General features: G+C 38.9%; 1 protein-coding gene across 1 annotated transcript; it reads left to right on the forward strand.

Moving 5' to 3' along the window:
- The first annotated feature begins 866 nt into the window (after positions 1 to 866).
- Positions 867 to 31,810, forward strand: FCRL2 (Fc receptor like 2). Its single transcript, XM_017860071.1, is given in 13 exon segments — positions 867 to 1,701; positions 3,279 to 3,299; positions 8,442 to 8,696; positions 8,954 to 9,238; positions 10,326 to 10,613; positions 11,521 to 11,689; positions 11,691 to 11,797; positions 12,057 to 12,173; positions 28,631 to 28,658; positions 29,348 to 29,433; positions 29,684 to 29,749; positions 31,390 to 31,418; positions 31,515 to 31,810. Coding segments are annotated over 13 exon segments (1,521 nt in total). The 5' UTR covers positions 867 to 1,670; the 3' UTR covers positions 31,554 to 31,810.
- Positions 31,811 to 70,976: the final 39,166 nt, after the last annotated feature.

Raw genomic sequence — 70,976 nt, forward strand, 5'->3', positions numbered from 1 at the left:
CAGCCTCTCAAAGTGCTGGGATTACAGGTGTGAGCCACCACACCCGGCCCACTTTTTTTGGTAATCATATATCCTAGACATCTTGCTATTAAATATTATTCCACAGAATTATTTTAACAGCTGTTTGGTTCTCCACAGTATTTTGACATGTAACTTATTTTTAACATACATCTCTCCTTGTGAGATATTTTTAGTATTTTCTTTTAACATTATTATAAGCAAGGCTTTAATGACCATCATTACTTTGAGAAATGCTAATATAAATATAAATATTAGCATTTCTCAAATATTAGCATTTCTCAAAGTAAAACTATGATAATATAAAATGTTAAATATTCAATTGTTAACAATTCGATGTTAAGTATTCAGATAAATGTTAAGTACCTGAACAGGTAACACTGAGTCTATGAATATTTTCAGTCAGTCCCTTATTTATAAGCACCTGTGATTCTGTGGTTTAGAGTTTCATCCTGCATAAGGTTCATTTATGAGACAACATCCACTAGGACTACATCTGATCAAAGTGAGCGTGATAATAGGTGTTGACGTAACACATGCTTTGCTTTGTGTGAGATAACTATATTAGGATCAGCCTGGGGTACAAAAAGCAATGCAGTTTAGAAATAGGCAATATTTTGATTACAGATTAGAAAGATAGCAATGTTTTCAGCAATATAGTGCAAGTGTTTTGAAGTTTAGTAAAATCTCATTCTAGAAAGTCAGCGATTGACTAAGAAAAAGTTCACTTAAGAAATATGAGCTATTGAAACAATGGTCTTATTATTTTAAGAACATTGAGAAGCAATATACCAAGATAATAGAGTACAATGTTTAAGAGCCAGACTGTGGGACTGGGCTGCCTGGGTTTGAATCCCAGATCTGTTACTACTAGAAATTGACTATGCTGATCTCGGTCATTTCACTTGCTGCTGTGGTCTGAATGTTTGTGTCCTGGCAAAATTCTTATGTTGATACTTAATCCTCAATGCAATAGTAATAAAACGTATCCACCTTTTATTACATGACCCTTTAGGGGTCATGAGGGTGGAACTCTTACGAAAGGGATTAGTGTCCTTGTAAAAGAGACTTGAGGGAGCTTGTTCGCCCCTTCCATCATGTGAAGACACATAGAAGTCACCATCTATGAGAAACAGGCCCTCATCAGACACTGAATCTACTGGTGCCTTGATCTTAAACCTCCCAGCCTCTTGAACTATGAGTGATAAACTTATGTTGTTTATAAATTACTCAGTCTAAGGTATTCTTTAGAGCAGCCCCAATGGACTAAGACACTTACTTTTACTAATGCCTCAATTTCCTCAATCATGTGAAACGGGATAGTGCCAACTTCAGTAACTTGCTGAAGGTAATAAAAACTTTGTAAGCACGAGGCACTTAGAATTGTGTCTGACTCATTACAACCCATATGTAAATGCCAGGTATTATCATGAGTGTCAAGATACAAAATTTCTCTGGCATTGAGAGGATCAGCTACAATTGTTTTAGCCCTTCCAGGACAAAGAAAATGGTTAAACATTGTGGCACTATTCTACTTCCTTTTTTGCTAATTATACAAAACCTGTTCTGAAAAGCACATTTCATCGCCTGCTCAGAGGCTCCAGTTGGCGGCGAAGAGTACATCTCCTTTCAAATAGCTGGATTAGGTCCTCATGCTGCTGTGGTCATTGCTGGTCATCTTTGGTGAGTTCGATAATTTGACTGAGAAGTGAGGTGGCAACAGAATGAGGTCTACTGCTCCCGAAAGGTCGGAGGTTTTATCAGAGCCCAGGGACTGGTGGGGATGCTCAGGTTCTGCCTGCAGCTTGGGCTTCAGAGGCAGATGCAAAGAAGCAGGCTGAGGACAGTGAAATTGCAGTACATCCATTAAGCGTTAAGCACAATGCTTAATGTTCAAGGTGGACCACTTTACCATTTGCTGGTCATGAATGGCTATTTTGATATCTTAGATCTCATTGAGTAATATAATATTCTCATAGTAAAATGTTCATAATATTAGCATTTAGCACTGCCCTTCTCCTCCATAAACACCGATTATTCAATTGTTATATGTAAGATTTGGGTTCAGCAGATGCATTGAGACCTCTTGCTAATATTCCTCTGTTTAATCGTGGACGACGAGGGAGATGACAGCTGCTGCTAGAAAGTAAGATTCCTGGCTGGGTGCGGAGGCTCATACCTGTAATCCAAGCATTTTGGGAGGCCAAGGCAGGTGGATCACCTGAGGTCAGGAGTTCGAGACCACCCTGGCCATCATGGTGAAACCTCATCTCTACTAGAAATACAAAAATTAGTTGGATGTGGTGGCAGGCACCAGTAATTCCAGCTACTTGGGAAGCTGAGGCAGGAGAATTGCTTGAACCTGGGAGGTGGAGGTTGTGGTGAGCCAAGATTGTGCCATTGTACTCCAGCCTGGGTGAGAAAGTAAATAAGATTCCTTTCTCTATGCTGTGTAAGCACTAAATAAATATTTGTTATTGGAATAAAAGGGCTCTAACATGAAATATGACCATAGGAAAGAGACTGATTTATTGATTTCTTTTTTTGTTTGTTTTTTGTTTTTTTTTTTGAGACGGAGTCTTGCTCTGTCGCCCAGGCTGGAATGCAGAGTACAGTGGCCGGATCTCAGCTCACTGCAAGCTCCGCCTCCCGGGTTCACGCCATTCTCCTGCCTCAGCCTCCCGGGTAGCTGGGACTACAGGCGCTCGCCACCTCGCCCGGCTAGTTTTTTGTATTTTAGTAGAGACGGGGTTTCACCGTGTTAGCCAGGATGGTCTCGATCTCCTGACCTCGTGATCTACCCGTCTCGGCCTCCCAAAGTGCTGGGATTACAGGCTTGAGCCACCGCGCCCGGCCTGATTTATTGATTTCTTGGAACTCTCACAGTGTATGTTTCCTGATGAGCCCTTTGTGATCATGTTGTCATGTCTATCTACTACTTGAAAAGTCTGAATGTGAGACAGAGTGGTGGGGATGGTGGAAGGAAAATGAAATCAAGGAGAGTCACTAAATATCCAACGTGTGTATTCTCGACAATCCCTTTAGTCAAGCATTGGGTTTGCAACTTGCCTTGTGACTAGAATTAATGAGTTAGATGTGTGCTCAAAGGAGATTGAATTATTAGTAATGAGAGATCAGGGAAATAGAAAAGAAAGGAAAAACGGAAAGAAGTTTTTGAGCAATTTACCACAGTAATGTAAGTTTATAAATTATGAGGGCAAGTGCTGTGTGCTAATCTCTGGCTTTTGATCTCCTCACAGCTGCAGTCACTGAACAGGCAGGTAAGTCCTCCTTGTCTTTGTTGTTCTTGGTCTCTGGCATATCAGTCACCCAGCTACCCCAGGATTCTATAGAGGTGGCTCTGGAAAGCCTGTGAAGATGTCCTAATATTACTGCCTTCTAGGCTGACATATTCTGAGGTCACGCAACCTGTTTCCAACACCATTTGCATGTCTGAGTGACCAGGTACCACCTAGCCTTCTCAAAACCCTGTATGCTTACCTCTTCTTTAAAAGCCTGGTTTTAAGAAGGCAGTAACATCTGAAAGAAAGCATGCAGATTGAAGAGAAGAACAATTTGGAGAGAACTGCTTTCCTGCCCATAGGACCATAATACCTCATTATTGTCTGGCTAAATGCTGAATGTTTTCACAGCTCTTAAAACAGTTATTTATAGAGGAATATGTCAGAACTACAAACTTCTGCAGGGTCAGAATAAACATGTGTCCTCATTGCTTCTCTAGCTCTAGCTCAGGAGTCAGCAAGCTTTTCCTGTAAAAGGCAAGAGAGTAAATAAGCTAAGCTTTTCAGGTGTGTGCCATAATTACTCAATGCCATTGCTGTGGTAGCAGGAAATCAACTATAGACCATATGTAAATGAATGAGGATGTCAGTGTTCCAATAACATTTTATTTACCAAAACAGTGTTGGCCAGCTCACAGGCCATAATTTGCCAACCCCTGCTCTAGAATTAGTATTTAGTTTTGATTTTTAAAAAATACATGTATTACTGTTCTAATCATAAAGAGTGAAATAAAGATAATTTTATTTCACTCTCTCTGAGTTAAATCTGTGCTCAGTGAAGAAAGTCAATGGGAAAAATATTCTATTCTATATACAGAATCTTCACATGAGCCAAGACAAAATCTAAAGGAAGGGAGAATTGTTCCCTTGCTCATTGAATGCTGGCTACCAAGTGGAAGGGGCTTTTTTGGCTCTAAGGAACAGTGTGGGGAAAAGCAGATCCCAGTCTCACCTTGAATGGAACAAGAGTGTCCAGGGAGACATTCAAGGGTCCTACCTGGAGCTTGCTCAGGAGAAAGTTTGGTCTCTTGCATTCATTCAGTCCCACATACGGTCCCAGAGTCCCACCCTGTGATACCCATCCATCCACTATCTGTCTGGATGGAAATTAGAGGAAGCCTTTATCAATACTCAGGAGGTTTCTGACCATTAGTGGAATCGTGCCAAGGCAGCAGGCTCCCTGAAGTGAATCACCTACAACCGTTCAGAGAACAGGGCAACAGCCACTTCATTCTCTTTCCTTTCCTTTAGCAAGAGTTTTTCAGAAAACTGAGATGTTCTTCAGAAGTTTGAGATCTTTTCTTTTTAAAGAGAGTAAGAGAGAACTTAGTTCAGCATGATGTACTGGAAAGAGCAGGACTTACATAGCCAGAAAGACCAAACTGAAATCATGGCTTTGCTACGTACCTGCTATGCAGGCTGGGGCAGTCACTTGGCCTCTGAACCCCAGTCTTGTCTCTAGGGAAAAGTTGCTGGTCTGTTGAGAAATACACTCCCTTCCAAGGTTTGAAAATGCTATTCAGCAGAGCAGCTGAAAAGGTCTTTCTGTCCCCATCCATTGCCTCAACGCAGTCTTCTATCCCATTTCCTCTTTTCAGCCCCACCTATATACTGCACTTACTACCTGCAACCTTGCCCTTGCATGCAAAGCTCTGAGAAATACCATTTGCTTTTTGTTTTTGCTGTTGCTCTGGTAAAGATATTTTTCACGAAATTCTTGTGAAAAAACTCTTCAATCCTGTACATCTTGCTCTGAGTTAAATCTTTGTGCTCCTATTTACTTGCTCTACAGAGAACTTCTCTGTTCTCCCAGCCCCCTACCATTGTCCCTACACTGCAGTTCTCCTCTGTACTCTCTGGGCATCAGCATGATTCTATTGGGCACCTCTGTAGGTAGAGCCACTCTCAGCCAGTTGCTGGAGGATTTGGAACTCCCTGAGGATGAACAAGTCAGCTTTGAGACTTGTTGCCCTCCCCTTCTAGGGCCTCTGACTCCTTGCACTCTGCTAATGGTGCACACAGATTAGAACTCTTGAGGTTGCACCACAATGACAGCCAGTGTAGAGCCGGCACTCTTCTGCTGAGGCCTCCAAACTGCCAGGTGGTTGGCATCGGAGCAGTCACAGTCATGCTAGAAGCAAGTGGATACAAACTCTCACACAAACCCTATTCTGACTCTTTGGGGTTCCCTGATATGAAACTATGGACCAACTTATGTCTACCCCATAGGTAGGACATCACTGTCAGGGGGTTTGACTTCAAGTCACCTTCATTTATTCAGTATCCCCAAGTCCACCCCATCTCACAGACCTGAAACCCATTATTTTGGTTGCTCTTGAAGTGCAGTTATGATGTCCTCTTATTCCTCCTCAGCCATCATTAGCTTCTGCAACAAAGACATCCCCCCTACGGTTGTGAAGATTTGTGGCTCACTGAGTGGTCCATAAATGCCAGCACCATTATGTGCTTCTCTCACAGAATCCTTAAGGCAGCCCGATGAGAGGCAAATGCTCTTTGTTGTTCCATCTCTTAGATGAGAAACTGTAACTGAACACAGGTCCAGCTGCTCACTACTTGCAAAGTCCAATGAATAAGAGAGAGATCTGGTAGAAAGAAAGTGACTTTTTAATTCCAAAACTTAGCTGAGGGGAAGTAGTACAGGCTTCTGCCTTGAGGGTACCACTTCTACTTCTGGGGCAGAAGGCAAGGGCTTTTAAAGGGGGACTTGGTGTGAACAGCATGCAGGGGAGGGAGCGGGGTGGTGCCAGTCTATGTGACTTGCTTTGGATGTCATCTGTCAAGTGATTTGGCTGGCATCAGTGTGGGCAGAACTAGGTTGCAAATTGAGGCAAGCTTCTAGTGGGAGAGAGTTCTAGAGGCACCTGTTTCGAGTTTCTGTCTCTGGAACCTCTGAAGTAAACACATAGCTAGATACGCTTTCAGTGCAAGGAGTGGATGATGGAGAGAAGGTAAAAATTATAATTGCATGAAAAAGGTAAAATACTTCTTTTTTTTTTCTTAGAAAAATAGGATACTTGGTTACAAAACCAAGGTCCAAAGAATAAAGTGCTTTGTCCAGTATCACACAGCCAATGATAGTAGACTTGGATTCAAAACAGTGTGATCTGGCTCTTCACCATTAGGTTAAACATGAGAACTGAAATCGATCAGTATCTCCTGGTGGTGATGTGACTCTTTTTGGCTGCATCTTCACTTCCAGGCCTCCGAGCTTTAGCTTCTCTCCCCAGCGGATTCCTCTCGGAGCTGCAAGTCGGCTCACCCTGCTGCTCCCACTTGCTGGTCTGCCATTATGGACTCAGGATCATCCGCTCCTCACTGCTCTCCATCCTCTGGCTTGCTCTTGGGGCAGTCTGCCTCTTACCAAGCAGTTTGAGGATATGAATAATTCCTGACGACCAACTCAAAGTCTCACTTTGTCAGTGGCAGCCAGAGCCAGTGAGGCTGCCTGTCATGCCCTTTTCAGCAGCGTCACTAATCATGACTCCTCTTCCTATCCCCAGAGGTGTTCTCTACAGGAATATTTCCTGTTTGTGGAGGAAGACTGTACCAGTGGTTTAAAAGTTGGCTTGACTCCAAGTCCCACGGTGGAGTTTCCATGAGATCTAGTTTCCATTTGCAAAGGAGGGCACAAGTCTTGAATTAAGTTAATTGTTTCTCCAACCCACCTTTTCTGCCGTTCTAATTACACACACACACACACACACACACACACACACACACACACACACACAAAATCAGATTGCTCCCCAACGTCCAACAGGTAATTCTGGTTCTGTTGAAATAGCCAGTAGCAAACCATACATTTTGCCAAAAATTACACTTCCAAATGCCACAGATTTCCTGTGGCTTTTTGGCTGTAGCTCTGCAGTAGTATTTTATGAATCATCACATCTCTTATGTTATTGACTTCTGCTTCCTTCTACTACACATCTGACAGTCATGATACAATTGAATAGTGATAAGGAAGATTTTTATTTGAGATATAACTTAATTCCTTACTTTGTGGCCAGAATCCTCTACTACAATCATAAAATATCACGAAGATGTCATAGACACAAAACATAGTCTGGTACCATAAATAAGTGAAGTGACAGGGTCAAAATTAGAGAACCTGTGATCAATCTAAGGAAAGCAACCTCTGGGGAGGACATTTGTCTTTGGCAATAGCTTTTTTCTTTATATGATCCTTCTCTAGGAACCGAGCCTTGGATCAAAAATAATCTCTAGTTCTCTGAATGGATGAGAAAAAATTTCTGAAGGCATTTGAGCAGAGAATTCGAGTAGATAATTAAAGATACTGGATCTTATTCCAGTAACTGGCTTATTCCCAATAATCCACACCACTTGATGGTTTTTGTCTGGTGAGGCAAGGAGAGGGCATGGGACCTGAATTTATAACACAGTGTAGAGTTCTGAGGGCTGGATGAAGGCATGGGGCATGAGAAAATGAAGTGCCCACTGAGGGCAATGGTTTCCCTGTGTGGTGTCACTGATGGAGAAGGCTGAAGATGAGGAGTTTGTCAGAACACCCCTTCATGAACATTTAAAAAACCATGTTTACCTTGACACCCCTGCAATAGACTGAATGTTTGTATCTCCCTCAAATTCATATGTTGAAAACCTAATCCCAATGTGATGGTAATTGTAGGTGGGGCCTTTGGGAGGTAATAAGATCATGAGGGTGGAACCCTCATGAATAGGACTAACACTTTTATGAGAAGAGGCCAGAGAGTTGGTCGATTCTTTTTCCACCATGTGAGTGTAGATCGAAAAGTTGGCAGTCTGCAGCCTAGAAGATGGCCATCACCACAACCTGACCATGCTGGCACCCTGATCTCAGACTTTTAACCTCCAGAACTGTGAGAAATAAATCTCTGTTATTGATAAGCCACTCAGTTTATGGAATTTTGTGATAGCAGTACAAGCTAAGATATCCCCTCAGGAAACATGGGATGAAACTCTCAGTTATTAAGGCATGGATTGGAACCTCCACCTTATCTAAAGAAGTAGAGGCTATGCCTGAGACCACCTCACTGCCAATGGAGTCTGTTTGGGTTCTCTGCAGAAATTGCAAATCCAGTTTCCCTCCTTCTCTTGCAGATTTGCTGACCCTTGTGGCGCCCTCTTCTGTCTTCGAAGGAGACAGCATAGTTCTGAAATGCCAGGGAGAACAGAACTGGAAAATTCAGAAGATGGCTTACCACAAGGATAACAAAGAGTTATCTGTTTTCAAAAAAGTCTCAGATTTCCTTATCCAAAGTGCAGTTTTAAGTGACAGTGGTAACTATTTCTGTAGTATCAAAGAAATCTTTTTCTGGAATAAACGCTCAAATATAGTAAAGATAAAAGTCCAAGGTAAAACCCTCACTTCTGTGGGATGGGCTGGGTAAGAGACCACGTCAGCAAGCAGGGTGGGTACTTGGTAGGGGAAAGTTGCTCATGGGCCAGATATAGACGGGAGTGCTTGTGGTTCGACCATCATGGGAGCCATGATGGGTGAGAGGTGTCTGGCTCTGAATGTCCAGTTTGCTGGGGTTGCTTCTTACCAGGGGCTTTTCAGCAGGAATCTTAGCTCTCACTGCTTTGGGGACTATTGTGATCCGTCTCTCTAGAGCTCTTTCAACATCCTGTGCTGACAGCCAGCTCCTTCCAGCCCATCGAAGGGGGTCCAGTGAGCCTGAAATGTGAGACCCAGCTCTCTCCACAGAGGTTGGATGTTCAACTCCAGTTCTGCTTCTTCAGAGAAAATCAGGTCCTGGGGTCAAGCTGGAGCAGCTCCCCGGAGCTCCAGATTCCTGCCATGTGGAGTGAAGACACGGGATCTTACTGGTGTGAGGCAGAAACGGTGACTCACAGGATCAGAAAACAGAGCCTCCAATTCCAGATTCACGTGCAAAGCAAGTATCAGTGAGACTGAGCCTGGAGAAAAAAGATAGGAGTGCTGTAGCTTCAGCTTGAACTACTAGTCTTTTTGTCTCTTTGTTCAACTCCTGTCCTTGAGGAAAGTGAAATTAAGCCAGAAAACCCCTCCAGATTGCTCCTGGCTTCCTACTGCATAAGAATCAGAAACGGACTAAGCCCTCTATAATCTTTCTTTTTTGTTGTTAGTTAAGTAATATGCATTGATCAAGCCTTCAATGATCATTGACTGTATGCCTTGGCATTTAGTAGTGGGTGGGGCACTTCAAAAGGCAAACTACCTGCTGTCTAATGGCTCTCCAAATGTCTCCACATGATGAGATTGCAACACAAATTGACTTACTAGAAGACAATGTGGTGCTACATATATATGTATATATAAAGGGCGGTTTGCCTTTTGAAGTGCCCCACCCACTACTAAATGCCAAGGCATACAGTCAGTGGTCAATGAAGGCTTGATCAGTGAATATTACTTAACAACAAAAAAGAAAGGTTACATAAACATATATATGTTTGTTTATATATATGTTTATATATATATGTTTATATAAACATATATATGTTTATATATAAAAACATATAGTACTACCTGAAGCATCAGGAAAAGCAGATGTGAATGAGCAGAGTGGTCAGAGGAGAAGTTGTATTTGGTTGAACCTTGAAATTAAGAATGATAGAGGAATTATTATTGGGACTGTTGGTTAGGAATAATGACTTTTCCAAGGCAGGACTGAAGATATCAGTGCCCCTCTATATTCTGTGCAACAGGAGTCTGTGACTCATCCAAAAAATTGAACAGTTTCCTGTCTCATAGAGTGGCTGATCCATCACAAATTCTTTAAATATTACTACCCATGAAATTGGCCAGGGTTAGGACATACAAATATCTTTATCCACATTCCTCAAGGATAATTGTTATAGATTCCCTACCTCCATAGAAATGTTTATGATGGATTATCTATACAATCTCCACATTCCCACTCCTTGCATTAGAGAATGGAATCAGTCAAACTCTGTCTCCAGAGTTTCCCTTAGAGTTCTCATCTGTATCTTATATCCATCTAGGAATCCCCATCTCTAACGTAAGCTTGGAGACCCGGGCCCCCGGGGGACAGGTGACTGAAGGACAAAAACTGATCTTGCTCTGCTCAGTGACTGCGGGTACAGGAAATGTCACATTCTCCTGGTACAGAGAGGCCACAGGAACCAGTCTGGGAATGAAAACCCAGCATTCCCTGTCAGCAGAGCTGGAGATCCCAGCTGTGAAGGAGAGTGATGCCGGCAAATATTACTGTAGAGCTGACAACGGCCATGAGTCTATCCAGAGCAAAGTGGTGAATATCCCTGTGAGAAGTGAGTGACACTCTCATTCATATTTTCCAGAAATTCCCAAACCAAGGTCATGGTACACAGGAGTTCTGAGGAAATTTCAGGAGGCCCCAGGGATTAGTGTTGTGGAGAACCAAAAGCAATTTGAAAATGGGTTACCCTTGCAGGTTAGACTGCTGACCTGTTTCTTTTTGTAGAAGGAAATATAAAGAGAGCTGTAATTGATTATGAAGCAAAGGCATTCTTGCAATCCTAAAATAGGATAATAAAACACCTATTACATGAAACCTTTGGGCTCTGGGCCAGGGAGTGCCATGGATCTAAAAGGTTCACAGTGGTAACAACCCACTTCATTTTATGTCATCTCCTTCAAAGGGATTAGAGTGTTTCTAGCTTGCCGAAATTGCACCCAAAGGGAGACATTTGGAGCCATGTTACTGGTGATTTACTGGTGTGGAAAATTACTTGGTGGTGTAACCAAGTAGCCTTTTCCATTCTAACCCAGTCCTACAGTCCTGAACTGGGCTGAACAAACATACCTAAATATATGCTTAGAAATGCTCCTATGTATCAGTTTTCCCAGGAACAACTATAATATAGAAATCTCACAATTATTTCCTAATAAAAAATTATAGGATACAAAAAAAAAAAAAAAAGAAGAAATATGAAGGGAGCTGGATGGGCACAGGAAAACAATCAGATGAGAACAGCAGATGACCCTGTCTGTAGGCAGCACCCAGAACTGATATTCCCCTCAAACATCTAAATATATTGTTGAGAAAATTACCTCTAACTGTTTTAGTGGAAATGTGAGAACGGAAAGTATGCAACAGCCACAGGGCCGGGCCCTTTGCTGAGCCTACGGGATGGCAGTTTGTGAATCTATTGCAGCATCACAAATCTTTTCTGATAGTCCCTCTGTGTTTGTCAGTTCCAGTGTCTCGCCCCGTCCTCACCCTCAGGTCTCCTGGGGCCCAGACTGCAGTGGGGGACCTGCTGGAGCTTCACTGTGAGGCCCTGAGAGGCTCTCCCCCAATCCTGTACCGATTTTATCATGAGGATGTCACCCTGGGGAACAGCTCGGCCCCTCTGGAGGAGGGGCCCCTTCAACCTCTCTCTGACTGCAGAACATTCTGGAAACTACTCCTGTGAAGCTGACAATGGCCTGGGGGCCCAGCACAGTGAGGCAGTGCCAGTCTCCATCTCAGGTGGGTGGGTGTTACCTGGATACAGAGTTTGATGACAATGGCTGTGTCTCACCAGCCTGGAGATGTCTGCTGTGTGTGAAGAGGGGGAAGGTGATCTCAGCGTCCAGTTGCTTCTCTTCTCCCTACACCAACCTGAAGAGTACAGACTCCACTTCAATGATCTCTTGCAAGAATTTATATTTACCATCCCTACATAGCATTTATATGAAGGGCCCAAGTCTTTAACCTCTGGGGCTGAAGCACTGCTTTCTTTCCTTAGGACCTGATGGCCATAGAAGAGACCTCATGACAGCCAGAGTTCTCTGGGGACTGTTTGGTGTCCTTGGTTTCACTGGTGTTGCTTTGCTGTTGTATTCCTTGTTCCACAAGATATCAGGTTGTATCTACTATTTGGATTTTCCATATTTTGCTATGACCTTTCCGCTACTGATATAGATTGAAATTACAAAAAAACAGAAAGAAAGAAAGAAAAGAAAATGCTCCAAAATCCAATAATTTCTTTTTATGCTTCACAATTCTGCAAGGCTCTGTGCAATGCTCAAAGTGGTCATACTGCTAATTATACAATATGTCATTGTTCCCCGTGCATAGTCACTTGAGATTAAATTATTTACACATTCCCTCCATGCTTGACTTTTAAATTAAAAAGTCTAATTCTTAATTGCCATTTAGTAATTTTCAACTGGTATAATTAGCTTATGTACAACAGAGCAAAATGGAGTAAGGAGCCAGATTTAAAGGAATGCAAACAATTTAACGTGCTCCTTTTTCTTTTTATTTATCCATTTCTTATTAGCCACCTTCTTTATGAAAAGAGCAATGACTCCTTGAATTCTTGGATCCATGATATAGACCATAAGAAGCCATCTTTACCCACATGTCTGGCCGTTGATGCCGGCTATAGTTTGCAGTTTCAGCTAAGAGTCAATTAGAGCACATATATGCAGCCTCTCAACATGGCCTGGATTTCCTCACAGCATGATGACCTTAAAGTAGTCAAACTTTTAACATGTTGGTGCAGGCTCCAAAAAGCAAGTGTGATAAGAAAGTTGCAACACATTTAATCAACGAATTCCAAAAAGTATGATGTTGTGTCACTTCTACGGCAATTTTATTATGTCCTCGTGCTTCAAACTTGCCCAGGTATCAGTGGAGAGGGCACAGACTTCATCTCTAAATGGGAGAATGGTCAAAGAATTTTAAAACATATTTTTAAAATTTCCACATATAACACCATGAGTTCGAAACTGCTATGTCTCCAAACCCCAAAACACTGTCAAAAGCACAAGACTCTTGGTGTTCTCTCTGTAATCAGTAAATGCTCCATGGAACAAATGATTTCAGAAGTTAGGTTTTTCTCCCTGCGCCCCTCTCCATCTTTTGTTGAAGATTTTTGTGGTTGGCCTGTAGTTTTCTTTTTTGATTGTATTCATGTCTGATTTTGGTATCAGGGTAATTCTATCCTTGTAGAATGGGTTAGAGAGAATTCCCCTGTCTTCAATTTTTTTGGAATGATTTGAGGAGGATTTGTATTAATTCTTTATACATTTGGTAGAATTTGGCAGTAAATCCATCCAGTCCTCGACTTTTCTTTGTTAGAAAGCTGATTATTAATGGTTCAATCTTGCCACTCATTATTGGTTTACTCAGGTTTTCTATTTCTGTCTGATTCAATCTTGGTAAATTGTCTGTTTCCAGGAATTTATCCATCTCCTGTAGATTTTCTTGTTTATTTGCAATAATCTCTGATGATCTTTTTTATTTGGTGTCAGTTGTAATGTCTGCTTTTTCATTTCTGATTATGTTTATTGGGGTCTTCTTTTCTTGGTTAGTCTAGCTAGCAGTTTATCAATTTTGTTTATCTTTTCAAAGGACCAACTTTTGTTTTATTGATCCTTTGTTTTTTTTTTTTTTTTTTTTTAGTTTCTATTTAATTTAGTTCTGCTCTGTTATCGTTTCTTTCCTTTTGCTAATTTTTAATTTAGTTTGTTCTTGGTTTTCTAGTTCCTTGAGGTGCTTCATTAGATTGCTAATTTGAATTTCTACTTTTTTGATGTAGTTGTTTATTGCTATAAACTTTCCTCTTAGCACTACTTTTGCTGTATCCCACAGGTGTTAGTATGCTACATTTCCATTTTAATTTGTTTCAGATATTTTTGATTTCCATCTTAACGTCTTCATTGACCCAATTGTTGCTTAGGAGCATGTTGTTTAATTTCCACTTATTTATACAGTTTTCAAAATTTATCTTGGTATTGATTTCTAGTTTCATATCCTTGTGGTCTGAGAAGATACTTGATATGATTTTGATTTTAATAATTTGTTGAGACTTGTTTTGTGGCCTAAAATATGGTCTATTATGGAGACTGTTCCATGTACAAGCGAGAAAAATGTGTATTCTGTAAATGTAAACAAAATGTTCTATAAATGCCTGTTAAGGCTGTTTGGTCTAAAGTGCAGTTTAGTTTCAATGTTTCTTTGTTGATTTACTATTCGAATGATCTGTCTAATGCTAAGAGTGAAGTGTTGAATTACCCCACTATTATTGTATCAAAGTCTATCTCTCTTTTTTAAGTAATATTTACTTTATGAATCTGGATGCTCAGGTGTTAAGTACATGTATATCCTCTATCACCTCTTGCTGGATCGATCCCTTTATTTTTGTCTTTTTTTTTTTAACTGTTATTTATTTATTTATTTATTTATTTATTTATTTATTTATTATTTTGAGGTGGAGTCTCGCTCTGTCACCAGGCTAGAGTGCAGAGTGTGGCGCAATCTTGGCTCACTGCAACCTCCACCTCTTGGGTTCAAGTGATTCTCCTGCCTCAGCCTCCCAAGTAGCTAGGATTACAGGCACCTGCCAGCACGCCTGGCTAATTTTTCTGTATTTTTAGTAAAGTCGTGGTTTCACCGTGTTGGCCAGGCTAGTCTGGAACTCCTGACCTCAAATGGTCCTCCCGCCCTGGCCTCCCAAAGTGCTGGGATTACAGGCGTGAGCCACTGCACCCAGCCTGTATATTTTAAGTAAAGAATTTAATCAATTTACATTCAAGATTATTATTGATATGTGAAGTTTTCTTCCTGTCATATTAATTGTTGTCTGGTTGTTTTGTGTATTCCTTGTTGTTTTTTCTCTTAGTGTGTATTTTCTACATCTAACAATCTTGGGGAATTTAAGTGGTTTGCAATGCTTATTCAGTCAGTACCTGACTACCAAGCCTCAAACCTAACTTTGTTGCACCTCCTGGCTATACCTATGCATTTTCATGATGGTAAGTATTGTCCTTTTGCTTTCAGGTTTAGGACTCCCTTAAGCGTTTCTTGCAGGGCTGGGCTAGTGGTGATGAGTTTCATCAACTTTTGCTTGTCTGGGAAAGGTTTTATTTCTCCTTATTTATGAAGGATATTTTGCTGGATTTGGTTCCCTTCACTGGCACTTTATTTATTTTAGCACTTTGAATATTTCATCTCATTCTCTCTTGGCCTGGAAGGTTGGAGTGTGTTTTGTTTTGTTTTGTTTTGTTTTCTTTATAGGTGACTAGAGGCTTTTCCCTTGCCATTTAAAAAATTCTGTCCTTGTATTTGACTTTAGACTGTTTCATTATAATGTGCCATGGAAAAGACCTTTTTGCATTGTATCTGCTTGGGGATCTAAGAGGTTTTGTATCTGGATATCTAAATCTCTTGCTAGACTTTGGAAGTTTTCATCTATTATTTTGTTAAATAGGTTTTCTAAACTTTTCATCCTGTCTTTGCCATCTGGTACCCCAATAATTTGAATAAAAGTGTTAAAAAAAGGTGCCGGCCGGGCGTGGTGGCTCAAGCCTGTAATCCCAGCACTTTGGGAGGCTGAGACGGGCGGATCACGAGGTCAGGAGATCGAGACCATCCTGGCTAACACGGTGAAACCCCGTCTCTACTAAAAAATACAAAAAAACTAGCCGGGCGAGGTGGCGGGCGCCTGTAGTCCCAGCTACTCGGGAGGCTGAGGCGGGAGAATGGCGTAAACCCGGGAGGCAGAGCTTGCAGTTAGCTGAGATCCGGCCACTGCATTCCAGTCTGGGCGACAGAGCGAGACTCCGTCAAAAAAAAAAAAAAAAAGTGCCAATTCTTGGTCCTCCAAGTGACTTAGTCACATACCCAAAGTGGCAATGCTGGGCCAGGGAGGTGAAAGGATTCTCAGGCCCCTGGGCAGTCAGCATGGTTTGGGCAATGGCAGTGGCACTGGCAGTGGCACGTCCACCCTCTGAGTCCCAAACAGTGCATACTGGTGTTGGTAGTGGCTGTGATAGGCTGGGCAGGTCAGACTCCAGACCTGCAGATGGTGCATGTGGGTAGGTATCAGTTGTGGTAATAGTGGCAGAATTGGTAAGCCCAACCTCAGGTCCCCTGGAAGAGTGTTAGGCGCCATCGTGGTGCACTGGGCTGGGCAATTCCCTGGCCCCCATTCTGTGTGCTCTGGCATGGTTAGAGGAAGGGCAAAATCATGCTGGATGGGCTTGTCCTCATGCTCCCTGATCCTCTCTGCTCTCTTGTCTCTGCAAGTCTTCACTATCTTATTACCACTTCAATGTTTATAAACAGACTTTAAAACTCTTTTGCCCAGTTTTTCTAGTTGTCCTTAGTAGAAGATTTGGTTCAAATGCATTCAGTAACCACTACTGGAAGTTTGAAGGCATCTACCTTTTACAACTAACATATTCCTTAAGCTGCCATGTTTTTCACATTTCCAGCATGACTATTTGTTTTTGTAACATATTATTTTTAATATCAAGAATTTAGACAAATCAGAGTGATTTGTCATACTGAGCCCTATTAACATTTCGCAAGTCAAAAAAAATTACCAATGACCCAATTATTGTGTCAACCACATATGGCAGATTTACATATATTATCTGTAATTATCAAAAGTTATTTTTAAGTGTATCCTTTTAAGGAGACAAGGTCTTGCTCTGTTGCTGAGGCTGGAGTGCAGTGGCACGATCTTGGCTCACGCAGTCTCAATCTCCCAGGCTCAAACCATCCTCCCACATCAGTCTCCTGAGTAGCTGAAACTACAGGCCCATGTCACCATGCCCACCTAATTTTTTTGTGAAGATGAGGATTTACCATGTTGCCCAGGCTGGTCTCGAATTCCTGAGCTCACGCTACCTGCCTGGCTCAGCCTCCCAAAGTGATGGGATTATAGGTGTGAGCCACCACTCCCAGCCTAAGTAACTTATTTTCTATGTCTAACCATCTTGGGGAATTTAAGTGAGTTTATTTTTGTGGTCACTCAGCCAGTAGAGGGCAGACCAGAACCTATATCTACTAAGCCTCAAACCTAACTTTGTTGCACCTCTTGGCTTTACCTATTCTCTTCGCGTAAGTTTCACCTATGTCAGTAAGGTGTTATTTATTTTAACCTATCGGATACAGGACAAACATGGGGCACATCAGAATCTCAATGATAGCTTTGAAGCTCTTGTAAAATGCTTTCTTATGCTTATCTATTACAACAGGTGAAATAAATTTTGGAAACTCATTAATTTTCTTCCACATAGTAAACATTTAAGCCAGTATTTTATTTTATTTTTACTTCCAACATTTATTTTAGGTTCAAGAGGTACATGTGCAGGTTTGTTACATGGGTAAATTAGTTGTCTTGCAGGTTTGGTGTACAGATGATTTTGTCACCCAGGTAATCAGCATGATACCAAATAGGCAGCCCTTCCTTCCCTCCCTCCCTCCCTCCCTCTCTCTCTCTCTGTTTCTTTCTTTCTTTTATTGTTTTATTGGCGAAGTCTCACTCTGTCTCCCAGGTTGGAGTGCAGTGAACAATCTTGGCTCACTGCCATCTTCACCTCCCGGGTTCAAGCGATTTTCCTGCCTCAGCTTCCTGGGTAGCTGAGATTACAGGCACCTGCCATGATGCCCAGCTAATTTTTGTATTTTTTTTCTTTAGAAGAGATGGCATTTCACCATGTTGACCAGGCTAGTCTTGAACTCCTGGTCTCAAGTAATCCACCCACCTCAGCCTCACAAAGTGCTGGCATTACAGGAGTGAGTGAGCCATCATACCTGGCCCCAATAGGTGGCTTTTCAATTCTCACTCTCTTCCCTCCCTCCACCCTCAAATAGGTCCCAGTGTCTGTTGTACTCTTCTTTGTGTTCATATTTACTCAATGTTTAGCTCTCACGTATCAGTGAGAACATGTGATATTTGGTTTTCTGTTCCTGTGTTAATTCACTTAGGATAATGGTCTCCAGTTCCACCTATGTTGCTGCAAAGGACATAATCTCATTTTTTATAGCTGCATAGTATTCCATAGTGTATATGTAACACATTTTCTTTATCTGGTATACTACTGATGGGCATCTAGGTTGATTCCACATCTTTACTATTGTGAATATTGCTACAATGGACATACGCATGCATGTGTCTTTACAGTGGAATGATTTATATTCCTTTGGGAATATACCCAGTAATGAAATTGCTTGGCCAAATGGTAGTTCTATTTTAAGTTCTTTGAGAAATATCCAGACTGTTTTCCACAGTGGCTGAACTAATTTACATTGCCGTCAACAATGTGTTAAGTGTTCCCTTTTCTCTGCAACCTCATCAGCATCTCATTTTTTGACTTTTTAATAGCCATTCGGACTGGTGTGAGATGGTATCTCATTGGGGTTTTGATTTACATTTCCCTAATGATTAGTGATATTGAACATGTTTTCATATGATTTTTGGCTGCATATATGTCTTTTTTGGAGAAGTGTCTGTTCATGTCCTTTGCCCATTTTTAAACAGGGTTGTTTGGTTTTCGCTTATTGATTTGTTTGAGTTCCTAGTAGATTCTAGATATTAAACCTTTGTTGGATGCACAGTTTGCAAATATTTTCTTCCATTCTACAGATTGTTTATTTACTCTGTTAGTTTCTTTTGTTGTGAAGAAGCTCTTTAGTTTAATTAGGTCCTATTTGTCAATTTTTTGTTTTTATTGCAATTGTTTTTGGAGTCTTCATCATGAAGTCTTATCTTTGGCCAATGTCCAGAATGGTATTTCCTAGGTTTTCTTCTAGAGTTTTGTATTAGTCTGTTCTCATAATGCTATAAAGAAATGCCCAAGACTAGGTAATTTACAAAGGAAAGAGGTCTAATTGACTCACAGTTCCGCATGACTGGGAAGGCCTCAGGAAACTTACAATCATGACAGAAGGGGAGGCAAACATGTCCTTCTTCACAGGGTGGCAGGAGAGAGAAGTGACAAGCAACGGGGGAAAAGCCCTTTTTAAAACCATCAGATCTTATGAGAACTAACTCACTATCACGAGAACAGCATGAGGGTAACCAGCTCCATGATTCAATTACCTCCCACTGGGTCCCTCCCACAACACGTTGGGATTGTGGGAACTACAATTCAAGATGAGATTTGGTTGGGGACACAGCCAAACCATATCAAATCTTTATAGTTTTAGGTTTTACGTTTAAGAATTTGATCCATCTTGAGTTGATTTTTGTATACAGTGAAAGGTGGTGGTCCAGTTTCAATATTCTTCATATGGTTAACCAGTTATCCCATCAGCATTTATCAAATAGAGAGTCGTTTCCCCTTTGCTTGTGTTTATCAGCTTTGTAGAAGATCAGATGGTTGTAGCTGCATGGCTTTATTTCTGTGTTCTCTAATATGTTCCATTGATCTGTGTATCTGTTTTTGTAGCAGTACCATGCTGTTTTGGTTACTGTAGGCTTGTGACATAGTTTGAAGTTGTATAGTGTTATCCCTCTAGCTTTTTTCTTTTCTTTTCTTTTCTTTTTTTTTTTTTTTTTTTTTGCTTGGGACTGCTTTGGCTATTGGGGCTCTTTTTTGGTTCCAAATGAATTTTAGAATTTTTTTTTCTAAGTTTATAAACAATATCATTGGTAGTTTGCTAGGAATAGCCTTGAATCTGTAAATAGCTTTGAAGAGTGTGGCCATCTTAACAACACTGATTCTTCCTATCCATGAGCATGGAATGTTTTTTCATTTGTTTGTGTCATCTCTGATTTCTTTCAGCAGTGTTTTGTAATTCTTGCTGTGGAGTTCTTTCACCTTGTTGGTTAGTTGTATTCCTAGGTATTTTTTTCCCTTTTGTGCAAGCCACTATTCTCAAGTTCAATGGAAGTTTTATTTTTTAAACAGATGATCTAAGTAAGTGTGAAATTACACTTCTGCACCCCTCTCTGCTACTTTATTCCCAAAATATCTTTCCCAGTTCCTTACTATTTTATAGAGCTTCCTGCCTCATCACCGCTCTTTCAGGGGTGATATAGCAACCCTCTATGTGAGTAACCAACTCTGCTCTGTTTCCTCGCCCACAAAATGAGAAAGTTACCTCAGATCTACGCCATGATACACCAAGACCATCTTCAACTGTTTTATACTTACAAAAGAGAATAGTTCTTCTTTCCTGTGAAGACAGTGTAGGGTGTCTGTTTTGGTCTTCTTGGGATAGCACAACAAAATACCACAGATTGGGTGGCTTAAAGAACAAAAATTATATTTTCTTACAATTCTAAAGGCTGGGAAGTTTAAGATTAAGATGCCAGCAAGATAAGTTTCATTCTGAAGCCTCTTCTCTTAGCTGTGGGCAGCTACCATCTTGCTATGTGCTCACATGAATTCTTTTTGCGTACATGCAGAGAGAAAGAGCGAATTCTCTGTTGTCCCTTCTTTTTTTAAACTTATACTTTAAGTTCTGGGGTACATGTGCAGAACGTGCAGGTTTGTTACATAGGTATACATGTGCCATGGTGGTTTGCTGTACCCATCAACCCATCCCTTCTTATAAGAATACTAATCCTGTTGTATCAGGACTCCACCCTTATGACCTCACTTAAAATTAATTACTTCTATAAAGGTTCTATTTCCAACTGTAATCACATTTGGCATTAGTACTTCAATATATGGAATTTGGGCAGGACACATTTAGTCTATAAATGTGCCCAAGCAAGGACAAGTACTAATATAAGCCTCCTAATTTGTCACTTTTGTTACTGTCTTATTGATCAAAAAGTAAGTCGTATGGTCATAACCAAATGCAAGTGGTAGAGAAATAGTGTCTACCTCTTTGCTGACAAATGACAGAGTCACATTGCAAAACAATGCGTACAAGAAGATAGGAACAAATTGAGAGCCTTTACTGTGTGGATCTACCACATGGTTTTTGACCTGCACTCCCACTCTTGTAACTTTAAAAAAAATTTAATTAATTTTAATTGACAGATAAAATTGTATGTATTTATGTACAGCATATTTTCAAATAAGTATACATTGTGGAATTGCTAGATTGAACTAATTAACTTATATGTTACCTCACATACTCTCTTCCTATTACTTTTTAGTTTACAAGCACATAACCACACAAAATTATTGTTTACTAAATTTGTTTCCAAAATTAGGCTGCTTCAGAAGTTTTCAATCTCAGTTCATGGCTTTGACCTTCAGATATCCAACCTTTTTTTTTTTTTTCCAGACAAAGTGTCACTCTGCTACTCAGGCCAGAGTGCAGTGGTATGATCATGGCTCACTGTAGCCTTGATGTCCCAAGCTCAGGTGATCCTCTTGGCTCAATTTCCCAAGTAGATGGGACCACAGGAATGAACCACCATGCCTTGCCAATTTTTTAATTACTTCTGGAGATGACTTTATATATTGCTGAGGCTAGTCTTGAACTCCTGGGCTCAAGCGATCTTCTTGCCTTGGAGTCACCATGCTACACTCCATGCCTGGCCAGATATCCCAAACTGGCAATTTATTTCATGGTGAGTTTCACTTAAGACAATTTTTTCTTTCAAGTAGATGACTTAATTGGGACCACCTCAATTTATCAAAAGATGATTTAATAACTAAAGAAAGTCAGAGTATCCCTTTGCTTCCATGAAGGTCCTCGGACTCCTATATAAATTAGCCATACCCTAAGTCATTAACTTTTGAGCCTTGCACAGCATAGAAATATAAGGACAAGTGGCCGGGCGCGGTGGCTTAAGCCTGTAATCCCAGCACTTTGGGAGGCCAAGACGGGCGGATCACGAGGTCAGGAGATCGAGACCATCCTGGCTAACACGGTGAAACCCCATCTCAACTAAAAACTACAAAAAACTGGCCGGGCGAGGTGGCGGCGTCTGTAGTCCCAGCTACTCGGGAGGCTGAGGCAGGAGAATGGCGTGAACCCGGGAGGCGGAGCTCGCAGTGAGCTGAGATCTGGCCACTGCACTCCAGCCTGGGTGACAGAGCGAGACTCCGTCTCAAAAAAAAAAAAAGAAAAAAGAAAAAGAAATATAAGGACAAGGCAGTGGCTCTTGCCTAATGAAAGTAATGCTTTCTTTCATTGGCTAATCTCTTATCATGAGGACCATGATACCTCTATGTCAACCTAAAATAAACTAAAATAAACTATCAATATAGTCCCTCTCAGAGTGGCCCAATATATTTTATTTCTTCTTTAAAATAAATAACTGAATAAATATGTTACAAATACATCTGGTAAAACATTCAAACAATATCAAAGAACATGACAGTAAAAAGTAATCCTTTCTCTTACACCTATTCCTGGACCTCTTGGTTCCCTTCCTCAGAGGCTCCCACTATTAGCAATATCTCATTTATTTTTCCAGAGATATTTTAGACTTACATGATGTCTTTGTATACATACATATTCTTTATTTTCACACAAATAATAACATACTATATGCTACACTTCACTTTTCTATGAATATTATTTGAGAATTGTTTGATATAAATATATATAGAAATGTAATATCTTTTTAATGGCTGCAAAGCATTCTATTCATGGATTTGCAATAGTTATCTTAATGTTAATGATTCATTATTGACGGAGATTTAGATGATCTCAAGTTGTTTTCCATGACACACAATGCTACAATAATTATTTTAGATGTCATTTCTTGCATGTACAGTATGCTTGTAGAATTGATTCCTATAAATAAAATTTCTAGATTCAAATTAGATACCTTTCTAATTTGATAGATATTGTCAAGTGTTACTCATAGTTGTACTAAATTATACTCTCATAAGGACATGTCATAAACAAGTTTATGACACACTAGCCACACAGTGTTGTAAGTTTTGACTTTTTGCTTGTTTCTCAATTGACAAACATTAATGCCCTGTAGTTTTTATTTATGTTTCTGTTTGTGGTGAGCTCTTTGTTCACATAGTTTAATCATTTTACGTTGGGTTTTTAATCTCATTCGTAGGGATTTGTAGATTATATTTTTATACTAAATGTATTAGCTCTTTGTCTGAGGTATGAATAGTGAAAAGGGTCTGCAGTCTGCACTTTGCATTGTCTTTCATATTGAAATTCTTACTATAAAAATAATTATTTTTATGTGGTCTAATTCATCAATATCTTCTTTTATAGGTTCTGGGTTTGGTAACCTATTTTGGAAGGTCTTCCCCATTCTTAGATGATAAAAATGTTCTCTGTTTTTTTCTTTTCTTTTCTTTTCTTTTCTTTTCTTTTCTTTTCTTTTCTTTTTCTTTTTTTTTTTTTTTTTTTTTTTTTTTTGAGACAGGGTCTTGCTTTGTCACGCAGGCTAGAGTGCAATGGTGCAATCTCGGATCACGGAAACCTCAACCTGCTGGACTCAAGTGATACTCCCACTTCAGCCTCCTGAGTAGCTAGGGCCACAGGCATGCACCACCGTGACTGGCTAATTTTTGTATTTTTTGTAGACATGGGATTTCTCCATGTTGCCCAGGCTGGTCTTGAACTCTTGAGCTCAAGTGATCTACCAGTCTTGGTCTCTCTAAGTACTGGGATTACAGGTGTGAGCTACTGTGCCAGACCCATATTTTCTTCTAGTATTATGTCATTTTATATTTATGCTTAAATTTTTGATCCGTCTGTTACTGGAAAGGGGTCTGGATCCAGACCCCAAGAGAGGGTTCTTGAATCTCAAGTAAGAAAGAATTCAGGGTGAGTCCATACAGTACAGTGAAAGCAAGTTTATTAAGAAAGTAAAAGAATAAAAGAATGACTATTCTATAGGCAGAATAGCCCCAAGGGTTGCTGATTGCCCATTTTTATGGTTATTTCTTGATGATATGCTAAACAAGGGGTGGATTATTTATGCCTCCCCTTTTTAGACCATATTGGATAACTTCCTGATATTGCCATGGCATTTGTAAACCATCATGCCACTGGTGGGAGTGTAGCAGTGAGGGCAACTAGAGGTCACTCTTATTTCTATCTTGGTTTTGGTGGGCTTCTGCTGGCTTCTTTACTGCAACCAGTTTGATCAGCAAGGTCTTTATGACCCGTATCTTGTGCCAACCTAATATTTCATCCTGTGACTTAGAATGCCTAACTGTCTGGGAACGGGGCCCAGTAGGTTTCAGCCTCATTTTACCCAACTCCTATTCAAGATGGAGTTGCTCTGGTTCAAATATCTGTGACACATCCAGAAAACTTTTTGAATAAGTACTGAACTAGAATCTAATCTTTTTTTTCAAATAGCGATTTCGTTATTTCTGTGCAATTTATTTATCTTTTTTAAGTAAAGTGATGCCTTTATAATATCCTATGGTATTGTGATATAAGAAGAAATTATTTAATATATTTGGTCTTTGTCCCTAGTTCCTGACTGCTGAGCTCCTAAAGCTCTAAGAATTCCTTGAGTGTTCAGTGTCTTTGGTATGCTAATGAGATGACCCTCAACAGAGGGGCTCCTGGATAGCTTCAATATGAGAGCTGGTTTTCAGAAACACCAACCTTCTGATTAGAGGGTTGGAACTCCGAGCCCCACCCCTGGACCTCTGAGGACAGGAGAGGGACTGAAGATTCATCTAACCACCAATTGCCAATGATTTAATCAATCATACCTGTGTAATTGGACAACTATAAAAATCCTAAACAATGGGATTTGGGGAACTTGCCAGTTGGTGAATACATCAGTGTACTGGGAGGGTAGAGCACCCCATTCCCTTGGGAACAGAAACTCCAGTACACTTCCAGACATTGTCTTACCTAATGTTTTTCATTTGGTTGTATATTTGTATCTTTTATAATATCCTTTGTAATAAACAAGTAAGAGTAACTGAAGTGTTTCTTCGAGTTCTATATAGCAAATTATTGAAACTGAGGAAGGAGTCCTAGGAATCCCCAATTTATAGCCATTTGGTCAGAAGGATATGAGGCCCATGACATATTATTGGCATCTGGAGCGGGGGGGCAGTTTTGTGGGACACGCCCCTTTACCTGTGGGGTCTGCACTAACTCTGAGTAGTGTCAGAACTGAGTTTAATTGTGATTAGTGTCCTAAGAGTTGGAAAATTGGCTGATATGGGGAAGAAAAACCCCACACACACAGCAACACAGAAGTGTTATGGATAAAAGCAGTTCAGCTATACTAAGTATCTGATAGTATTCAGATCTAACTTTGAAGCCCTATTCTGTTTGTGTGTATATCAGTATGTGCATACGTGTGTTTGTGTATGTGACTTGTATGCCTTTGCTTTATAACATTACATTTTTTTCTTCCATCAAAGTTGTTCCCATCACGACTGTGTTATTCTTACAGAACTTTTCTGGATATTATTGCTTATTTATTTTTCCCCACAAACAATATAATCAGTGTCTCTCAATAAAGTATTTTTGTTAGGATTCTTTTAAATTTTGAGATTAATTAAGGAAGAATTGACAGCTTTGTAATGAGAAATTTTTCTATCCAAGGGTGTGTCTACTTTTGGTAAATTTTGAGTCATAGTATTTTAGAGTTTTACTTATATAGGCTTTCATCATTTCTTGCTAAGTTTACTCCTGAGATATTGATTAATTTTTGGTATGACAATTGATTCATCGAACAAGGGTGCTCTTAGAGTGCAACCATAAAACTTAGTTTTTTATCTTCCTTTTTTACCGCCCATTCATACTCACTCTTGGAGGATTATATTTTCCCTGACTCTGGTTGAAATCACAGGCAGGCCCATACTCTGTCCACTTACTCCTTGTATTAGTCGGTTTTCATGCTGCTAATAAAGACATACCTGAGACTGGGCAATTTACAAAAGAAAGAGGTTTAATTGGACTTATAGTTCCACGTGACTGTGGAAACCTCACAGTCACGGCGGAAAACCAGGAGGAGCAAGTCACATCTTATGTGGATTGGGGCAGGCAAAGAGATAAGCTTGTGCAGGGAAACTCCTCTCTTTAAAACCATCAGATCTTGTGAGTCTTACTGAGTATCACGAGAACAGCACAGGAAAGACTTGCTCCCATGATTCAATTACCTCCCACTGGGTCCCTCCCACAACATGTGGGAATTCCAGATGAGATTTGGGTGGGGACACAGCTACACCATATCACTCCTATATAATTGTAGGCAAACAACAACAAAAACATAGTTTCTCCATAGAGTGCTTGTTCATTAATCAGCTTTCTGAATCTCAAAGTTAAAGCACCCACCTCCCACCACTCAGCTCAGACCCTCTTCAGGCCAGCCTTCTGCAATACAGAAAGGGTTCTGGCCAGATGTTTCTCTCTTTCCTTGAGTTGCTTCTGTTTTTGAAGCCCCCATGGTTGGCATTGATTTCCTGGCTCCAAAAAAGCTGACTTTCCAGGTTTGCTGGGTTGAGAAAATCAGCTCCTACTTTGGGGGTGTGTCTCTGAATTCTCCAGAGCCCCCCAACTATTAACATTACCTGCCTGCATCTTGTGATGCAGGTGATTCATTTTTCTCCAGCTGAGCACTTAACATCTCTCTTCAGTTTTTAAGAATCTGAAGGCTTCTTCCCCTTCCCCTCCACCCTTATTTCGGAACCCCATACCTCTTCAGGAAGTCCTCTTGGCCAGATTTTGAAATGGCTTCAAGCTATGCCTCTCTTCCACAGGGCTCAGATCCATCCACAAGAAACACTCGCACACCGTTGCACCCACCTGTAAATATGCAGCTCCTGCCTCCAGCAGATGACCATATCTCCCCTGAAATAAATGTTCCTTTATCTGCTCTTCAAGAGAAGGTTTACTCCTTAAGATTCCTCAGGCATGTGTCTACACAGGGCTCTCCTCCCCACACCAAGCTGGCCTTATTATTGTCCTCAAATTGACTATAGGCTCCTCATCTCCCTTTTCTTAGAGCATTTGCTTTAGAGAACTTGCAATTGTAAATTCTTTCTCTGCCTCACTGAGATATAAATCTTCTCTTAGACTCTTGCCAGTTTTACAACCCAGAAATGTCTATCTCTAAGACTTGGGAGCCATCCCTTTGAAATGTAATCATCTAGAAAGATAGTGCCTCTATCTCCTGTATGGTAAAACTCTTAGAATTTATTATTTTATCTACCAATATTTCTTTCTAATTCTAAAATTCTGCTTTTATCTTTGTTAGTTATTACCTTCTAGTTTTGTTAGTTTTATTCTTTTGAACAAATTGGATAGTCTTCTTTTTTTCTTAAGTATTTGTATATGTATTCAGTTGCTTAAGACTTGCTTCCTTTAAATTGATAAATTATAGACATATGTCAAATTTTTTCAAGTTTTGTTATGAATTACCAGTTCCATTATGATCAAGGAATATTATGTGTACCATGTCGATTTTTGGAATATTTTGGAGGTTTTCTTTGTGAACCAATGTATCACCAGATTTTGTTATTATTCAAAAGTGCTTAGATAGTAGAACTATTTTTGAAGTCCATTTTAAAATAATTTCTTCAAGAAGGAATTGTTGGAAACATATACATTTATTTAATACATGTTTGAATATGACCGACTCCCCCGACTTATGCTTTAACGACGGTTTGGCTTGGTAGACAATTCTGAGGTCATACCTTTCCTTGAAGACTAAACAAGCTAATTATAAAGAAGTTTTACCTTTTCCTTGGCAAACTAAATCAAAGTTAATTTTCTAGCACTATTTTCTGTAAAGCCTAACAAAGCTGAAATATTGACTGAGCTACTAGCAGTATTTTCCATGATTGGCAAACTGCATCTAAACTGGGAGGACTTTGACTAGGATTATATAAGCCTGATGGGAAGCACAGCTGGGGTATCCCCAAGTGCAATGTAACTCTTGAAATTTAGCATGTCTCTTGTAGTGGTGACCTCTGGAAGCTACACACATACACTCATGGGTGTTACAAGTGATACTGATTTCTACCAAGCATAAAGCTTTTGAGCCAGGGTGGCCCCTATACACATCTATGTGGCATTGTTTCTGAGGTATTAACTGGAGGACTAGAAAATATCTCCTGGATCACTAAGAGGATTCTCTCTAAAGACACAACTGATACATCTATGCTAATATGCTGTGTTTCTTCTTTTACATCTCTCCACAAAGCAAAAGGTACAAGAGATGGCCTAGTTTGCCTTACAAATGTCAATATCCAGCCTAGCCCCAAGGTCACTCCTACAGACAAGGTGTTGCAAATATCAAACGTTTAAATATTAAGAATGGCTGCATAAAATCTAATACAGAAGAGCAATAAAATAAAATCAGTCATCAACGGTTAAAATATGTTATACATTATGATAGTTAAAACAACATTGTACTGGTACATGAATAGCCAAAGAGACAATAGAACAGAATATAAAATCAAGAAACAGTTACCAGTGCACACAGGGTTTGCCATTTTAAGTGGCATTTTAAATCAGTGGGAAAAAAAGAATGAATTATTTTACTGACAACTAGTTGTGTTGGAATATATAAGCAGCCATTTAGATGAAATACAGTTGGATTACTCTTCTATATCCTATGTCTTACCAGCTGATTATACGTAGTTAAATCATGTCAAAATTTTAAGAGATAAAGCTTCCTTCTCTGAAATGAATTTTGTTTTATTTGCATTTCAGGAGAAAGTTCTGCCACTAATGAACCTAGGTGAGAACTCTTCCTAGTAAAAATTTTAATTCTAGAGGTCTCCTTCATTCAGTTTTAAATACCTACTGTACTCTGCTTGTATGTTGAGACTGAGGCTATGTAATTAACATGATATCTTTCTATAATACTTACTCTTGTCTCTACTGCATTACATTTATGCCACCAAGGCACTGTCTTAAGGTGGTCCACATGATCCTAGGTGTTATCTTGTATAGGATTACATACATTTAAATTAATACATAAATTCATATATTCAAGATTATTGAATATCTTTAATGTATAAGTAAGTTTTTGTTAGATATTTAGAGGAATGAACATACCCACAAAAATGTGTATTTCCCCAAGGGACATACTGTGCTATAGGTATGTAGTATATGTCCAGAGTACAAGAACGAGTGAGAGAGATAAAGTAATGAGAAAAAGGCAGGCAAAGTTTTACGAGAGTTTATAAGAAAAAAATAGATTCTGGAGCAATATCATTGTCTTATTTTAACTTTTGAAAAGCCAAAGATAAGGAACAGAACATTTTGGCCATATCCAAGTAGACACTCTATATAAAGGGCCATAAAATCACCCAAGCAGAGAGCCATGACTGCAGGGCTTTTACCTGCTCTCTCCTCAGCCAGTCTCCCTTCTGTTCTCACTCACTGCCCTGGGGACTATCATGCAGTTCATTCACTTTCTCACAGAGCTGATTGTACGCTGAATCCTCAAGAGTTCACCTATTCAATCCCAATCCCAAAAACGGAGGAGCTGCAGCCAGTGTATGTCAATGGTGAGTGTCTCCACTGGGAGGGGCTCTGAGACTGAGGCAGAAAAGAAAGAGGAGACAGGAGTAGAGACCATTAGGTGGTCTAGGCACCTCAACCCCTGAGGCCCAGCCATTCCCAATAAATGAATGACTCTCTCAGAATCATGTTGGGGTTGGGAGGAAGGATATAATCATTAAGCCAGGGACGGGGAAGATGTGTGTGAAGTGAACCCTTGGCCACCAACATCTGTGAACTCTTGTCTTCTCCCTGCAGTGGGCTCTGTAGATGTCGATGTGGTTTATTCTCAGGTCTGGAGCATCCAGCAGCCAGAAAGCTCAGGTGAGAAACTGCAAAGTGGTTCTTGTCAGATGCATATTCACAGGAAAGTGATGCATTGTATGCAATAGAGGCTGTATTTATTTATTTATTTGTCTATCTATCTATTTTTTAGAAGGAGTCTTGCTCTGTTGCCCAGGCTGGAGAGCAGTGGTGCAATGTCAGCTCACTGCAATCTCTTCCTGTGAGCTGAGACAGGAAAATCACTTGATTTTCCTGTCTCAGACTCTTGAGTAACTGAGATGACAGGCATGTGCCACCATGCCCAGCTAATTTTTGTATTTTTTAGTAGAGACGGGGTTTTACCATGTTGGCCAGGCTGGACTCAAACTCTTGACCTCAAGTGATCCACCTGCCTCAGCCTCCCAAAATGCTGGGATTACAGGTGTGAGCCACTGCACCCGGCCAGCAATAGAGGCTTTAATACATCGCTTGCCCTTGATAGGAAATCTGTTGATCCAGGAGGGAGCAAGAGACACCTGGAGGTAGGCTCTTGTGAAGAAACCAAACTTAAAAAAAAATAGGGAGATGGTCTAATAAGTCTTCATTTGAATGGGGTTAGATAGTCAGGGAGAATCTAAGATTCAAGGCAAAAGAAGGAAATCAGGCAAGAGTGAGCATGTCTAAAGTCCAAGAGGAATTCTCTCAGGTGAACGGGGTCATTAAAGTGTCTCCTTTGAAGGATCTGCAGTCTTCATATGGGATGGGAGGAATAACTGAATAAATCAACATGACCTAGAGAATTTTCACTTCGACATGTAGTTTTGCAGGAACTGCTGAGTTCTGCAGCAGTGCAGAGGAGTGTCCTTTAAGCTTCTGCTCCAGTGCCCTTAAAACTATAACCCTTATACCAACAACCCTAAAAGCTATCCTTTGTTCTGTGCTCCTGGTTGCCTTGGATGGAGCCAGTGGCTCTTGACAACTTGGCTGATTTCCTGGTCAGTAGTCATCTAGCTACTCTCCTCTGAGCCTCTGAAGCTGGGTCCTCTGCCTGCCTTGCTTAGATTTGTGCCACTTCAACTTCCTATAGGGAGTTGATTACTCTATCATTCTTTTTCTCTGTCTGACCAGCTTAGCAGAATCAAAAAGTGCAGTCATTTTCCAAGCTTCTGGCTGTAAATCTTCAGGGGAAGGAAGGGGATGTCATCCCACTGTGCATACCTGGAAAAAGGGGAAAAGAAGCAGACATCACTAAGCAGCTCCTGCAACCAGACTCAAAATACTGTATGATTCAGAGTCTGTCTTCTGTTAACTATGATTCTACTCCAATTTCCTTCTATGTACTGAGGTGAACCACACATGGTTGGTTATCTCAGGAACATAAAGAAACAACAGGAAAGAGCCCTGACAGAGTGCTGTAATAGAGAAGTCAAGAGGAAAAATGTATAAAGACAATGACCTATGGGAAGTTGCATTAGAGAAGAGAAGCACTTCGTTAGTAAGTGCTGGTGGAGGGCTTGGAAGATGGATAGAGTCTTAGAAGGACTTCAGCATTAACAACTTTAAGAAAGGATTTTACAGAACAGGAGAAAATGGAATTCCACACACGAAGCATAGTAGTTATATGCCCTGGGGCATAAAGTCTGGGAGTGAGGCCTAAGTAAGAATGCAAGAGCTCAGAACTATTACTTTTTTCTTAACAGCAAACATCAGGACACTTCTGGAGGACAAGGTGAGCTAGACTCCTTGGAAGTTCTTCATCTTTCCGTCCTCCACCCTATTTATTTTCTTGATCACTTCTTTCCTTATTCCTGTGTGTCTCTCCCAGGACTCCCAAGTCATCTACTCTTCTGTGAAGAAATCATAACACTTGGAGGAATCAGAAGGGAAGATCAACAACAAGGATGGGGCATCATTAAGACTTGCCATAAAACCTTATGTAAATGCTTGAGGCTTATCACCTGCCACAGCCACAACATACTTCAGGAGCCACCTTCTGTCATCATTTTTGTTCTGATCATGTTCCTTCTCCAATATCTTCTTTTACTCATTAATATTCATTGAACTGTTACTACATTCAGACATTGTGCAAATAAATTATTTCTGCTACCTTCTCTTAAGCAATCAGTGTGTAAAGGGTTGAGGGAAGAATAAGCAAGAGATACAAGGTCTCACCTTCATCTACTGTGAGGTGATGAGAACAGGACTTGATAGTAGTGTATTAACTTACTTATGTGCTGCTGGATACAGTTTGCTAATATTTTGTTGAGAATTTTTGCAAATATGTTCATAGGGAATATTGGCCTGAAATTATCTTTTCCATTGTGTCTCTGCCAGAATATTTGTATCAGGCTGATGCTGGCTTCATAGAATGAGTTAGGAAGGAGCCCTTCCTCCTTGATTTTTTGGCATAGTTTCAGCAGGATTGGTACCAGTTATTCTTTGTACATCTGGTAGAATTCAGCCGTGAATCCATCTGGTCTAGGGCTTTTATGTTGGTTGGTTTTTTAATACTAATTCAACTTCAGAGCTTGATATTGGTCTAGGAAGGGTTTCTGCCCCTTTCCTGGTTCAATCCTGGGAGATTGTATGTTTCCAGGAATTTAGCCATTTCCTCCAGATTTTCTTCTTTATGTGCATAGAGTTGAGTGTAAACATAACTTATATGCACTGGGAAACCAAAAACTCTGTGTGACTTGCCTTATTGCAATATTTGCTTTATTTTGGTGGTCTGGAACTAAACCTGCAATATCACCAAGGTATGCCTACAGTTGCAAAAATGTGATTTTTCACATAGTAAATGTGAGTATTTGCAATAAACTATGATATTACTTTTATAAGTATATAGAATAAAATATAAATACTCCATGGATTTGATACTGTCATTTTTTTTTTCTCTGTGAATGCACATGTTCCTTTTTTTTCCTTCCAGCTTATATTTTAGGTTCAGGGGGTACATGTGTGAGTGTGTTATAGGGGTAAATTGCATGTCACAGGTGTTCGGTGTACAGATTATTTTGTTACCAAGGTAATTAGCATAGTACTCAATAGGTAATTTCTCTTTCTCTTTCTTTCTTTTTTTTTTTTTTGACAGAGTCTCGCTCTGGTGAGTGCAGTGGCGTGATCTCGGCCTCACTGCAAGCTCACCTCCCTGGTTCACGCCATTCTCCTGCCTCAGCCTCCCGAGTAGCTGGGACTACAGGTACCAACCACCATGCCCGGCTAATTTTTTGTATCTTCAGTAGATATGGGTTTTCACTGTGTTAGCCAGGATGGTCTTGATCTTCTCACCTCATGATCCACACGCCTCAGCCTCCCAAAGTGCTGGGATTACAGCCAGGAGCCACCGTGGCCAGCCCTCAATAGGTAATTTTTCAATCCTTACTTTCTCCTCACCCTCCACCCTCCAGGAGGCCCCAGCTTCTATTGTTCTCTTCTTTTTCAAAGAAAAATTTTAAATTTTTGTGGGTATGTAGTAAGTGTATATATTTATGGGGTACATGAGATAAATAGTAAGTGTATACATTTATGGGGTACATGAAATGTTCTGATGCAAGCATGCAATGTGTAATAATCACGCCATGAAGAATGGGGTGTCCATCCTCCCAGGCATTTATCCTTTGCATTTAAAACAATCCAGTTACATTATTTAAGTTACTATAAAATATAAAATTAAGTTACTACTGATTATAATTGTGCTATTAATAAGTAGGTCTTATTCATTCTTTTTATTTTTTTGTACCCATTAACCATCCCCACCTTGCCCCCTATTGTTCCCTTCACTGTGTGCAAGTTATTTTTTTTTTTTTTAATTTTATGGCTGTGAATGCACATTTTCACTGGTATTTTTTCATTCAAAATTTTAGGTGCAATGTAATTCATCTTTATTTCTGAAAATACTTTACTGACCACTTTCATTTTAAAAAATTTCTGTGATCATAAGCCTCTGTGTTAAAACATTTATTCCACATTGAATTATCTTTAGAATTATTATAGGTACAAAACTGACCAAAACCATGGAAATAAATTACAGATTTTTTCAAAATTATTAAACATAAAAGGTAAATTGTATTAAAATCCACCTCTTAATGACTCAGTGGAGTACTTTTTAACATTTTAGAATTGAAACATGTATCCTTGAATAAATTTAGTCAACTGATTCACTAGACATTTATTGAAAATCTACAAGAACCAAGTGTAAGGCATATAGAATGTAAGTTTGCAAAAATCTCAACCCTCGATTCTATTTTAATTTTCTTAAAATAGACACATGTCAGCACTGAGAAATCTTCACATGAATAGACTGGAATAAAAGGACTTTTTATTTTTTAAAAATAGAAGTTTTACACAATTTTTTGTAAGACTTGTCTAAAGATCATTAATGTGTCTTTATCACTTAAAGGCACTTTGTTTAACCCAAATGTACAGGAAACATTGAGAAAAATAAGAATACCCCAACCTGCTTGACTGTCTTCCTTAGAAGCTCACTTAAACGGTGATCTCCTTTAACTGCCCATTGGTCCTGTCCAGTGATGGCGGTAGGTAGTCACCATGCCCATGCCTTCAGTATACTGATAGCTGCTGGCTCCTGGGTTAATTGTAGGGATGAGGTTGTCCCATTTTGTGATAACCCCACGGGACATCCCAACTTTCAGTCCTGGATGCTCAGAGATCAGAAATTAGGTGGTGGATGTTTAGGATGCTTAATTCCTATGAAGGTCTTTCCTAGGGACACTCAAAGGTATTTCCATTTATTTGGTTCCATCTACATGAAATCTCTCAAAATTTCTGTTTTATATATGTCATTGTGCTTATGTACATTTCTCCTAATTTTTGTTTCTTCGGTCATTTTAATGGTAATATGTAAAGAAAAGAAATTCAGCATGAAAATAAAAATAATCACGAGGATGATAATAATCTTGAAATAAATATCTCTCTTCTTTATGATACTGTCTTTACTGTTTTTCTTTTTTCTTTTTTTTTTCTTTTTTGAGACAGGGTTTTGCTCTGTCACCCACACTGGGGTACAGTGGCATGATCATAGCTTACTGCCTTGAACTACAGGCACATGCCACGATGCTCAGATAATTATTAAAATATTTTTGTAGAGATGAGGGTCTCACAATGTTGCCCAGTCCAGTCTTGAACTCCTGGCCTCAAGTGATCCTCCAGCCTTGGCCTCCCAAAGTGCTGCGATTATAGACATGAGCCAGTGTGCCTGGCCATAATTTGTTAAATTTATATACATATCACTTTTTCTCATCTTCACTGTCTATTCTGAACTGTAATTCTGTTCCATTATTTTGGTCTATCCGTTCTTGGCAGCTATCATGCTAATTTTATTTTCAGAGTTTAAGATGTATTATTATACTATAGCTGATATTTCCTTGTTAGCCATTGTTAAAAATAATAGATAGCAAAATGAGTTTTGAGAGAAATTACTAAAGTGGAAGAAATTATTCTTCCTGATGTTAAGGATTATTATATAGCTACAGTAATAATGACAGGATGTTACTGGTGGAAGGATAGACCCATAGGTCAGTGGAACAGAACAGAGGACTCCAAAACATACCTACACAAATATGCTCAAATGATTTTGACAGTCTATGAAGCAATTGAAAGGAGGAAGTGTAGCCTTTTCAATAAATAGTATTCAAGAAATTGGACATCCATAAGCAAAGGAAATAAACCTTAATCTAAATCTCACATCTTACATAAAAATTAATTCAAAATGGATCACATACTCAAGTGTAACGTAAAAATTTAGTAAATTTAGAAAAAAGCACATGAAAAAAATCTTTGGGATGAACTAAGAATAGGTAAAGTGGTCTTAGAGTTGACACTAAAACAAATAATAGAAAAGATTTATAAAAGAAAAGTCACTGAATTAGATCTCTTCAAAATTAAAATCTTACTCTGTAAGAGATCCTGTTAATAGAATGAAAAGCGATTTAAAGGTTTAGATAAAATATTAGTATCCAATATCCAACAAATGGCTTGTATCTAGACATTATCAAGAGCTATCAAATGCAACAGTAAAAATAAACAATCCAAGTTAAAAATGGGCAAAACGTGAACATTCTCCAAAGAGGATTTACATACAGAAAACAGGTAATAATCACATGACAAGTTATTCAACATTAGCCATTAGAGAAATATAAATTAAACTAACAATGAGACATCAGTACACATCTATCAGAATGGCTAAAATGAAAAATGGTAATCGTATCGTTTTACAAGGAGATATGACATTCTCTGAGCATCCAGGACTGAGAGTTGGGATGTCCCATGGGGTTATCAAAAAATGGCGTAACCTCATCCCTACAATTAACCCTAGAGCCAGCAGCTATCAGAATACTGAAGGCATGGGCATGGTGCTTACCTACCGCCATCACTGGACAGGACCAATGCCCAGTTAAAGGAGATCACCGTTTAAGTGAGCTTCTAAGGAAGACAGTCAAGCAGGTTGGTGTATTCTTATTTTTCTCAATGTTTCCTGTATATTTGGGTTAAACAAAGTGTCTTTAAATGATAAAGACACATTAATGATCCTCAGACAAGTCTTAGAAAAATCGTGTAAAACTTTTATTTATTTATTTTTTAAAAGTCCTTTTATTCCATTCTATCTATTCACGCGAATAAGGTTTCTCAGTGCTGGCATACAAGGGATACTGGCAAGGAGACAAAGAACCTGGATCAGTCATTCATTGCTGGTGAGAATGTAAAATGGTAACCGCTCTGGAAAACAATTGGCATTTCCTTTTTAAACACGTATATACCATAAGAACCAGCAATCACACTAGCGATCATTTATCCCACAGAAAATGAAAACCTGTGTTCATGAAAAATCTTTATATGTGTGTTTATAGAAGCTTTATTCATAATAACTAAAACCTAGAAACAACCCCAAAGTCCTTCACTGAATGAATAAACAAGTTTTGGCACATTCATACCATGGAATGTTAATGATAGAAAAGAAGAAATTATTGATATATACAAAGATGGTTCTCCAGGAATGTACTGAGTGAAAAAAATCTATCTAAAAAGATTGATTTCCATTTATTTCCACACTTCCATTAATATAGCATTTTTAAATAACACAGTTATATGGATAGAGAAGAGATTAGTGATTGAAACTAGAGATTAAGAGTGCAGGAAGACCAGAGATTAAGAGTGGAGGAAGGCCAGTGTGACTGTGAATATGTAGCAAAAGAGAGTCCTCTGGTGATGACAGTTATTTCTCCAGATCATTATGGTGGTCATTACATAAAGCTACATATGGGATAAAATTGCATAAAACTACACACACACACACACACACACACACACACACACGACTTTTAAAAATGAGTAAAATTTGAAGAAAATTTGTGGATGGTAACAATACTAATTTTTTGGTTTTGATAGAGCTGTACTGTTACTCAAGCTGTTCTCATAGAAAGATGTTGAGTTATGCTTACACAGGGCTTCTCTGTACGTTATTTTGTAATTTCCTATGTATGTAGAATCATTTCAATATAAAAATTTGAATAGTTACAATAAGTATAACCATTCTAGATTATTAATTTTTTTCTAATGAACTTTAAAATTATTCTATGTAGTTTGTACAGCATACTAAATTATTTCTGGGCAAATTAAATATCAAACCCAAGCCCATAGTCACCTATGTTATTACCATTGGTGAACTCTCTTTGTCAGGGGAGAGAATTATATGATGGTTAAGCAAAGAGGCATTGTGGTTAAAATTCTGATTGCTGTCTCTGAAAGTTATTTGATTAGAGATCCTCATTTCTCAGCTTTTTGAAACCTTTTATACTGAATTTGAAGTATGAGTAATAATTGTGCATATTTTATGTAATAACCACTTATAATGTGCTACTTATATGCCAGAGGCTAGGCAATTTATGAATATTTATTAAATCTTCATAATTACTTTATAGGTTATTCCCCCATTTAAAGGTGAGGAAACCGAAGGATAGGGAGATTGAGTAGTCTGCTCAAGAATATGCAATTGAGTTTTTGGAGAAGATTCTCTAATAGACTCAGCCAAGAAGCACCACCCCCACTTAAAGAGGACAAATCATTGAGTAAATCAGCATAGTTTGGTCAGATCTATGGAGAGAAAATGTCAAGAGTATATAAAGAGGTGACACTGAAGCAGATGCTGAAGGAGGAAGCTGGGAACCCTGTGTGAGGTATCTGAACACCAGGGCTAGCTCCCAGCCCCAGTGGCTCCTGGGAAATAGATGAACAGGGGAACTGAGAGACAGCTCACTCTCACCATGGACCTCTGTGACCCTAGTTACAGGGGCCCTTGTGTCCCCCATTTACATGTGAACCGGCAGGGGGATCTCCCCAAGGAGCAGAGACAGACTTCAGATGATACAAAGCCTGGGAGCAGCTTTTGTGCACTGGGCAGCTCCAGCAAAGCATAGCCATAGGCTCCAATCCCTCTGGACTCCCCATCACCCTCCAGCAGGCACTGGCCTCAGCTGATGGCCGAGCCAGGGAGAGAGTAAGACCAGTGACCCTGTGGGACCAGGGTGTATTTGTTCTGCAAGTCCTTCTGCCCAGTGGCTCCTTCCAGGAGCCATGCCCCACTAGCCACCTCACAGTGGTGAGTGTATGCTGCAGCCTCTATAGCCCAACCTGAGTGTGCTGCTCCACCTGAGTAATTTTCCAGTGACCTGGGAGCACATTGCATTCTCCAGTGCAGCTGAAGCCTGATCCTGAGCTGCAGGATGTCCTGGCGTCCCCAGGGCTGGGGCGCACAGCCTAGGAGTACCAAGTCAAGATTTTTGGCTGGAACTGAAGTAGGGGAGGAGTCTCCACTCTCAGAACACTGAGAGGGGCAAGATGCATGAGTCCCTGGGCTGAGTCAGGAATGAGGCATGCTTCGCTTTACAGGGCTGGTTCAGAAAATGTATATCCTATCTTCGTGCCAGGGCCTCTGCCCAGGAGAGCACACACAGCCTGGAACACCTAACAAAAGAAATGCCACATGGTGCCAGTGACCAGAGAGGGCTCTCCCAAAGCCCAGGAATGTACTTAGTGAGCGAGCAATCTTTCCCCACCTCCCATTGCAGAGCATGTCTGGAATATGAGAGAGTACCAAAGAGCCCTGTAGCTGGGTATTATCCTAGCTACCAGCCGTTACTCTCTGTGCCATCTACTGAACTGCAGTGCAAATGACAAGACCAAAAATTACCCTGCTTATATATACACTTGTGAAACCAAGTGCAAGACTTCACCACACATAAAGATCCTATACAGAGCCCTGCCCCCATGAAAGCATCCAGTAATGAAGCCAACTGACTATATCCAACTTACGCCACAGTTAAAGGAACACCAACCCTCCCAGATTAGAAAGAATTAGCACAAGAACTCTGTCAATTCTAAAAGCCAGAATGTCCCCTGATATGGTTTGGCTGTGTCCCCACCCAAGTTTCATCTTGAGTTGTAGCTCCCATAATTCCCACGTGTCATGGGAGGGAGCTGATGGTAAGTAATTGAATCATGGGGGCAGGTGTTTCTTGTGCTGTTCTTGTCATAATGAATAAGTCTCAGGAGACCTGATGGTTTTATAAAAGGGAGTTCTCTGCATATGTTCTCTTTGCTTCCTGCCATGTAAGACATGACTTTGCTCCTCATTCATAATCTGCCATGATAGTGGGGGCCTCTCCAGCCATAAGGACCTGTGAGTTAATCAAACCTCTTTCCTTTATAAATTGCCTAGTCTCAGGTATGTCTTTATTAGCCATGTGAGAACAGACTAATATATCTCTTTACCTTCAAATGAGTCGATTCATTTGAAGCCTCCCAACAATGGTTCTTAACCATTCTGAAATAACTGAAATGACACACATAGAACTCAGAATCTGAATGGAAAAAAGCTCATCAAGATTCAGGAGAGAGTTGAAATCCAATCCAAGAAATCCAAGGAATCCAGTAAAATGATCCAAGGGCTGAAAGAAGAAATAGTCATTTTAAGAAAGAGCCAAACTGAACTTCTAGAGCTGAAAATTCACTACTAGAATTTCATAATACAATTGGAAGTATTTACAGCAGAATAGAACATGCTAAGGAAAGAATCTCAGAGCTCAAAGACCAGTTCATTGAACCAACTTGGTCAGACAAAAATAAAGAAAAAAGAATTTATAAAAATGAACAAAACCTCTGAGAAATATGGGATTATGTAAAAGACTAAAATCTATAACTCATTGGCATACCTGATAGAGAAGGAGAGAGAATAAGCAACTTGAAAAACATATTTGAGGATATAGTTCATGAAAATTTCGCTAATCTTGCTAAAGAGATTGATGTACAAATCCAATAAATACAGAGAACCTTGACTAGACACTATACAAGATGACCATCCCCAAGGCACATAGTCATCAGATTCACTGAGGTCAATGCAAAAGAAAAAAAAAATTTTTTTTTATTCTACTTTAAGTTCTGGGGTACATGTGCAGAACGTGCAGGTTTGTTACATAGGTATACATGTGCCATAGTGGTTTGCTGCACCCACTAACCTGTCATCTACATTAGGGATTTTTCCTAATGCTATCCCTCCCCAGCCCCCCACTTCCTGACAGGCCCCGGTGTGTGATGTTCCCCTCCCTGTGCCCGTGTGCTCTCATTGTTCAGCTCCCACTTATGAGTGAGAACATGTGGTATTTGGTTTTCTGTTCTTGTGTTAGTTTGCTGAGAATGATGGCTTCTAGCTTCATCCATGTCCCTGCAAAGCACATGAACTCATCCTTTTTATGACTGCATAGTATTCCATGGTGTATATGTGCCACATTTTCTTTATCCAGTCTATCATTGATGGACATTTGGGTTGGTTCCAAGTCTTTGCTATTGCAAACAGTGCCACAATAAACATGCGTGTGCATGTGTCTTGCACAAAATCACTCTGTCACTTTAGCACCTCTTTCTTTTTATTTGCCTTCAGAAAATTCTGTTGAAAACTCTTTCTAAATTCCTGCCCACAAAATATTATAGAAGGAGGAGGGAGATAAAGAATAGGAGTAAGAAGAGGAGAAAGTAATGAACTGTGATTAAAGATTAAAGCTTTTCAGAAAAGCACTTATCAAAAGTTTCTAAAGACCTCAGGAGTTAATGCTGTACTTTTTAGGCAATAATGGATGGGAATGGCTTTTGGAAAGCAATCTTTTTTCTTTAAGAGTGCAAAAAATGTATTTCTTTGAGAGAATGAAAATCAGTGTTATGGTCAAATATAGAGGAATTGAGGAGAAAATGAGGACAAGAAACGCTGTGAAAAGAAGACGTTGTTGCCTCTTCTTCATCTTAGGAATAGTATATCAATATTTGAATCATCCACGGGAGCTTTTAAAACCTCTATTCCTGAGCTCCACCCCAGAGAAATGCAATCCAAATCTCAGGATAGAACTCAGGCATCAGTGTTTTAATAAACTTCCCAGGCAATTCTGATATGTAGTCACAGTTGAGAACCACTGCTGCAACAGATCTAAAGGACAGAAGCCAAGGAATGCTTTAATGAAGAATTTGAGAGGTGAAATATGCATCACCCTCAGCTAGTGTCACCTAACTAGCTGATCCTGGTAAGATGGGTAGAAATATAGCATCCAAAATAAGCAAGGGATAAAAGACTACAAATTGAGTTCGGTGTATACTGCTTAGGTGATGGGTGCACCAAAATCTCACAACTCACCACTAAAGAACTTCCTCGTGTAACCAAATACCACCTGCTCCCCCCAAAACCTATGGAAATAAAAAATAAAATAAAAATAATAAAATAATAAACTGTATTTCTCAGAGGTGCAAAATACCCAAACCCTAAATTAAAAAAAAATAATAATCATGAGAAAAAATAAAATTTTCCTAGCTGTTAAATCCCTGATGTGATATTTCTTCTTTTAATCTGAATCTAAAATGTTCAGTCTTGGTCCACTAATAAACACACTCACTGAAACACACAGTAAATAATCTAAGCAGGGTAAGGGCAGTGGCTTATGCCTGTAATCCTAGCACATTGGGAGGCCAAGATGGGAGGATTGCTTGAGCCCAAAAGTTCAAGACCAACTTGAGCAATGTAGCAAGAACCTGTCTCTACAAAAAATGAAAAAATAAAATTAACTTTCTGTGGTAGAGCATGGCTGCAGTGAGCCATGATCACAGCAACTGCAGTCCAGCCTGGGCGACAGAGCAAGACCCTGTCTCAAAAAAAAAATAATAATCTCAGCATTTGAGAAGATGATAATATGGAAAGTCAGGTGTGAGGTCAATATGTGGGTGGATAATTTCAAAAGCTCTTATTTCTTAATATCAGTACATGTATTCCCCTCTTACAGAATTCATGCATGGTATTTTGGGGTGTGTAAAGGTACCCCTCACTTATTCTCATTCTGAAAGTCTTTCACTTCCTTGGTGGATGAAAAGGAAAGCTGCAGTTGGTTATAAAAACGTGATGGATGATTTAGGTGGCTGTATTCAGCTGTAAGCAATAAACGCTGAGCTCGGCAGAAAGTACTATAGGCAAAAACGTGTNAACTCATCCTTTTTTATGACTGCATAGTGTTCCATGGTGTACATGTGCCACGTTTTCTTTGTCCAGTCTATCACTGATGGGCATTTGGGTTGGTTCCAAGTCTTTGCTATTGTGAACAGTGCTGCAATAAACATACACGTGCATGTGTCTTTATAGTAGAAAGATTTATAATCCTTTGGGTATATACCCAGTAATGGGATTTCTGGGTCAAATGGTATTTCTGGTTCTAGATCCTTGAGGAATCACCACACTGTCTTCCACAATGGTTGAACTAATTTGCACTCCCACCAACAGTGTAAAAGCATTCCTATTTCTCCACATCCTCTCCAGCATCTGTTGTTTCCTGACTTCTTAATGATTGTCATTCTAACTGGCATGAGATGGTATCTCATTGTGGCTTTGATTTGCATTGCTCTAATGAGCATCTAATAATGATGATGAGCTTTTTTTCATATGTTTGTGGGCTGCACAAATGTCTTCTTTTGAGAAGTGTCTGTTTATATCCTTTGCCCACTTTTTGATGGGCTTGTTCTTTTCTTGTAAATTTCTTTAAATTCTTTATAGATTCTGGATATTAGCCTTTGTGCAGAAGAAAAAATCTTAAAGGCAGCTAGAAAGAAGGGTAAAGTCATACATAGAGGGAAGCTCATCAGGCTAGTAGCAGACATGTCAGCAGAAACCTTACAAGTGAGAAAAGATTGGGGTCTCTTTTCAATGTCAATGAAGAAAAGAAATTCCAATTAGGAATTTCATATCCTGCCAAATTAAGCTTCATAAGTGAAGGAGAAATAAAATCATTCTCAGACAAGCAAATGTTGAGAAAATTTGTTTCAACCGGACCAGCTATATAAGAGGTCTCTAAGGGAGTGCTAAACATGGAACCAAAAGAATAACACCTACAACTAAAAAAACACTCTTAAGCACATAGTCCATGGACACTATAAAGCAACTACCCAATCAAGTCTATATAACAACCAGCTAACTTGATGACAGAATCAAAATATCAATACTAACTCTGAATGTAAATGGGCTAACTGTCCCCACTTAAAAGACAGAGTGGCAAGACAGATAAAAAGACAAGACCCAACCATCTGCTGTTTTCAAGAGACCTGCCTCATATGTAATGACACTCATAGGCTCAAAGCAAAGGGATGAAGAAAGATCTACCATGCAAATGGAAAACAAAAAAAGAGAAGTAGTAGTTATTCTTCTATCAAACAAAGTTTAAATCAATAAAAATTAAGAAGGACAAAGAAGGCCATTACAGAATGATAAAGGGTAAAATCCAATGAGAAGACACCTATCATAAATATACACACACCCAACATCGGAGCACTCCGGTTCATGAAACAAGTTCTTCTTGTCCTATGTAAATACTTAGACAGCTGCCCATAATAGTGGGAGACTTCAACACCCCACTGGCAGCATTAAACAGATCACTGAGGCAGGAAACTAACAAATTCTGGACTTAAACTTGACACTTGACTAATTAGACACTTGACTAATGTAGACATCTACAGAACACTCTACCCAACAATCACAGAATATACATTCTTCTCATCTGTACGTGGAACATATTCCAATATCAGCTACATGATTGAATGTAAAGCAAGTCTCAACAATGTTTTTAAATTGGAAAGATGCCAAGCAAACTCTCAGACTACAGTACAATACAAATAGAAATACATATCAAGAAGATCACTCAGAAAAACCAAACACATGGAAATTAAACAACTTGCTCCAGAATAACTCCTGTGTGAATATAAAAATTAAGTCAGAAATCAAAATATTCTTTAATCACTTGAACCCAAGAGGCAGAAGTTGCAGTGAGCCGAGATCACACCACTGCACTCCAGCCTGGATGGTAGAGGAACTCCTTCTCGAAAAAAAAAAAAAAAAAAAAAAAAAAAAAAAAAAAAAAAAAAAAAAAAAAAAAAAAAAAAGAAAAGAAAAGAAAAGAAAGAAAAAAGAAAAGAAAGAGAGAGAAAAGCAAACAAACAAACAAAAAACTAGAGACACAATTTACCAAAACTCTAGGAAGCAGTTAAAGCAGTGTTAAAAGGAAAGTTTATAGCACTAAATGCCTTCATCAAAAAGTTAGAGAGGTCTCAAATTAACAATCTAAGTTTGTACCAAAAGGAACTGGAGAAAAGAACAAACCAACTCCACAGCTAGCAGAAGAAAATAAATAATTAAAATTGGAAAAAACTGAATGAAACTGAAATGCAAAATTTCATACAAAAGATTAGTGAAACCAAGAGTTAGATATTCGAAAAAACAAAAACAAAAACAAACAAACAAAAAACAAGGTTTATAGACTGCTGGCTAGGTTAACAGAGGAAAAATGAAGAGAAGATACCAATAGTATACTCAGAAATGACAAAGATGAAATTATAACTGATCCCATAGAAATACAAAAGATACTCAGAGAACACTATGAACAACTCACTGCACACAAATTAGAAAACCTAAAGGAAATTGACAAATTCCTTGAAACATACACTCTTCCAAGATTGAGTCAGGAAAAAATGGAAACCCTGAAATAGACAAATTAAAGCTCTGAAATTGAATTAGTAATATAACACCTATCAATAAAAAAGTCCTGGACCAGAGGCATTTATGGCTGAATTCTACCAGACATATGAACAATAACTGGTACCAATCCTCCTGAAACTATGCCAAAAAATTAAGGAGGAGGGGCTTCTCCCTAACTCATCCTATGAAGCCAGTATCACCCTTATACCAAAATCTGGGAGAGATATAACCAAAAGAGAAAACTTCAGGCTAATATTCCTGATGAACATAGAAGCAAACATCCTCAACAAAATACTAGCAAATTGAATCTAGCAGCACATCAAAAAGTTAATACACCACCATCAAGTAGGCTTTATTCCTGGGTCACAAGGCTGGTTCAATATATGCAAATCAATACATGTGATTCACCCTATAAATAGAATTAAAAGCAAAACCATGTAATCATTTCAATAGATGCAGAAAAAACTTTTGATAAAATCCAACACCCCTTCATAATTGAAAGAAAACTGTCAATAGACTAGGCATCAAAGGAACATATCTCAAAATAATAAGAGCTATGACAAACCCACAGCCAAAATCATACTGAATAGGCAAAAGCTAGAACCATTCCTCTTGAGAACTGGAATGAAGTAGTGATGCCTATTCTCACCACTCCAAGTTCAGTTCTAACCAGAGAAATCAAGCAAGAGAAATAAATAAAGGGTATTCAAACAGGAAAAGAGGAAGTCAAACTATTTCTCTCAGTTGATAATATGATCCTCTACCTAGAAAACCTCGACTCTGCCAAAAGGCTCCTGGAACTGATAAATGATTTCTAGATATGAAATCAGCATCCAAAAAGCAGTAGGATTCCTATACACCAATGATGGCTAGGCTGAGAGTAAAATCAAGAACACAATCTCCGTTTACAACAGCCACAAAGGAAAAGAAATATCTAGCAATACAGCTAACCAAGGAGGCAAACAATCTCCACAAGGAGAGCTACAAAACGCTGCTGAAAAAAATCAAAGATGATACAAATAAATGGAAAAACATTCCATGTTTATGGATTGGAAGAATCAATATCATTAAAATGGCTATACTGCCCAAAGTAATGTGTAGATTCAACACTATTCATATCAAACTACCAATGTCATTCTTCATAGAATTAGAAAAATCTATTCTATAATTCATACGGAACCAAAAAAGAGCCCAAATAGCCAAAGCAATCCTAAGCAAAAAGGACAAAACTGGAAGCTTCATATTCCCCAACTTCAAACTATACAATAAGGCTACAGTAACCAAAAAACCATGGTACTTGTAAAAAAACAGACACATAGACCAATGGAACAGAATAGAAAACTCAAAAATATAGTCATACACCCACAACTACCTGGTCTTTGACAAGGCTAACAAAAACAAGCAATGGGGAAGGTAGTCCCTGTTCAATAAATGGTGCTGGGATAACTGACTAGCCACATGCAGAAGAATAAGATTGAACTGTTTTCTTTCATCATATACAAAAATCTATTCAACATAGATTAAAGCCTTATGTGTAAGACCCAAAACTATGAAAATTCTAGAAGAAAACCTAGGAAATACCCTTCTCAACATCAGCCTTGGCAAATAATTTTTAGCTAAGCCCCCAAAAGCAATTGCATCAAAAGTGGAATTTGACAAGTGGAACTTAATTAAACTAAAGAGATTCTCCACTGCAAAAGAGACTATCAACAGAGTAAACAGACAACCTATGTAGTAGGAGAAAATATTCACAAACTATGTATCCAACAAAGTCTAATATTCAGGAACTTAAACAAATCAATAAGCAAAAAACCAAATAACCCCATTAAAAACTGAATAGAGGACATGACACACACTTCTCAAAAAAGACATACAAGTGGTCAAAAAAATATGAAAAAATACTCACCATCACTAATCACCAGAGAAATGCAAATCAAAACCACAATGAAATACCATCTCACATTAGTCAAAATGGCTATTATTAAAAAGTCAAAAAACAATATATGCTGGTAAGGCTGTGGAGAAAAGGGAACTCTTATACACTGCAGCTTGGAAACTAAACTAGTTTAGCCAATGTGGAAAGCAGTTTGAAGACTTCTCAAAGAACTTAAAATAAAGCTACCATTCCACCTAGCCATCCTGTTACTGGGTATGTACCCAAAGGAAAACAGATCATTACACCAGAAAGACACATGCACTAGTATGTTCATCACCAGTCTATTTATAAAAGTAAAGAAATGGAATTAACCTGGGTGCTCATCAATGGTAGATTGGATAAAGAAAATGTGGTACATCACATGCTAGAAAATCTAGAAGAAATGGATAAATTCCTGGATGTATATATCCTCCCAAGATTGAACCAGGAAGAAATTGAATCCCAGGACAGACTAATAACAAACTCTGAAATTGAGTCAGTGATAAATAGCTTGCCAACCAAAAAATAAATAAATACATAAAATCCCAAGACCAGACGGATTCACAGCTGAATTCTACCAGATGTATGAAAAAGAGCCAGCATCATTCCTGCTGAAACTATTCCAAAAAATTGAGGAGGATGGATTCCTCCCTAACTCATTCTATAAGGCCAGCATCATATGGATGCCAAAAGCTGGCAGAGACACAAGAAAATACAGAAACTTCCAATATCCTTGATGAGCACTGATTCGAAAATTCTCAACAAAACACTGGCAAACCGAATCCAGCAGCACATCAAAAAGCTTATCCACCACAATCAAGTAGAATTTATCCCTAGGTTGCAGGATTTGTTCAACATATGCCAATCAATAAGTGTCATTCATTATACAAACAGAACTAAAGACAAAAACCACGTGATTATCTCAAAAGATGTAGAAAAGGCTTTCAATAAAATTCAACGCTGCTTTATGTTAAAAAAAAAAAAATCTCAATAAACTAGGTATTGAAGGAACATACCTCAAAATAATAACAATCATCTATGACAAACCCACAGCCAACACCACATTGAGTGGGCAAAAGCTGGAAGCATTCCCCTTGAAAACCAGCACAAGACAAGGATGCCCTCTCTCACCACTCCTATTCAACATAGTATTGGAATTCTTGGGCAAGGCATTCAGGCAAGAGAGAAAAATAAAGGGCATCCAAATAGGAAGAGAGGAAGTCAAACTATCCCTATTTCCAGATGACATGATTCCTATCATGCACGTCTGTGTGAAGAGACCACCAAACAGACTTTGTGTGAGCAATAAACCTTTTTAATCACCTTGGTGCAGGTGGGCTGAGTCCGAAAAGAGAGTCAGCGAAGGGAGAAAAGGGTGGGGCCGTTTTATAGGATTTGGGTAGATAAAGGAAAATTACAGTCAAAGGAGGGTTGTTCTCTGGCAGGCAGGAGTAGAGGTTACAAGGTGCTGGGTAGGGGAGCTTTTTGAGCCAGGATGAGCCAAGAAAAGGAATTTCACAAGGTAATGTCATCGCTTAAGGCAAGGTCTGGCCATTTTCACTTCTTTTGTGAAAGTTAAGGTGGGGCAGGGCCTTTTCGCTTCTTTTGTGATTCTTCAGTTACTTCAGGCCATCTGGGCATATATGTGCAAGTCACAGGGGATGTGATGGCTTGGCTTGGGCTCAGAGGCCTGACAATTCCATACTAGAAAATCCCATAGTCTCAGCCCAAAAGCTCCTTAAGCTAATAAACAAGTTTAGCAATGTCTCAGGATACAAAATAATGTGCAAATATTGCCAATATCACTAAACACCAATAACAATCAAGCTGAGAGCCAAACAAGGAACACAATCCCGTTTACAATAGCCACAAAAAGAATAAAATACCTAAGAATAGAGCTAACCAGAGAGATGAAAGGTCTCTACAAGGACAACTACAAAACACTGCTCAAAGAAATTGGAGATGACACAAACAAATGGAAAAGCATTCAATGTTCATAGATAGGAAGGATCAATATCATTAAAGTGACCATACTGCCCAAAGCAATCTATAGACTCAATGCTATTCCTATTAAACTACCATGGACATTCTTCACAGAACTTGAAAATTCACATGGAACCAAAAAAAAAGGAGCCCAACAGCATGGTACTGGTACAGACACATGGAACAATGGAACAGAATAGAGAACCCAGAAATAAGATTACACACCTACAACTCTCTGATATTCAACAAAATTGACAAAAACAAGCGGTAAGCATTCTCTATTTAATAAACGGTGCTGGGATAACTGGCTAGCCATATGCAGAAAATTAAAACTTCTTCCTTACACCATATACGAAAATTAACTCAAGATGGATTAAAGACTTAAACGTAAAACCCAAAACTATAGAAACCCCGGAAGACAACCAAGGCAATACCATTCTGGACAGAGGAATGAAGAAAGATTTCATGACAAAGACACCAAAAGCAATTGCAACAAAAGCAAAAATTGATGAATGGGATGTGATTAAACTAAAAAGCTTCTGCACAGCAAAATAAACTATCAATAGAATAAAGAGACAACATACATAATGGGAGAAAATTTTTGCAAACTGAATATGACAAAGATCTAACATCCAGCATCTATAAGGAACTTAAACAAATTTACAAGAAAAAAAACAAACAACCCCATTAAAAAGTGGGCAAAGGACGTGAACAGACAGTTCTCAAAAGAAGACATACATGCAGCCAACAATCATATGATAAAAAGCTCAACATCACTGATCATTAGAGAAATGCAAAACAAAACCACAGTGAGATACCATCTCATTACAGTTAGAATGGCTACTATTAGAAAGTTAAAAAATAACAGACGTGGCCAGGCGCAGGGACTCACGCCTGTAATCTTAGCACTTTGGGAGGCTGAGGTGAGCAGATCATGAGGTCAGGAGTTCGAGATCAGCCTGGCCAACATGGTGAAACCCAGTCTCTACTAAAGATACAAAAAATTAGCCAGGCAGGAATGGCGGCGCACCTGTAATCCCAGCTACTCAGGAGTCAGAGGCAGGAGAATCACTTGAACCCAGGAGGTGGAGGTTGGGGTGAGCTGAGGTCAAGCCATTGCACTCCAGACTGGGCAACATTGCAAGACTCCGTCTCAAAAAAGAAAGAAAGAAAGAAAAATAAATAAATAAATAACAGATGCTGGTAAGTTATGAAGGAAAAGGAATGCTTACACACTGTTGGTGGAAGTGTAAATTGGTTCAACCATTGTAGAAGATGTTGTGGCAATTCCTCAAAGACCTAAAAACAGAAATACCACTATCTACCCAAGCGAATATAAATTGTTCTATTATAAAGACACATACATGCATACGTTCACTGCAGCACTATTCACAGTAGTAAAGACATGGAACCAACCTAAATGCCCATCAATAGTAGACTGGATAAAGAAAGTAGGGTGCGTATGTACCATGGAATACTATGTGGCCATAAAAAAGGAGATCATGTCCTTTGCAGGAACACAAATGGAGCTGGAGGCCATTATTCTTCACAAACTAACACAGGAACAGAAAACCAAAAACTGCACGTTCTCACTTATAAGTGGGAGCTAAATGATGAGAACACATGGGCACACAGAGAGGAACAACACACATTGGGGCCTATCAGAGGGTAGAGGGTGAGAGAGAGGATCAGAAAAAATTAAACAATGGGTACTAGGCTTAATGCCTGAGTGATGAAATAATCTATACAACAAACCCCCATAATACAAGTTTACCTACATAACAAACCTATACAGTTACCCCTGAACTTAAAAGTCAAATAACAAAAAAGAAAATGTGGTACATATAACCATAGAATTCTACACGGCCATAAGAGAGAATGAAATCATGTCCTCTACAGCAACATGAATGGAGCTGGAGGTCATAACCTTAAATAAATTAGTGCAGGAATAGAAAACCAAATATCACATGTTCTTAGATATAAGTGGGAGCTAAACACTGAGTATATATGGACATAAACATAGGAACAACAGACACTATGCCCTACTAGAGCAGGGAGAGAGGGAGGGGAGCGTGGGTCAAAAAACTACCTGTTGGGTATTATGCTCATTACCAGGGTACAATATACCCATGTAACAAACCTGCATATGTACTCCCTGTATCTAAAATAACATTTGAAACTTAAAAAAAGAAAAGAGTTAAAGATACATTGAATTATCTGAAGATTTCTTCAAATACCTTAAATCTGCAAGGACAATTGGTGTGATGTATATTATTTCCTGAAAAGTGTTCTTAATTAAAGCTATGAGAACATTTAAAAAAAACTTATGTTTATACAATACTGTGGTCTATTAAGTGTGCAATAGAATTAATTCTATAAAAGTAATGTACTTATCTTAACTAAAAAATTCTTAATTACCTAAAGAATGCTAATGATTTCATATGCCTGAAGTGAGTTGTAATCTGTTTTCTGATGGGGAGGTCGTGCCTCTATTGATGGCTACTGACTGGTCAGAGTAGTGGTTGCTGAAGGCTAAAGAGGCCTGTAGTAATTTCTTAAAATAAGATACCAGTGATATGTGCTGCATTGACTAACTCTTTCTGTTACAAAAGACTTCCCTGTAGCATGTGATGCTGTTTGAAAGCATTTTTCCCACAATAGAACTTCCTTCAAAATTGGAGTCAATCCTCTCAAACCTTGCCACTGCTTTATCAACTCTGTTTATGGGATATTCAAAATGCTTCATTTTCATTTCAACATTGTTTATATCTTTACTGGGAGCAGATTCCAGCTCAAGAAACTGTGTTCTTTGCTAATCCATAAGAACTAAGTCCTCATTCATTCACATTTTATCATGAGATTGCAGTGATTCTGTCACATCTCAGGCTTCACTTCCAATTCTAGTTCTCTTGCTGTTTCTACCACATCTTCGGTTACTTCCTTCACTGGAGTTTTGAACCCCTCTAAATCATCCATGAGAGTTGGAGTCATCTTCTTCCAAGCTTCTGTTAATGTTGCTGTTTGGACTTCCTCCAACAAATCATGAATGTTCTTAATAACATCTAGAATAGTGAATCCTTTCCAGAACATTTTCAATTTATTTTGCCTAGATCCATAGGAGAAATCACTATCTAAGACAGTAATAGTCTTGGAACATGTATTTCTTAACTTGAAACTCTAACTTACCCCTTGATCCATGGGCTGCAGAATGAATGTTATATTAGCAAGCATGAAAACAACATTAATCTCCTTGTATAACTCCATCAGAGCTCTTGGGTGACCAGGTACATTGCCAATGAACAGCAATATTTTGAAATAAATCTTTTAGTCTGAGCAGAAGTCTCAAGAGTGGGCTTAAAATATTCAGTAAACCATGTTGTAAGCAGATGTGTTGTTATTCAGACTTTCTGGCTCCATTTGTAGAACACAGGAAAATTAGACTTAGCATAACTCTTAAGGGCCTTAGGATTTTCAGAACAGTAAATGAGCATTGGCTTCAACTTAAAGTCACCAGTTGCATTCGTACCTAAGAAGAGAGTCAGCCTGTCCTTTGATTCTTTGAAGCCAGACATTGACTTCTCTTCCCTAGCTGTGAAAATTCTAAATGGCATCTTTTTCCAGGATAAGGTATTGCACTATGTTGAAAATCTGTTGTTTAGTGTAACCAGCTTTATTAATTATTTTAGCTACTCTGGATAACTTGCTGCAGCTTCCACACAGCACTTGCTGCTTCACCTTGTACTTTTTGTTACTGAGACGGCTTCTTTCCCTGAACTTCATGAACCAACATTTCCTAGCTGCAAAACTTTCTTCCACAGCTTCCTCACTTCTCTCAGCCTTTATAGAATTGAAGAGCGTTAAAGTCCTCACTCTGTAATAAGCTTTAACAAAGCTTAACACAGAGTTTTCAGTGAGTTAAAGACCTCACTCTGTATTAAGTGTTTAAGGGAATGTTGTGGCTGACTTGATCTTCTATCCAGACCACTAAAACTCTCTTCATATCAGCAATGAGGCTGTATTGCTTTCTTATTATGCATGTGTTCACTGCAGTAGAGTATTTAATTTCTTTCAATAACTTTTCCTTTGCATTCACAACTTGGCTAACTAGCACCAGAGGCCTAGCTTTTGGCCCATCTCAGCTGTTGACATGCCTTCTTCACTAAGCTTAGTCAGTTCCAGATTTTGATTTAAAGTGAAAGACATGTGACTCCTCTTTTCACTTGAATGCTTAAAGGGCATTGTAGTGATATTAATTGGACTAGTTTCAATATGTTTTCATCTCAGGGAATACAGAGGGCTAAGGAGAGAGAGAAAAAGTGGGGAAAGGCCAGTCTGTGGAGTAGCCAGAAAACACACAATGTTTGTCAGTTATGTTCACTGTCTTATGTGGGCATGGTTTGTGGAGCCCCAAAGCAGTTATAACAGAGAATTGATTACAGATAATCATAACATATATAATAATAATGAAAGAGTCTGAAATATTATGAGAATTACCAAAATGTAACACAGAGAAACAAAGTGAACACACGCTGCGGGAAAAATGGCACAAGCAGACTTTCTGAATGCAGAGTTGCCACAAACCTTCAATGTTTCAGAAACACAGTATTTGCAAAGCACAATAAAACAAGATACACTGGTGTATAAATTTAGGCTGAAACATTCTAAATACCAACTTAAAAATAAGAGTCCATGAACCAAGAGGTTTGAAAGGAGTTCGCCTAGACAACCTCCTAGTGTATTCCTCCTAGCCAATCATGCATGAGTCATTGGTTCAGGAGATCCAAAATGAACTTCACAGCAGCATCTGATATCACCCTAGAAATGAGGAACTACTTATTGATTGATTGATTGATTGATTGATTGATTGAGAGGGAGTCTTACTCCATTGCCCAGGCTGCAGTGCAGTAGCACAATCACAGCTTACTGGGGCCTTGACCTCCCGGCCCCAAGTGAACCTCCCACTTCAGCCTCCCAAGTAGCTGGGACCACAGGTCTCTGCCACTACACCCAGCTAATTTTTTTTTTTTTTAGGTCTTTGGTAGAGATGAGGGCTCACTATGTTGCCCAGGCTGGTCTCAAACTCCTTCATCAGATACCTCAAGTGATCCTCCAGCCTTGGCCTCCCAAAGTGCTGGGGGTACAGGTGTGAGCCACTGCACCCAGGTGTGAAAAATTACTCTTAGCTATTACTTACACCCAACCATCCTTGGGAGATAGTACATACTCCCTTTATTAATAGTAACTCTGGAGTAAATTGCTCCAAAGGAATGTATCAAAGCTTACATGGGGACATAGGCAACTTAATGTATCTCCGCTCAGCGACTCCCTGCACAAATAACCACCTCAAACTCACACTTATCTATTAAGGATATCTACATATTTCTGACTTGCCAGAACCTGGTGGGAACTGCAGGCTTTCAGAAATTCAAGGTCTGGACTGATGGTTAAGTTGCCAGCGACCTCTCTGGTCTCAGATGGAGACTATCTGAAGACGAGATGTCACTTAACCATTTAACTTTCCTCCGCATGTTTAACATTCATACATATGACTTGCCTCTGCTGAAATCTGAGAATCTGGACCCTGAACCGGAACCCCTTGGAACTGAGAAGGGCCACAAGAACCTATGGGGTGTGTGTGTGTCTATTATAGAAAAATTAGAAACATGAGAAATAAAAAAGGATAATTAAAAATCACTTTTATTCCATTAACTCTGAGATAATTGCTACTATCTCAATATCCATCAGCCAGAATATTTTCTATGCATGTGCTCACATATACATAAATATACAATTTAAAAATAATGATAACAGTAATCTGATTTTTTCTTTTATAATTTTGTTTTGTTTTCATGCCATAAAGTATTATTCTAAAATATTTGTATATTGCCTGGTATGTTGGAAAATGTAGGAACTTATTTTGTAAATGATTTATTTGAGGACCTTTATAGTATTGACAATTACTCATTATGATACACAGTGTTACAATGAGCATCTTTGTGTTTAAGTCAACATTTTGAGTAGTATTACTAGTTTAGAGAAATGAAAGACTGTTACTCTATGCAGTCAGACAATCACTTGGCAATATTTCCCCTGAGATATCCCGATGGTTGTGTGGAGGGTCTATCAGCTTATGATACATTACTATTGAGATAAATAATCAAAACAATCTTATAGAAAAGAGCGATCTCTATTTTCTTGGTATACTATGTGAGAAAATAGAAATCAAACATTGGAGGAATCTTACTTTCTTGCTTTCCATCTAGGTAAAATATTCTGAAGGGCTGTTTCTGATCCTTGCTTTTGGTTACTTTTTGATAGACCCCTTCAAGTCAGTCGCTAAGACAATCCCCTCTCAAATAGCTGAATGAGGAGGCCTCAGCTGTGGTCATTGCTGCTGGCATTTTATGAGCTGGATGACTTGGAATGAGATGTGGAACAGTAAGAGAATGGAGGTCCTGGGATCTGGATATTTTTGAGATTTTCTCAGAACCCAAGTCTGTGGCCATTGTCTAGCAGAAACGCTGGGTCTCACTTCCAATGCAGTCTCCAGAGATATTTGAGAATGAAGAAAATGAGATGATCTAGATTTCCAAGAAAATGTAGAAGCAATGCATTTCAACTTCTACTAGGAAAAAAAGAAATCTTTCTTTTTCTTAAATTTCTGTTCTGATCTTATAGGAAACTTTATACAAGATGTTATTGGTATTTTTTTAATACCACACTCCAGTAATCCATTCCTTCCAAAATGAAATTAACACAGTTTAGATAACAGATTAAAGTTTGTGTTAAACAATGAGACCCTTTGGCATCACTGTTTAATTGTACACAAAGGAAAATAAAAACTTCGCTAAGAAACACAATTCCTTTCTCTATACTTAGTAGACACATTCTGTACATAATTTTAGAGTGAAGAAATGGACTCCTAAGCAAAAAGTTGACCTAAAATCAAGAAAGGAGGACCTATACAACCTACAGAACATGGGAGAGACCACTTTTCTTCTGTATGTTCTCTCCCTAGCTCTGTGTCTTTTTTTAACATCTTAATATTTTATTATTTCAATAGTTTGGAGGTATAAGTGATTTTTGGTTACATAGATGAATTATATAGTGGTGCATTCTGAGATTTTAGTGCACCCATCACCCAACTAGTGTACATTGTACCCAACTGGTAGATTTTTGTCCCTCATCCCCCTCCTACTGTTCTTCTTCTGAGTCTCCAATGCCCGTTATATCACTCTGTAAGCTTTTATGTACTCACAGATTAGCTCCCACTGTTAAGTGAGAACACAGAGTATTTGATTTTCCATTCCTGAGTTACTTCACTTAGAATAGTGACCTCCAACTTCATCCAAGTGCTGCAAAAGACATCATTTCATTCATTTTTATGGCTGAGTAGTATTCCGTGGTATGCATGTATACCATATTTTCTTTATCCACTCATTAGTTGATAGGCACTCAGATTAGTTCCATCTGTTTGCAACTGTGACTTGTGCTGCTATAAACATACATGTGTATATGTCTTTTTCATATAATGACTTCTTTTCCTTTGGGTAGATACCCAGTAGTGGGATTGCTGGATTGAAAGGTATTTCTACTTTTAGTTCTTTAAGAAATCTCCATACTGTTTTCCATAGAGGTTGTACTAATTTACATTCTCACCAGCAGTGTCTAAGTGTTCCCTTTTCACCACATCCAGGCCAACATCTACTGTTTTTTGACTTTTTAATAATGGCCATTCTTACAAAACTAAAGTAGAATTTCATTGTGGCTTTAATTTACTTTTTCCTGATAATCAGTGATGTTGAGCATTGTTTCATATATATGTTGGCCTTTTGTGTATCTTCTTTTGAGAAATGTCTATACATGTCATTTTCCCACTTTTTGATGAGATTGTTTTTTGTTTGTTTGTTTGTTTTGTTTTGTTTTGTTTGCTTGCTGATTTGTCTGAGTTCCTTATAGTTCTAAATATTAGTCCTTTGTTGGATGGACAGTTTGCAAATATTTTCTCCAAATCTGTGGGTTGTCTGTTTGCCCTGATGTTTATTGCTTTTGCTGTGCAGAAGCTTTTTTAGTTTAATTAGGTCCCATTTATTTATCCTTGTTTTTGTTGCATTTGCTTTTGAGGTCTTAGTTATAAATTCTTTGCCTAGGTCAATGTCCAGAAGAGTTATTCCAAGGTTATCTTCTAGAATTTTTATGGTTTCAGGTCTTAGATTAAGTCTTTGACCCATCCTGAGTTGATTTTTGTATAAGGTGAGAGATAGGGATCCAGATTTATTCTTCTACACATGGCTAACCAGTTTTCCCAGCCCTATTTATTAAATAGGGTGTCCTCTCTCCAATTTATGTTTTTGTATGTTTTGTTGAACATCAGTTGGTTGTAAGTATTTGGCTTTATTTCTGGATTTTCTGTTCTGTTTCATTGGTTATTATGTGCCTACTTTTATACCAGTACCCATGCTGTTTTAGTAACTGTAGTCTTGTAGCATAATTTCAAGTCTTGTAATTTAATACCTCCAGATTTGTTCTTTTTGCTTAGGATTGCTTTGGCTATTTGGGCTTTTTTTTTTTTTTTTTTTCGGTTCCATATGAATTTTAAGATTTTTTTTTTTAATTCTGTGAAAAATGGTGCCGGTATTTTGATAAAATTTGCATGAAATCTGTAGGTGGCTTTGGGCAATCACAAAATTGTGAACATAACCATTCTTCCAATCCATGAGCATAGGATGTATTTCCATCTATATGTGCCATCTATGATTTCTTTCAGCAGTATTTTGTAGTTCTCCTTGCAGAAATCTTCCACCTCTTTGGTTAAGTATATTACTAGGGTTTGTTGTTATTGTTGTTGTTTGTTTAGTTTTACAACTATTATAAAAGGGACTCCATTTTTTATTTGATTCTCAGCTTGGTTGTTGTTGGTGTATAGCAGTGCTACTAATTTATGCCATTGATATTTTAACCTGAGACTCTATGTCTTAAATTATACTAGTGCCCTGAAGATGTGGAAGCTGCAGTGAAAGTAATAAATGCTAGAGATGCTGAACATCTGAAAAATGAAGAGCTGTTGGTAATGGGCAATGCATATGTTGGAAAGTTCCTTGTGAACATAAAATACAGCATGGGATATAGTGTTGTTGGGAAAGGTGTGACTTTTGGGGATATATTAAATATGGGAAAAGGAATTTGAAAAAAAGCAGGGAAGTAGGCTATGGACAGGTGCCAAAAAACCCTCAGAATTACAGAGTGGAAAGAGATGATGTACTGCTCTGTGCTCACTTTTCATTCTTCTCTCTCTTGCAGCTTCATTCAGTGGACAATTTGCTACGTTTCCCTGCTGGTCCTTTCTCACAGATTTTCCGTAACACTGTCCTTCTGACCAGCTCAGGAGGCATATAGATGCTGTCTCAGACACGTGAGGTTGAGAACTCTCAGATATGCAAATACTCGGTGGTTTCCTCAGGCCCTGATTGTTCTGCTTTCACATACACCTGCTCTGAAAATACACAGTTTTTCTGGTTGGGCAGACACTGTCTGGTCTTTTAAAACCCTCTCATCGGTCAGGCGCAATGGCTTACACCTGTAATCCCAGCACTTTGGGAGGCTGAGGCAGGCGGATCACGAGGTCAGGAGATCAAAACCATCTTGGCTAACACGGTGAAACCCTGTCTCTGCTAAAAATACAAAAAAAAAAAAATTAGCTGGGTGTGGTGGGGGGTGCCTGTAGTCCCAGTTACTCTGGAGGCTGAGGCAGGAGAATGGCGTGAACCCCGGGAGGTGGAACTTGCAACAACAGAGTGAGACTCTGTCTCAATAATAATAATAATAATAAAATAAATAAAATTTAAAAGCCATCTAATCCTGTTTCAGACCACAGATTTATTTTGTTTTACTTGCACTTTTTATGCATTAACAAACATACATTTGTTGACAAGATGGCTTCAGGCTCTTACTATTAAACTGTACCTTGGAAATACCAAATAAACAAGAGGCAAACTTTTGCCTATCAAGAAACCTGTAAAACTATCATAAACACATAGGAAAACAACTACAGGGAAGCAGAAGCTGCTTAGAGTGGAAGAGGCAGATGAGAGGTAAGAGAATGCTTTCTAAGTGAGATCTTTTCTCTCCCCTAGATTTTTCTGAACTGATCATTTCCTATCCCAGCAGGGCAATTATTCCACCAACCAGTGGCAGTGGAGTAATTACTAGGGCAGTATTAGAACCCAGCCACTGTGGGAAGCAGATAGCAATAGGCACAAGAGTACTGCTCCTGAGAATTCCTGTCTCCCCACCACCATAAACAGTGGGGTGGGCAACTACGGAATGACTGTGTCCAGCTAGAGCTCTAGAGGTTTTCTGCCTGAGACTAATCCTCAACACTCCCTCAACACGCCAAATCATGACAAGTTAAATAACAGCTGAGAGAGAATAAATATGCAAATTATAATTGTCAAAATAAGTACCTGACAGGTGAATTGATTAGCATACAGAATAGTACTAAAGAAAAAAACACGGTGAGCTGGAAGATCAGGAAAAACTCTCCTAAAAATACCAAGAAGAGGTACACAGAAGGAGAGTATACAAGTTAAGAAATGTGAATGATGGCAAAGGAAGTGTCAATATCTGTATGATTCATGTACTGCATGCAGGTACAAATAAGAGAAGAAAACTTATGGAAAAAATAATAACCTCATATTTTACAAAATCAGAGAAGGAGTAAAGATTTCACAATGAAAAGTATCATAATTTGTTAATTGAATTGATTTTAAAAACATATATATTAAAGTAAAATTTGGATATATCAATGACCAAGGGAAAATTTTGAAATACTAAAGAGCATAAAGCATTATCTATAAGTCACAGGAATGAGAATAGCCTAAGACTTCTTAACAATAACACTAAATGTAAGAAGTCAATGGAAAATGTTTTCAAAGTGTTCAAAGAAAAAAGGCAAACCATTATTTTACATGTATCTGGACTTTTATTTAACTGTGAGGGTGAATGAAGATTTTTTCTTTGGTATTACAGCCCTCAGAATCTTAACAAACAGACGTGCCTGCACACACACACACACATGCAAACCACTAAAAACACTTTTAGAGGAAGTGCTATAGCAAGATGAAAAATAAATGCAGAAATAGGTCCCAAGATAGGGAAAGTGAGTTTGAATAAATAAAATAATAAAATTTTGTTGTTTAAACAATGAAAAACACACATGGAAAGAAGAAGTGAAATAAAATTATATTATTTAAACTCAAGAATGATAATGTGATTGTAGGGTCAGGAGGAAGTTGTTCTGAAGACATGTAAATGAATGTTGTTATTCATTACCACCAGAAATAAGAATAGAATGACCTTTAGAGAAGCATAGGAAAATCCACCACCTTACCCTGCTGAGCATCCTGTTGCTGCCACTGAGCAGAAGATGGCTGTCCCTCCCATGTACACTGATCTTGACAAATCTACCAGGGATGTCTTCACCAAGCGGTATAGATTAGGATTAATAAAGCTTCATTTGAAAACAAAATCTGGGAATAGACTGGTTGTTACAAGCTCAGGCTCAGCCAATCCTGAGGCCACCAAAGTGACAGGTAGTCTGGAAACCAAGAACAGATGGACCAAATATGGCCTGACATTTGCAGAGAAGTGGAACACTCACAAGACACTAGGTGCAGAGTTACTGGGGAAGATGAACTTTTTACACGGACTAAAGCTGATTTGTGATTCAGCCTCCTCATCTAACACTGGGGGCAAAATGCTAAAATCAAGACAGGGTACAAGTGACAGTACATCGACCTGGGCTGCAACGTAGATTTTGACATCTCCAGGCCTTTCATCCAGGGTGCTCTTGTGCTGAGTTACAAGCACTGGCTGGCTGGATGCCAAATACATTTTGAGATCAAAGAGTCCCAGGGGACCTAGAACAACTTTTTGCAGTTGACTTCAAGACTGATGAATTCCAGCATTACACTAATATAAATGACAGTGTTTGGCAGCTCCCCTTACTGGAAGGTGAGCAAGACTTTGGAGACCACTGTTAATCATGCGTGGACAGCAGGAAACAATAACACTTGGTTTGGAACAGCAGCCAAGTAGCAGATAGATGCTGACAGCTGCTTCTCAGCTAAAGGGAACAACTCCTGTGAGAGGTTTAGGATACATTCAGACTCCAAAGCAGTTATCAATCTAATTCCATCAGTCCTGCAAGATTACAAAAACGTCAATGCTGGTCTAAAACAAGTTTGTTCGAAGACTGGATCTTTTTTTTTTTTTGAGATGGAGTCTCACTTTGTTGCCCAGGCTGGAGTGCAGTGGCACTATCTCGGTTCACTACAACCTCCACCTCCTGGGTTCAAGTGATTACTGTGCCTTAGCCTCCCGAGTAGTTGGGATTACAGGCATGCACCACCATGCCCAGCTAATTTTTGTATTTTTAGTAGAGACGGGATTTCACCATGTTGGCCAGGCTAGTCTTGAACTCCTGACCTCAGGTGATCTGCCACCTAGGCCTCCCAAAGTGCTGAGATTACAGGCATGAGCCAGACTGGAATTTTAAGCATAAATGAATACTGTACAATTATTTAATTTTAAAGTATTGTGCAGCATAGCTACCTTCAAAATTTAATGTACCCTCTTATGTTGTATGTCTAGGATGCAAGTATTGCTACATATCATGATAAATCTCTAGGTTAAAGATGTTTCATCTTTAAGATGTTACCTTTTCAGAGGTATAGAAGGAATCTGGTTCCCAAAAGGTCCTTTCAGTTAGAAATTTGGGAGGAATTGGTGGTCCTTCTAGAGATGTCTGGTTTTTTTTGTTTTTGTTTTTTGTTTTTCATTTAGAAACGGCTGCAAGTGGTAGCTGATAACATGTAGGCACTTTCTAAAATTATATTGAGTATAAATGAAATTGGGACTTCTTGAGAATTGAACTTTGGTTTCCTATCCTAATGAGAGACTCATTGCTTGATGGTGTGTACAAATATGTCTGAGGGATACTTTTTTAGATGTATATTCATGGTCTCTTTCCACTCTATCACCTCTTTTATACCAAAAGTAGTTTTCAGGGGGTGGTAAGTTATTTCCTTTGTGCCATGTGTGGGTAGCAAGGGTGATGAAGCCAATGATTCAAGACTGATATGATTTAGATCTGTGTCCCCACAAAATCTCATGTCGGATTGTAATCCCTAGTGTTGGAGGTGGGGCCTAGTGGGAGGTGATTGGATAATGTGGTGAAATTCTTATGAATAGTTGAGTCCTATCCCCTTGGTACTATATAGTGAGTGACTTCTCATGAGATATGGTTGTTTAAAAGTGGTAGCACCTCCCCTGCCTCTTTTTCTTGTTCCTGCTCTGGCCACATATGACATGCCTGCTTTCCCCTCACCTTCCTCCATGACTGAAAGTTTCCTGAGACCTCCCCAAAAGCAGAAGCTGCCATGCTTCCTCTACAGCCTGCAGAATCAAGAACCAATTAAATCTCTTTTCTTTATAAATTACTCAGTATCAAGTATTTCTTTATAGTAATGCAAGAATGGGCTAATATAGAAAATTGGTACTGAGAAGTGGGGCATTGCTATAAAGTTACCTGGAAATTTGGAAGCAGTTTTGGAATTAGATAACTGACAGAGGTTAGAAGAGTGTGGAGGACTCAAAAGAAGACTGGAAGGTGAGGGAAAGTTCAGAACTTCCTGGAGACTTGTTAAATTGTCGTGACCAAAATGCTAATAGTGATATGGACAATGAAGTCCAGGCTGAGGAGGTCTCAGATAGAGATAAGAAATTTATTGAGAACTGGAGAAAAGGTCACTTTCATTATGTATTAGCAAAGAACCTGGAGGCATTGTGCCCTTGCCCTAGGGATCTGTGAAACTTTGAACTTGAGAGTGAAGATTTAGGGTATTCGGCAGAAGAAATTTCTAAGAAGGAAAGTATTCAAAATGTGATCTGGCTGCTTCTAACAGCCTAATGTAAAACGGAAACTTATATTTAAAAGGGAAGCAGAACATGAAAGTTTGGAAAATTTGCAGCCTGGCCATGTGGTAGAAAAGAAAAGCCTGTTTTCAGGGGAAGAATTCAAGCAGGCTGCAGACATTTGCGTAAGTATAAAGGAGTCAAGTGCTGATAACCAAGACAGTGGGCAAAAAGCCTCCAAGACATTTCAGAGACCTTCTTGACAGCCCCTCCCATCACAGGCCAGAGGCCTAGAAGGACCAAATGGTTTTGTGGTCTAGGGTCCAGACCCTGCCACCCTGTGCAGCCTTGGGACATTGCTCTCTGCATCCCAGCCACTCCAGCTTCAGCTATGGCTCAAAGGGCCCCAGATACAGCTTGGGTCACTGCTTCAGAGGGTGCAAGCCATGAGACTATGCAGCTTCCACATGGTGTTAAGCCTGTGGGTACATTCTTCCAGAGTGCAAGAGTTGAGTCATGGGTGCCTCCACCTAGATTTCAGAGGATCTTTGGAAAATCTTGGTGTTCAGGCAGAAGCCTGCTGTAGGGATGGAGCCCTCATGGAGAGATTTTACTAGGGAAATGTGGAGGAGAAATGTGGGGTTGGTGCCCCCACATAAGGTCCCCACTGGGGCACTGCCTAGTGGAACTGTGAGAAGAGGGCCACCATCCTCAAGACTCTAGAATGGTAGATCCACGGACAGCATGCACCATGCTCCAGGAAAAGCTGCAGGCACTTAATGCCAGTCCATAGAGAAGCTGTGAGGGCTTAACACTGCAAAGCCACAGAGGTAGAGCTGTCCAAGGCTTTGGGAGCACACTCCTTGCACCAGCCTGCCCTGGAGGTGAGGCATGGAGTCAAAACAGATTGTTTTAGAGCTTTAACATTTAATGACTTCCCTGCTTGCTATAGCCCCTTTCATTTGGCTAATTTATCCCTCTTGGAATGGGAGTATTTACCCAAAGCCTATACCTCCCATTGTATCTTGAAAGTAACTAACTCGTTTTTTTATCTTACAGTCTCATAGGTGGAAGGGACTAGCCTTGTCTGAGATGAGAATTTGGACTTTGTACTTTTGAGTTAATGTGGGAATGAGTTATGATTTTGGGGGTCTGTTTGGAAGGTATGATTGTATTTTACAATATGAGAAGGACATGAGATTTTGGAGGGACCAGGGGTGGAATTATACAGTTTTGATCTGTGTCTCCACCAAATCTCATGTTGAAATGTAATCCTCAATGCTGGAGGTGGGGCCTGGTGGGAGGCAGTTGGATCATGGCGATGGTTTCTAATGGCTTAGTGGTTTAGCACCATCCTCCTAGTGTTGTTCTCGTGATTGAGTTCTCAGGATATCTGGTTGTTTAAAAGTGTGTAGTACCTCTCCCGTCTCTCTCTTCCTTCTGCTCTGACCATCTGAAACATCTCATTCCCCCTTTGCCGTTCATTGTAATTGAAAGCCTCTTGAGGCTTCCCCAGAAGCAGAAGCCATTATGCTTCCTGCAGAACTGTGAGCCAATGAAACCTCTTTTCTTTATTAATTAGCCAGTCTTGGATATTTCTTTATACCAATGTGCAAACGAACTATTACAAAGACTTAATTTCCTCTCAAGTTGTAGTTTTATTGTCCTTGCATCAGAGAATGAAATAGCTTCCAAAAACACTGAATGCAAGCCTGGAAGAGTCTCTGTGGCTGTAATCACACTTATAATCTAAAGTGGACTTCTGCTATATTCTTACCAACTTACTTTCTTAACAGTTTAATGAGTATGGTTTAGAGTCTTCCATTTTGTGTGGAATTAGATTCTCCCCTTCAAATGCCATAATTAACTTCACTTAAATAAAATTTAAATAAAATATTAAAATTCAAACTCTATAATAAAACTGGTAGGCGTAAGTAGACATTTTAAATAGGTAAACAGAAATGACCAAATAAAACAGCAGAAATTAGGTCCCATTAGCCTAGTAATTACAATACCGTAAATGAGTTAAACTTAACAATAACAAAGAATTGACTCTTAGATTGTATTTTTAGAAATCCAACAATACATTGGGAAACATATCTATAACAACACTAAACAAACAAATAATATCAATTTAGTTTAATATAATTCAATTGAAATAATACTATTTGGGGTACTACTTCTAACTGAAGCTATTTTTGTCTCTCATTTTACCATTAAAATGAATGTCGTGGTAATAAAATTCTCTTTCTCCTAGAAATTTAAGCAGGTTCCATGGTTTTTCTGCTCACTCTTAGGTAATAGGTAAGGTAAATATTGAACTCTCAATTGGCTAATTAGGACATTAAGTTCAAGGCATTAACTAAAATTTGAAACTTCCTCTTCTCTCAGCCTAAGTTTATTTTATGCTAAAACCCTACAGTAAAACAGAGTAAAATGTGTTTAATTTTAGCTCTTTTCTCCATTTTGCCCCTCCAGCTGGCATCAACAACTTTTGGCATAGGAAGGCAGGATTAGAAAAGCTCAGGCTTCTGATGACATAGGCATATAGGTATTTAAAACTGTTGTCTTTCCTTTTTTTGGAGGCTCTAATTGGCAGAAAGCTGTCTCCCAGGCCCATCATCAAAACACTTAATCTGCCTTTTCTTTCCCTTTAGATTTCTCAGAAAGGAGTCAGATCAGAGTCCACTGTGCTCTCTGAATACAAGAAACACATTTCAAAGTTGTCTGATACTCTAAAGAGTATCAGAGCCAAGGCAAGTTCCGGAATTATCACCCCAAACCAGTCCTCTTGTAGTAGAGATAAGAGAAAGAAATCCAGTACAAAAACTCTGCCCAAGGAAGTGCATTTAACAATCTCTTTTCTCTCTCTCTGAACGCTTTTATATTCCTTAAGCAGATGAGGAGTTTAGGAGTCACGGAACATCTCAGAATATAATTTAAAAGTCACATATGGATATTTGCCATCTTATTGTGAAAATTAACAGCTATTGAATCATGATATCTAATCAAAACTTTTACTTTAACCACTTGTTATACATTTAAAACACTCTGAAAAGTTGAATAAAAAAATATAAGGAACCAATATTCAAAGTAAATATTAGGGTCCAAAAAACATTGTATATCATGCTTATATACTCATGTAACAATATAGTCTCCAAATATATAGTAACAAGTCAGAACCACAGGAGAAGAAAATTTAAATCAATAATTGTAGTTGAATATTTTAATGTAACCTTTCTGGAAACCAACAGATAAAATAAACTAAACAAAAGGATGGATGTGAGTAATACATTCAAATATAGATACATTTACATGGAACCAAAAATTCACTTTGTTTAGGAGTACAGATGAAGCATTCAAATGAGCCAATTATAAATTCAATAAAAGCTAACATTATAAGTTTTTAAACTACAATGCAATAAATTCAAAATTGATTAACGAAGATAGTAAAAATAGTCTCATCTGCAAAAGGAAAAAAATTACTCAAAATTATACTTTAATTAAAGAGGAATTAATAAAGAATATTAAAAAAACAAGAAAATGATAGTAAAAGTGTAATGTGAAAAAATATAGAATACAGCTAGAGCAAAACTGAGAGGAAATTTTATTGAATTAATTAACAATTATTTATTGAATTAATAAAAAAAGAAAAATTAAAGTCAAGGGACCTACCATTGAACTCAAAAAGCTTGTAAATGGAACTACAGAATTCTTCCCTCCAAATGGGGGGAATAGTAAAGAAATAATAAAAAATAGTAGAATAATAAAAAAGAACTCAAAAGGAGAACCAGCAAAACCAGTAGCTGTTTCCATAAAAAGACTAATGAAATTAACAAACATCTAGCAAGACTGATTAACAGAAAAGAAAAAGAAAAAATGCAGTTTTGATTAGATATCATGATTCAATAGCTGTTAATTTTCACAATAAGATGGCAAATATCCATAGGTGACTTTTAATTTATATTCTATTGGCATAGATAAAATGACTCTGGTCTGTGTCTTGAAACATAATAATAACTTCCCATGTAAACCTCGAAAGGAGAAATCTGAGTAAAAGAAAAACAAATCCACAACATCACAGTGGCCCAGCACTCTTATCAACAGTACCTGGAGGCCCTTTTCGTTGCAGAAAGACAGGAAAAAGAAATAAAAAAATACAAAGAGTAAGCAAGAAGTAAAAGAACAAGTATTATTCACAAATAATATGAATGCAAATGTAGCAAATCCAAAAGAATATATAGATAAATTGTTGGAATTAACACAAGAGTTTAGAAAGATTGCTGAATAAAATAATTAGTATATAAAATGAGTAAATGTCTTTATCACATCAACAAAATGAAATGCACTATATATATATATATTATTTTGATAGCATACCTAAGAATAAGGAAGAGACATTTTAGACTTCTACAAAGGTAATTATAAAAGCATTAGAAAAAATTAAAATTAAAGAAGACCTAGAAAATAGAGAAACATATCATATTTAGCAGTTAAAGGTTTTAATATGATAATAGCAGTTAAAGGTTTAATATGAAAACCTCAATTTTTCCCAATTGCCTATTAATTTAATGAAATCTCAATCTTAATCCTAAAACGATTTTATTTTGTTTATCTTTTATGGAATTTAACAGTTGATTTTAAAATTGGTATGCATATACAAATGCAAAGGGCAAAGAATAGCAAGATAGTTTTGAAAAAAAAGAAAAAGACAAAATATTTCAGATTCAAATATATTTTGAAGCTATAAAAGGGTGATACAGTTACAATGATAAATGAATCAATGTAATCATATAGGTAATTCAGAAACTGATCTATATATACGCATACACTTCAGTTATAATAAATATAGTACAGGAGGAGGCACAGGAAGATGAACAAATAGAAACCTTCACCAATCATCCCTCCTGCAAATTTCAACAACTACACACGAACAAAAAATCAGGTGAGCAATCACTGTACCTGATTTTAGCTTTATATTACTGAAAGAGGCACTGAGGAGAGTAGGAAAGACGGTTTTGAATTGCCAACATCACCCCTCCTCGATTCTTTGGCAGCAGCTGGGTGGCACATAGAGAGAATCCTTGCAGTTGCGAGAGGGAAAGCACAGTGACTGGGGAACTTGGCATTAAACTCAGTGTGGCCCTGTCATAACACTGAGAGAAAAACCACGCTGGGTTCAGCCAGTGCCCACCCATGGAGGGAACATTTGGACTAGCCCTAGCCAGAGGGGAATAGCCCATCCCAGTGGTCAGAACCTGAGTTTCTCAGCAAACCTTGTCACTCTGGGTTAAAGTGCTCTAGGATTCTAGATAAGCCTGAAACGCAGTCTAGGACATAAGGACTGCAATTCCTACGCAAGTCCTGGTGCTGGGTTGGGCTTAGAGCCAGGGAACTAGGGTAGCATGTGACCCAGAGAGACACCAGCCCAGTGGGCTAAGGGAGTGCTTGCATCACCCCTTTCAAAACCCCAGGCAGTGCAGCTTGTAGCAAAGAAATTGATTCCTTTCTTCTGCTTGAGAGGAGAGCAAAGAGTAAAGAGGACTTTGTCTTGCAGCTTAGCCACAGTAGGGTAGGGCATTGAGCAGAGTTGTAAGTCCCCCATTCCAAGCCCTAACTCTCAGATGACATTTCTAGACACATCATGGCCCAGAAGGGAATCTGCTGCCTTGAAGAGAAGGACCCAGACCAGGCAAGATTCATCACGTGCTGAATAAAGAGCCCTTGGGCCCTCAATAACCAGCAGCAATACCCAGACAGTACACTATGGGCTTTTGGTGAGACTATGAGACATCCGGGCTTCAAGTGGGACCCAGTACACTCCCTGTTGTGGAGGCCATGGTGAAAGACTCCTTCTGCTTGAGAAAAGCAAAGAGAAAAGTAAAGGGGACTTTGTCTTGCACCTTAGGTACTAGCTCATCTACAGTTGGGTAGATCACCAAGTGGGCTCCTGGGGACCCTAAGTCCAGGCCTGGGCTCTTAAACAGCATTTCTGAACCTGCCCTGGGCCACAGGGAAGCCCACTGCCATGGAGGGTGAGTCCCAGGCCTGGAAGCTTTCACCACATGCTAAGCATGCTAAGTGAAGATCCCTTGGGCCTTAAGTGAGTATTGGCAATGGCCTGACAGAATTACTCGTGGGCCCATGGTGGCAGCCACTGAGAAAGGCTCCTCTGCCTATGGAAAGGGCGGGGAAGAGCGGAAAGGACTTTGTCTTGTGGACCAAGGAACAGCTTAGCTTCAATAGAATAAAATACCAGCTACATTTCTAAGGTTTTTGACTCCAGTCCCTGGCTCTCAGACAGCATCTCTGGACCTGACCAGGGCAAGAAAGGCACAAACCTGGCTGGCTTCCCAACTTGCTAACTGTAGGGCCCTAGGGCCTTAAGTGAGCATAAACAGTAGCCAGGCAGTGGTTACAGTGGACCCTGAGTGAGATCCAATGCTGGACTGGCTTCAGATCTGACCCAGCACAGTCAGTGGTGGTGGCCTTAGGGGTGCTTGCATCATGTCACCCCCAGCTCCAGGCTGCACAGCACAGAGAGAGAGACTCCATTTATTTGGGAGAACATAAGGGAAGAGAACAAGGGTCTCTGCCTGATAATCCAGGGAAGTCTTCTGGAACTTATCCCAGACCACTAAGGCAGTACCTCTATGACTCTGCAGGAACCACAGCACTATTGGGGTTGGGTCCCAAGTTCCTTTGAATACCTGGAAAACCTTCCCAAGAAAGACAGGCACAAACAAGGCCAGACTGCAAAGAACCACAGCAAATACTTAACTCTTAAATGCCTAGACACTAAGGAACATCCGTGAGTATCAAAACCATCTCGGAAAACATGATCACCAAATGAACCGAATAAGGCACCTGGGACCAATACTGGAGAAGTAGAGATATGTTGCCTTTCAGACAGATCATGCAAAAGAGCAATTTTGACAAAACGCAAAGAAATTCAAGATAACAAAGAGAGAATTCAGAATTCTATCAGGTAAACTTAACATAGGGATCAAAATAATAAAAGAAAACTAAGCAGAAATTCTGGTGTTGAAAAATGCAATCAGCATGTGGAAGAATACATCAGCATCTTTTAATAACAGAACAGATCAAACAGAGCAAAGAATGAGTGAGCTTTACAGGCAACTAATGCTAAAATGGAGAAACTGGATCACATCAAATTAAAAAGCTTCTGCACAGAAAGGAAGTAATTAACAAAGTGAAGAGATCACCCACAGAATGGGAGAAAATATTTGCAAACTCCCATTCTGACAAGGTATTAATAACCAGAACATATAAGAAGATCAGACAACTCTATAGAAAATAATCTAATAATCTAATCAAAAATAATCAAGAGATCTGAATAGATATTTCTCAAAAGAAGACATACAAATGGCCAACAGGCATATGATCATCAGAGACATGCAAATCAAAACTACAGTGAGTTATCATCTCACCCCAGTTAAAATGGCGTATGTCCAAAAGACAGCAATAACAAATGCTAGTGAAGATGTGGAGAAAAGGAAACCCTCACACACTGTTGGTAGAATGTGAATTAGTACAAGCACTACGGAGAACAGTTTGGAGGTTCATCAGAAAACTAAACATAGAGCTACCATATGATCCAGCAATCCCACTGCTGGGTATGTATCACCCCCAAAAGGAAATTAGTTTATTAAAGAGCTATCCGCATTCCTATGTTTGTGGCAGCACTGTTCACAATAGCTAAGATTTGGAAGCAACCTAAGTGTTCATCACAGAGGAATCAATGAAGAAAATGTGATACACATACATAACGGAGTAGTATTCAGCCATAAAAATGAATGAGACCCTGTCATTTGCAACAACACGGATGGAACTGGACGTCATTATGTTAAGTGAAATAAGCCAGGCACAGAAAGACAAACATGTGTTTTCACTTATTTGTGGAAGCTAAAAATCAAAACGATTGAACTCCTGAAGATAGAATAGAAGGATGGTTAGCAGAGGCTGGGAAGGATAGTAGAGGTATGAGGAGGAACTAGGGATGGTTAATGGGTACAAAAAATAGTTAGAAGAATAAATAAGACCTAGTATTTGATAGCACAACATGGTAACTATAGTCAATAATAATTTAAGTGTATATTTGTAAATAACTAAAATAGCATTATTGGGTTGTTTGTAACAGAAAGGATAAATGCTTAAAGTGATGGATTCCCTATTTACCGTGATGTGGCTATTACACATTGCATGTCTATATTAAAGTATCTCAGGCATCTCATAAAAATATACACTTACTATGTACCCACGACAAATAAAAATTAAAAATTAAAAAATAAATGTAGTACAGAGAACAGAAGAACTTTCTATGACTGATCCTGGGATAATTAAATATCAAGATAGAGTAAAATAAATTTTAATGTCTTCATTACTACATA

Source organism: Rhinopithecus bieti, unplaced genomic scaffold (genome assembly GCF_001698545.2).
Source record: "Rhinopithecus bieti isolate Rb0 unplaced genomic scaffold, ASM169854v2 scaffold_53775, whole genome shotgun sequence".
Taxonomy (NCBI): domain Eukaryota; kingdom Metazoa; phylum Chordata; class Mammalia; order Primates; family Cercopithecidae; genus Rhinopithecus; species Rhinopithecus bieti.